At 42.8% G+C, this 65,261-nt stretch overlaps 2 protein-coding genes across 2 annotated transcripts in view; one reads left to right on the forward strand and one right to left on the reverse strand.

Moving 5' to 3' along the window:
• Nucleotides 1-35,593: 35,593 nt before the first annotated feature.
• Nucleotides 35,594-53,714, reverse strand: C9H1orf94 (chromosome 9 C1orf94 homolog). Its single transcript, XM_042439170.1, has 6 exons — nt 53,437-53,714; nt 45,871-46,538; nt 45,129-45,298; nt 43,351-43,425; nt 37,343-37,527; nt 35,594-35,710 (listed from the first exon to the last, which is right to left on the reverse strand). The coding sequence occupies exons 1-6, from the start codon at nt 53,712-53,714 to the stop codon at nt 35,635-35,637; spliced, it is 1,452 nt and encodes a 483-aa protein (XP_042295104.1). The 3' UTR covers nt 35,594-35,634.
• A 9,525-nt stretch (nt 53,715-63,239) lies between these two features.
• CSMD2 (CUB and Sushi multiple domains 2) overlaps nt 63,240-65,261 on the forward strand; it is a 456,222-nt gene continuing 454,200 nt past the window's right edge. The window contains exon 1 of the mRNA XM_042440873.1: nt 63,240-63,397. Within this exon, the coding sequence (XP_042296807.1) occupies nt 63,241-63,397 (157 nt within the window). The 5' untranslated portion in view covers nt 63,240. The remainder of the gene's footprint in view (nt 63,398-65,261) is intronic.

Here is a 65,261-nt window from a genome sequence, read left to right on the forward strand (position 1 = left end):
CCATGTTTTGTCTCCGCTTCCAGTACATCCCTCTGTTCTGACCCTTGCTTGTTCTTCAGTTCTGATTCTGGCTCCTTCCTCAGCTTTGACATTTGGGAGGACTTTTTTGGATCCAATTCCTTGGCTTTGTTCCTAGTTTCCACTATATCTGAATTGACTCTGAACAACTTCAAAGGGAAAGAAGAAACTCTTAAAGTAACCAAAGTTTGGCTACCAGTCCTGAAAAAACCAAACTCAAGACTCAGCAAATGCAAATGAAAAGCACCCAGGATGAGGGGGGATTCCCATCAAACAATGGATCATTACTTAAATAGACATCTGGAGGCCTTGCCACTCGACAACAGAACACATAGATTAATATGCACATCACATCCTCTCAATCAAGGGTCATACATATATACCCCACTTTCTTCCATGCCAGCATTCTCTGAAGATGCCAGCCACAGATGCTGGCGAAACATCAGGAATAAACTCTTTCAGAACATGACCACATCCAGGAGAATCCTGGATGGACACGAACCCTTCCAGTTTAGGCCTTATTTGGCATGAAAAATGAGTGTTTTTAATCACAGAAAATGGTATATATATATATATATATATATATATATATATATATATTTCTATATAGAAAATGCTACTTTTCACAGGGGAAGAAAACTGTGGATATTTCCCCCCCAAGAATAAACCCAAACTGTGCAAAGTCGTCAAAAACTGCACAGCCTTCCAGAATCTTTCCAAGGCAGGAAGGAAAAAAAATAGTTCAATCATTCATTCTTGGCCACAAAAAAAGAAATGTATGAAGATTTAGCCCCCGGGTAACATCAGGGCTCTGTAAGTTCAGCTGGGGAGGGTGAATTAATGCTTAAAGCCCTGGAGATTTGCTTCTCCTGTCAGTCAGGGCTGATGAAACTTTGCCAGATGGAATAAATGACTCAGTATAACGCAGCTTCCTAAAGCATCGGTGAGAGCTGCGCATCCGTATGTGGAACATGCTGTGAAACTTGGCTTGAGCCGAAAGATGCGTCCCTGTTTTTGCCTTGGCTGTTCTGTTGCACTTCGGTTCAATGCAGTGATTAAATCCAAGCCTGGTTCCATCATCCCAATTCCAGCAATGAATGAAAACGTTGGCTTTGCCTGCCTCCTTGTTTCCTCCGCCATTCACAGGGTTTGCTCTCTGTTGCTTGCCATGAGGATCATGCCTTTCATCACTCCACCTGGGAACGCCTTGCCTTTTTCCTCCCCACAAAAAGCATAGTGCCTTTTTCCTTCCCATAAAAATCTTACCCAATCTGACCCAACCGCATAGATCACTGAAAATTACTCAGGAATACAGTCATGAGGCAGAAGAAGCACCTCCAGTTGTTTTCCAAATGTTCTCAATCTTGTAGAAGCCTAAAAATAATATTCGGAAGATGTTCACCGGAACAGAGCGTTTCTTGTCTTCAGGGACTGCATTGCCATTAGATAAGGAATTGGTTTCCTTTGCTTTCACTCCTTCAAAGAAATGTTCAGAGCCTATGGAAAGTGATATCTTTGTTATATCTTCAGGAAAAAGACCCACAAACACTAAACGAAACAGCTTCACAAAACCAGGAGAAGTAACACAATCTCTTTTGATGGCAGGGAAAAATAGACAGAGGAAGGCTTATGAATATACATCGCTGTGTGGGAAAAAGTGTGAGTGTGACACACACACACACTCGCACACCAAGTGTTTAATTAGAAAGGTTTGGGCTTTTTATTATTATTATTTCAAGATAAGCAACTTTGTGGATTAAAATGCTGCTTCGTTCAGGTTGCAGTGCCATGTTTCTCAGAGAGGAGATCAAAGTTGTAGTTGTAAAACAAAAACATCCACTTTCATTAGAGTGCCTTTTTTGAGAGAATGAGATCCCTTCTGGGTTTCTTTACAAGAAAATATTGTCTCCCTTATTTCTTTAAGCCATTGGTAGGGAACGGGTGGCCTGCGGCACCTAAAATAGGTGAAAACCACACAAAATATGCCCAAACCACCACAACAAAATAGTGGCTTGTATGCCACTGCCTCCCACTACCCTAGAAATGGTTGTTGTTGTGTGCCTTCAGGTCATTTTGAACTCATGGCCACTCTAAGGTAACCCTGTCATGGGGTTTTCTTGGCAAGATTTGTTCAGAGGAGGCTTGCAATTGCCTTCCCCTGAGGTTGAGAGTGTGTGACTTGTCCAAGGCCATCCAGTGGGTTTTGTGGCTCAGCGAAGACTCGAACCCTGGTCTCCAATGTTGTAGTCCAACTCTCAAACCACTAAGTCACCCCCCCCCCCCAAAAAAAAAAACACTCAAGAAAACCCAAAACCCTGAATTGGCTACATTTCAACTTATTTCTGGAACCAGAAGTGATGCAGCGATGCCCACAAGGAGTGGTTCCAGGGGGGATATAAGGGAGGAGAATCCCCCTCCAGAGTTGCCTGTCTCTGCTCTAACCAGTAGTTCTCTTTGTGCCAGACACCAGGGCTCAAATCTGAGGACTTACATACCAAAAGAACTGGTCAGAGAGTAGGTAGATTTGGGGGGTAGTGGCAATACATGAAAAGGATTCCCTAGGAAAGACAATAATGCTTGGTAAGGTAGAAGGAAGCAGGAGAAGAGGAAGATTGCATTCTAGATGGATAGACTCAGTCAAGGAAGCCACAGTGTCTGCCCTAAGTCTGCAGGACTTGGAGGTCTCTCTTTCATGGAGTTGCAATGCGTTGAAGTAACTGTAACCACATATTTTTCATATGGTTCATTTCAATTTTAATGTTGAATCACGTTTCTCTCAGGACTTGTTCTTTGGAGCAGGATCAGGCCAGGAGATGTAACACGGTTAAGCATACTTCACTAAGCAGTTGGCACAAGATTCCAGCTGCTATGCTGAATCACAACTTTTTGTATGTTTTTCTTTGCCATTCTGTCTAGTCTATAGGATTCCTTGAGTCACAGCTCTGCAAAAAATGTGGGGTACCAATTGACAGGTAGATGAATGATGGGTTTTGTAGTCTAAACTATCTCAGAGGCTCCTGGGTTGCCTGGCCCTAGTGTGAGCTATTGTGCCAAGGTTCAAGACTGACTAACCAGCTATCATGTTCTCCTGATAGGCTAGGAAGCTATCTTGTTTTATATCAAACCTGTGCTCCATCTGATTCAGTATCATCTCTCCACTGAGTGGCAGAAGCTTTCTACAGTTTCACAGAGATGACTATTTTTCCTTAGCTCTGCCTAGAGATGCTGAGGATTACAGCTGGGACCTTTTGCATGCAAAACATGTGCTATATCAGTGAATGACTCTCTTTTTACTGTATGGGCAATTTTTGTGGCCCCTCCGATCACCCCAAATTGTTGTTTTTCTTTCCATGAACAGGGCAAATTGCCTTTCCTGGAACCATCAATTTATTTTGTTTTATTTATTAAAACCTTTATATTCACTCTGGACCACGGCTGAGGCACAAGTAAAATCAATATAAAAAGATGAAAGCAATTTAAAACAATAAAAAATATCGGCCAGAGTCTTTTATCGCCATCTATGTTATGCGCACTTAGCTATGTAGCAGAGTGTCTGAGAAACCCTGTTATTGAATTGCAAAGATGTGTAACGGCACACCGGCACGGTTGTACCAATGCATATTGGCCTCTGTCGATACACATTGGCACTTCTTAGCCAGTGTCCTGATGCACAATGGAACTGACCACCAATGGATTGGGACTGATGCGCATTCATCTTGTTGTGCATCAATCCTGTGGTGCATTGGTCCCAGTGCGCATCAGTGTGCATCAATTCAGTTGTACATATCAGTCACTTTGGCAGCTTCCCCATTTAGTAACATAACCGCAACCCTCTACAAGATATGGATGCTATGGAATTTCCCAGTTCTAATTTCTGCATATGTAAGTCCACTTATGAAGACGTAACTCCCATAGAGAAGCTTGGCTGCTTAGACTCAAACATATTATTCAAAAGTTTAAAACAGGGTAAAAAAGCTAAACCAGATTTAAATCATGTGCCTTACCATTTTAGTATTGACTATCCAAGCCATTTAGGAGTGGCAATTCACTTTTCTAAAAAGGATTCAGCTCCCTGCACTGTTTTCCTAACATTTCAAAAGAGAAATAGACTTCTGATCACTTCATTAAAAAAAAAAAAAAGCTGACATTTTTGCAGTCCATTTTCCAGCCCTTGGAGCGTATAAGGAGCAGTATCCCCAGATCTCAAAACATGGGCAAGTACATATGGAAAAAATATGGTCTTTCAAATAACGTGGATGTGAGCTACATAGGACTTCATAGGTAATAGTAAGCACATAGAATCATATCCAGAAATGGACTGGCAGCCATTTGCAATGAGGGAGTCATGTGTTCCTTGTTTACAATCTGGCTGTTGCTCTTTGGATCAGATGGTGTTTCCAAACATCATCTAAAGGCAGTCCCACATACAGCGCATTACAGTAGCTCAAACAAGATGTAAATAAGGCATGTGTCACCATGGCCACATCTCAAGGGTGCTGGCACAAATGTCTTAGCTGTGCAAATGCACTCCTGGCCACCACCAAGATGTGGGCTTCCAGATTCAGGTTTGAATCCAAATGCACATCCAAACTGTATATCTGCATCTTCCTGGAAGTGTAAGCCCATTTAGCACAGGCTGGATCCATATCCCTTGATCTGCTTTTCAACGGACCAGGGGCACCTTTGTCTTGCCTAAACTAATTTTCAGTTTGTTTGCCTCTTCCAGTCTATTACTGATGACAGGCACTGGTTTAGGATGGAAACAGGTCCCTTAGACTGAGGTGGAAAGGAGTAAGAGACATGGACAAATTTGGACAGTACATGCTCTCTGTCAAATTGAAGGTTCTGGATCCCAAAACCCTAACCAACTTCTCCCAGAAGTTTCAAGCATGGGGGTCAGAAATGATCCCTGAATGACTCCAAAGACCAATCTTAAAGGGAGCACAAAGTCCTATCCCAGTAAGGCATCCCAGAAGGATACCACAGTTGATGGTATCAAAAGCTGCCAAGAGGTCCAGCAGAACCAAAAAGGTGAGATATCAATATAACCAATCTACCTATCGATCTAAAGCATTCACCTACATTATTCTGAGTCCAGAATCCATGTTGTAGAAGCCCAAGGAAGTGATGAGGAAGAAACACGTCGGCTTTCTTCTCCTATAGGAACGATGCAAGATGCTCCTTGTACATGAATAATCATGTCTCCCCTTTAACTGATGAAAGTGTAAATGACTTCTAAATATAGCCTTTAGCATCTGGATTAGTTCCTCCCTGCGTGCCACAGTCACGGTTCAGAGTTTTTACTGACAGCATTGGGAGGTAAATGCCAAACACCTGCACGGACCAAGAATTCGGGAGAAATGAATGAATGTGATTGGACCTTGCATTTTCTCTGGGTAAAAAAGGAGCCACAGTGCTTTGACCTTGCCTTTGGCCAATGCAAGGTATGTCCAGACAACACAAAGAGAAAGCAGAGGTTAAACAAAGAAAATTCAACTCAAACCTTGTGTGTGTGTGTGTGTGTGTGTGTGTGTGTGTGCCATCCAGAAATCAGAAGAAGAGGTATGAGATGTAAAGTAGGAGTCTTTATACTTGCAAGATATGTAGAAATTTTGAATAGAACACAGTGCAGACCTTTCAAAAAACAAATAGTAAGGTTCCGATCTGCTCCATGATGTTGCCGAATACGATCTTCTTTAAATAAGATAATTAAGAATCTGTTGAATCTTGCTGAAGGAAAGCAGAACCACTGGAATGACAGGGAAGTTAATGAGGTACTCCATGAAAGTTAAATTGATAGCACAAGAGCAAATGATGCAGACCATGATAAAAAAAAAGGGGGAGAGTAAATGAAGAGCAGAAGCAGCAAAGAAACAGTGGTTGTTCCTCATGTCTGTGGAAGCCTCTTCGGATGCCTCCTTAAAATCCTTCATTGCTTCCTTTCAAAATCCTTGAAGAGAGAGAGGTGGCAATAGTCTGGCCAGTGGCTGACATGCACCTCACCAGGGCCATCACTGTGGTTTGAGGAGTTATCCCCCGCAATCTCCATTACACAAAAAGGCTGCTGCTGCTGCTGCTGCTGCTGCTGCTGATGATGATGATGATGATGATGAAAATGGCACTACAGAAGCCTCCAGTGGGCAAAAATGCCACCCAAAACAAATTGTAGGCCTCTGCAGCTTGGTCTACCTCTGAAGAATTTCAAGCAATACCTTCTTCTGATTTTGCTGGAACTTGTGGGTATTGGGATGGTAAATGAGTAGGATGTGGCCCTGTAGTAGTTGGTGGCTTCTATGTCAGGGATGCCAAGAACTGGTGCTGGGTTGTATCTGAGACTTTAAAGGAGCTTTCCTAGGTGCTGAAACCTAGCTTACTTGTAGGTTTAGCACCTTGGAAAGTTCCTTTGATGTCTAGAATGATGATTCCCAGACTTTGGTCATCCAGTTATGAACTTTAAGTCCCAGAAGCTTCATCCACCTTAGCCAACAATCAGGAATGCTGGGAACTGAAGTTCAAAACACCTGGAGGATTAAAGTTTGGGAATCACTGCTAGGACAAAGCACAAAGTGTTGTCACTGGGCACCTGCCATGGAAGCCATCATCCAGCACTGGAGTAGCTATCATCCAGCACTGGGGAACATGCAGAGTTGAAGGACGTTGAAGCCATAAACCTGCATGACCTGAAAATTGGCCAGAATAAATACATTTGGGGGGCTTCTGAGAGGTCCCAAGTGCACATAGAGGTCCAATGATACCCACAAGCCACAGTTTATCCACCTTTGAGTGAGATGATCTCCAATGTCATTCCTACCTGTACACTTCCATGAAAGCCAGCAAATGAAAATATTCAGCACAGCCATGTGTGTAAATAAATGTTTCTGCTCCGGTTGGGATGCATAAATGAAACAAATCCTCCTATTGTCTATGCAAATACCTTGTGTTTATTTCAGCGACTTGCAGGAGGAAGCTGATTCCCACAACTATCCGCTTTTTAAATGTTATTTATTTATTGGGTGGCTGATTAATAGCGGTTGGTAATTAACAGCCTTGTGACAAGGTCAGTCACAAGAATATTCTCCGGTGAAAGTCACTTTTGCCAAAGTTGTCACTGCCATGAAGTTGGCTTTTGTTTCAATGGTGGTGGGCGGGGGGATATCAATATGATGATGATCTATCTGAATTATGTAAATGCTCAGGTAACCATAGACTTTGACCTTTTCCCACCTCCTTTGCAGCTTTCATTTAGAATTCAAAGCATTGCTCTATCTAAATGGCTGCCGAAGTCAAATTAGATGTTTGCTGCTCCAATGGAAGGCTATATATCCAGGTTGGTACAAGAAAGCAAGAAGGCACCATTGGGTGTATCCACACTGTAAAAATAATGCAGTTCGACACCTATGGAATTCTGGGATTTGTAGTTTTACACGGCCTTCTCTACCAAAGAGCACTAGTGCATCACAAAACTACAAATCCTGGGATTCTGCATGAAGGAGCCAAAGTGGTGTCAAACTGTATTATTTCCACAGTGTAGATGCTCCCTTTGACACTTGTTCAGCAGACATCATAGACCACAATTGAAACCTTTCCTACTTTGAGGTTTTATTGCTGAACATTTTTACGAGAATGCCATTGCCTTAAGGAATATTGACTATAGGATTTTTCAGCAAGATTACCATGAAAGTCAAAGTCATTCTGTGCTCCCTTGATGTATGCTGAAAGTTTGCTTGAGAGATTTATTTCTGCAAGAACAGGAATAAGAAGAAGTCTCCCCATCACAAGATTCTGGTTATACTACTCATATCAGGATCACAAGGCAGCATCTCAAGGACTATCCTTGAGATCTTACCTAGTCTGTAATGATAAAACAGGAGGAATTACTTGGGAGGGTCATAGTAAGGCATAAAAGAGGGATGCAAAGTTTGGTGTAGTTCAGATGAATAATTTTAGCCTTATTTTTCCTCCCAAAGGCTTTGAAAATTGCAAAGGCTATTTGCAATTTAGAACTTATTCTGTGCAAAAATTGCACGTTTAGTGATAGAAAACACAGAAACAACTTGAAAGTGCACAATAAACAAACAAACAAATCTATAGCATTTAGAACTGCAGAATTCCTAACTTTGGCCTTATGCTTGCTTGCAAAGACTAAAGGTGATGTCTGTCATATATTTGTATAAGGACTATAGTCCAGGAGTTGGGAAGATGAAACTTCATTAAGTACTGACTATTGAGGGCTGCTGTTTTGTATTCCTGACCATGTGGAGGAGGGAGAAAAATAAGGCAAGAAATGGTTGGAGAAGGCAAGTGTGTGCAGATTCATATTTGACACTTGCTCCAATCATATCACTGTCATGACTACATGCAGCAAATGGACTTTTAGAATATATATATATATATGTGTGTGTGTGTGTGTGTGTGTGTGTGTGTGTGGAGCACTTGGCTGGCCATTTGCATTGTTACCGATGCTCATGTAATCCTGTTTGCTTTAAAGTCAATAATCTTTGTGACAACAGAATGCTGCTCATTCCCATTTAAATGTGTTTAACATCAGGGAAAGTAAAAGCCAACTGGGGAGGAAGGAGTCAGGAAATAACTATGTAGTCATTGCAGTTTGGAGGTCAAGCAGAGTAGTTAACTGGAATTAGTTATATTTCAGTAGTAAGGGCTGGAGGCTCTCATGTCTGTGGACACAAAGAGTCTGCTCCTGGTTGTAGACTAAGCTTTTTTTGAATGGTAACTCAACATGAAGGTCAACCCAACTGATTCAGTAGAAGCTTAGACTGCATCTGCACTGTGGAAATAATGAAGCTTGATGCCACTTTTAAGGCCCAGATCCCTCAACCTAATTCCCAGGGTTGTTGCGGGGTAATATATAAAAGGTGTGGGAAAACATGCCCATTGCCTTGAAAAATTTGGAGGAAAGTTGGGACCTATCAGAAATAAGAGTTAAATATTTGAAGCACTTCTTTTTAATATAAAGGTATGAACATTTGTGGTATTTTCTTCCTTCCTTCCTGAATGACTTATGGTTTAACACACATCTTTCCTCCGGGATTAAGTGGTGCTTGAAGCCAGAACAAGATGTTATGGGGACCATGTGGCTGGTGCTGAGAATAGCAACTCTCTCTCTCTCTCTCTCTCTCTCTCTCTCTCTCATCTGTTCAGGATTTAACTCAGATGAGTCCATTGTGAGGATCCATAATTTAAAGAACTACTCTGAGAACAGGCTGCCTCTTTTGGAGCTTTTGGTATCGGAGCTTGACAGATGTGATATCACTCTGAGGAGGCCCTCGATGGACCTTGTGATCTCAAGTGGTGAAAAGACTTTGTAGGTTCTATGTTTTCTTTGCTCCATGTAAACAAATCCTTGATGGCCCTATTCCCATGTGTGAGAACAAGAAGCTATAAAGTTTTTCTCCTTCTTTGATAGATGGCAAAGATATTTTCTGGTGGTCCTGAGCACGGGAGGGCAAAGTGGCCTCAGGCCCCACTAAGGGTCTTTTTGTGGCCTTCCATAGCTCCAGACTTCCCAAATGGACCCATTTCTGGCTCCAAATGAGGGTGAACCGATGCTCCTAGAGGCCTCTAAGTCAGTGGTTCTCAACCTTCCTAATGCCGTGACCCTTTAATATAGTTCTTCATGTTGTAGTGACCCCAACATAAAATTATGGTCCAATCTCCCCACCAAAAGGACAGGGGGAAGCCAGTTCCTAAGACCATCAGAAATATGTGTTTTCCAAATACATATATTCCAAATATGAGTTTTCCAAACCTTGGGTCACACAGTATACAGAAAACCTACACATATAGACAGATACCTGCACAGGAACTCCAACCATCATCCAGGACAAAAAAAGAAGCACTGGTAGAAGTTATCAAAACACTGGTAGACTGGGCAAAACACATCTGTGAACCCCACTTCTTGGAAGATTAACTGAAGCACCTGGACTGGGCTCTACAGGCTAATGGTTATTCCAGCTCAGACATCAGAAGGGCTGCCAGGCCCAGGAAAACTCAGAGGAGTGAAGACAAGCAGCCACCCAAAGGGAAGGTATTTTTACCATACATCAAAGGAGTCACAGACAGAATAGGCAAAGTGGTAAGGAAGTATAACCTGCAAATGGTTTACAAACTGACGAAGAACATCCAGCAAATGCTTCGCTCAGCCAAGGACCAGAGAGACCCTCTTACAGCCTCAGGAGTTTACCGCATACCATGCAGCTGCGGACAAGTCTACATAGGGACCACCAAATGCAGTGTGCAAACAGGAATCAAGGAACATGAGAGACACTGCAGACTGGGCCAGCCTGAAAAATCAGCATTAGCAGAACATGTTACAAACCATCCTGGACATAAAATACTGCTTGAAAACATTGAAATTCTGGACCATGCCAACAACTACCATATCAGGATGCACAGGGAAGCCATTGAAACCTACAAACACCTGGACAATTTCAACAGGAAATAGGAAACCCTTAAGGTAAACAAGGTTTGGCTACCAGTCCGGAAAAATAGCAAGATAAAGACTCAACAAATGCAAATGAGAAATCTCCCAGCAGACAATGAGCACTATCAAGCAGACACGAATCCTCTTTTGCAGACCCTCCCACCCTGAGGCCTGCCATTGGCAACATGCAATCACTCCTGCCTTTCCAGGTCACACATATATATATACAACTCCTTTCCAAGCAAGCATTCTCTGAAGATGCCAGCCACAGATGCTGGAGAAACATCAGGAAGAAACTCTTCTAGAACATGGCCACATAGCCCGAAAAACCCACAAAAAACTATGGATGCCGGCCATGAAAGCCTTTGACTTCACTTCCCCCCATTACCTGGCTCTCTGTTCCAGCACCAGGCAGCTGTTGAAAACATATCCTGCTGAGTCACTTGGTGCATCTGCCACCACTATGGGTTGCTTCACTCCAATGTCAGAATGACATGTCTAGTGATGATGTCATGACTGGGCATCTTGTTCTGACCTCATAGTGAGCCAATGGTAGTAGCAGCAGATGCCAAACAGCCAGCATGGGTCAGAATGTAGGGCTCTAGATCTTCTGGGAAGATCTAAAGGAAAAGGTGATGCATTTTAGCCCATATTAAGAGCAGTAAACCCCAGTAATGGTGCTGAAAGAGTTGCACATCGTCTGGAATGTTTATAATAATAATAATGCACTAGAAGCTGGTTTTGGACTGTGCGTCATCCAGTCTCTGCATTGTTTCTGGGTTTTCTACCAACAAATGTGCAATTTTTGCACAGAATAAGTTCTAAATTGCAAATAGCCTTTGCAGTTTCAATGCCTTTTTAGCCTTTGGACTGTGCGTCATCCAATCTCCCCACCTTGCATGGAGCTTTCATGGATGAGGGGAAGCCATTTTATTTGGACCATGCAGACAGGGCCTGTATTTTGCAAACTTTGTACTGAATGGCAATATGGCACAAGAAATGTTCAATCGTTTATGTAAGAGAGCTCACACATGCATGAGACATGACCCACAGGTCAACCTCCATTGACTTGGTGCAAGAACTTTTAGACATCAGAAACATCTGATGGGCTGTCTGTGTCTTTTTCATCCATCAGCCAGTCCTTTTTGTGCTTGTTCTCATTTTGTGGCCAATGCTAGGTTCTAGCAAATGCTGAGAACCTCAATGGATAGAAAAGTGTGTGATGCTTGTGCTGCTGGTGAGAAATCTTATGGTAAATAATGAACTCTTGCCAGGTTGTTTCAATGTGTAGAGACAACTCCCCCTTGATAAGAATGAGTAATTTAATGAGGGGAAAAAAGATTGCAGAGGAGAGAATCAAGCAGCACCTTTAAGGCTAATTGATTTACTTTATCACGAGCTTTCACGAATTTCAATCCACATCTTCAGATGCCCTGGCAGAGTTAATATCCAGCCATAGATATATTACCTGTGAGAGTGGAATCAGAGCATAATAGGATATAAAAAGATACAATTTGTGACACTGGCCACAAACCTTTAAACAGTCTGTAAAAGGATACAGATCTGTCAGGCTGGTCTGCAGTTCTAAGATGTAAAAGCAATAAATCTGCTTATGGAGAGAGTCAGTTCCCTTGAAATCAGAAGCTTTGTTGGAGAGAATTCATTCATTACATGCCTGGTTGTCAAGACATATGTATCAATATCTGTAGCCGAGAGACATTGTGTCTGTTCGTGCCTCTACTAATGGATTGCAATTTGAGAATATATTCCAATTCAGCCGTTTCTCTTTCCAATTTCCCTGTGCTTTTTGTTGTTGTTGTTCAAGAACCACTACTCATACATCAGAGGTTGTATGTTCAGGAAGCTTGAAATGCTCTGCAACAAGTTTTTGCACATCGCTGTTTCTAACAGTGGATTTGCATCCATTTTTCTAACCACTTGCATAGATTTAATGAGATTTCTTCACATCTATACACTATGGCAGGGTTTGGAAACTTTTTCTGTTAGGCTGCAACCTCAGCTTTTGCTACACTAGCTTAAGCTGACTGTCATTGCAGGACAACATCATCTGGACCATGAAGTCCCCATCCTTCCTCCAAGCTGTTTAGAGCTTGTCACTCATAACTAATAACTTGAACATCCTCCCAGAGGGGAGGGTTGGAAGATACATGGGTTTTGAAATGATGGATGAGGATAATTTTGTTTGTTTGTTTGACAATATGAGCTTTCCAAAATCCATGCATTCTTCATAAAAAAGGTAGAAAGATGAACAACAACATCAAAAAAGAAGTCATCTTGATGCATTCGTGCATCAGGCTTAGATTATGTGAAGGACTATATTTGCCCATATGGATCTGCCCAGGGTTTGAGATCTTCTGGGGCCACCTTGCTCTCTATCCCACCAACCTCACAGCCACATTTGGTGGAAATGTGAGACAGAGTCTTCTCAGTGGCTACCCCCAGGCTCTGGAACTCCCTTCCCAGAGAGGCAAGACATGACCTTTCGACTAGCTGATAAAACCCTTTTTACTCTGGCAGGCTTTTGAGAATGGCGAATATGGGGCAGTACAGATGGGCAGCTGGAAGCTGCTCCTTCCTGCCCCGGGTTGGTGCCACAATCCGCTCCCTAAAAGAAGCTGCTCTGAGCCACCTCCTGGAAGGAACATCATAGGTGCGCTCACTCGTCATGATGATGCCCCTTTCGGCTAGCACCGTTTGGGTGCTGTGCACCACGGGCGTCATGATGGCGCACACCATGTGGACAGGCATGCACCATGATGGTGGTGGGGTGGCGGAACTAGGGTTCAGAGCATGTGAATGCTCTGCCCTAGTTCAGCCCTAGTACTGCCTCTATCTCACAAAACTACAAATCTTAGAATTCTATAGCATGGAGCCACAGCAGTTAAAGTGGTGCAAGGTTGCATTAATTCTGCAGTATAGATGCAGCCTGAGAAGATCTTCTTCTATCCCAGAATACACCAGAAATCCCCTCCCCAGTGCATCCACCATCACCACTGCCCTATAAGTTGTAAAGCAGGGGTGGGCAACAGGGTTGGGCAACTGTAAGGCAATGGTGGACAAATGCAGAGTCCAATATTGTCCTCCAGCCTCACAATGCCATGGTCCACTGTCTCCCCACCCAGGACATGCCTCCACCCAAATGCCTCCATTTCCTTCTGCAATCCCTCTCAAAATGGTGGCAAGAAGGAACAGGGAATGCAGAGAAAAACAGAGACGTTGTGGGTAGTCCTGGGTTGAGATGGCATTTTAGTGTGTGGGATGGGTGTATTTAGTCACAAACTATGTTTTCTATGGCAAGAATTGCATGAAAATTATGCCATTTTAAAATGGGGCTTGGGGATTTTGGGTCCTGGTGGACAGGGATTCAGGGGCCAGATATGTGGGACCCAATGGCCTCATGTGGCTATATTTTGGCCACCCATTTTCTAAGAGTCCAATTGACATTAGAGAGGACCTGTTTACTTTCTCTCCAATTCTGCAGATTTATCCTTTAACTGTGTTGATGTTCTATTGATTTTTTTCCTTCTCATTTGTTTATTTTTTGCTGTTTGGATTTCAAATTGCATTGTAAAGTACCCTGGGATAAATATTTATGAACAGTGGTATATAAATGCCTTAAAAACATTTTAATAACATATAAATCAAACCAATCCAGTAAAACGCATTGAAGTTTTTAAAAAGCATGGCTGTTATTTCCTTAGAGCTGCCTATAGCTCTGCACTCATATATCCCATATATTTTCTGTCCATTTGCAGACTGATCCCTATGTCCAGGATGACCAGGTATCTTCCTTACCTACATTTCAACCTTCTGTCCACGAGGGATTTCAAAATGTTGTCCTTTTTTAATATGACCATGAAGTATGAATTTACATTTATATTGGTGTTTTTGGCTTTTATTTTGCAACCTTCTCCATTTTGCACCGAATCGGGGACATCCATGCATTAAAGTGATATCAAATCTTCACCATTTCCTCTGTATCTTCCAAGAAAATCTGGAGCACTCTGGAGCAATGTCCCACTGTTCTGCATGGCACCACTGCCATGAGTTGTTCCTCTGAGGTCACAAAGAGGTACCCAGCCATGCAGTGTACACTGGGCACCTCATTTTTGGCCTCAAAGAGAGTGACTTGTGCCAGCGCAGCAGCGCCAGGTGGCACAGATGCCCAGCATCACTGTGGAATGCACGGGTTGTTGTTGTTGTTGTATGCCTTCAAGTCATTCCTGACTTATGGTGACCCTTAAGCAACCATTTGGTAGGGGTTTCTTGGCAAGACTTGTTCAGAGGAGGTTTGCCATTTGTTTTCCCTGAAGCTGAGAGTGTGTGACTTGCCCAAAGTCACTCAGTGGGTTTCATGGCTGCGCTGGGAATCGAACCCTGGTCTCCAGGGTCATAGTCCAACACTCAAAACCACTAAGCCACAAGGAACAGCAGGGAATTCAGAGGAGCTTTGGGGCCAGAATACTCCACAATGGTCCCAGAGTATTCTGGCCAGTGTAGACCCATCTTGAGATAGCATAAAGCCAATCAAATTTCATAATCTGTTGCTCTTAAGACGTCAATTCAGAGCGAGGACAGGAAGCATTGCCTTCACTTGGAATGAGCATAGTAAAAGGAATCCAGCGGGAAAGATTTGAACCTGTGTTCACCATTGGCACGTAAGATGTTAAAATGGGATTGGCCTTTTTGGGGAAATAATGTGTTGATTGTTTCTACCTTTTAGTTCTTTCCAACGCCTTGGAATTTAATATTTGAATAGCCTCAACACCATCAATACTGAATAATTAAAGCAGGGAGAGGTAAGGAAGGCCTTTCACTTTGCCATAGATAAAACATTGCAGACTTTCTAAGGGCTTAATGTGCAAACCTTCCCCCCCCCCACCTTATACATACTTTCCCTTCCATCCATTCATTTAAAAAGGTACTTGCACAAGTCTTGATTTCTCCCCCACTGTCCCTGGAGACCCATTCAATGTGCACAAAAGAAGGAGAAAAATGTCACCTAGATATGGGATGATAAATTCAGTCATCCTGAATAATGAATATTGCATTATTTAAATGGAACGTAAGACACAGTCAACACAAAATTGAGTTTTCCATAGTAAAATGTTGCCATGTTGACTGAGGGATCAATTGTGCCGGCACTTGTAAATATTGGTTTATTGGTTTAACTCAGTGTGAGCTGTGTGATATGAATATAGACATGGTTTCCAGGGAAAGTAGATTGTCAAGTCACAGTATAAGATAGGGGGACGGTTATCATTTTGGACTATAACACCCATCTCAGGGACAGTAAACTGGCATGGTCCTTACCATCGTTCTAAAAGCCTTTTCATTCTGGCAGCCCTCTGAGAATTTATTTTGCAGTGGAAATAGTTCTTGTATAATGTGCTGCACCTTTTTGTTGCTGTTTTACTTTCTTTTATGTGTTTTCAGTTTTTATGCTGGTTTAATTGCTTTTAAATTTTGTATGTTGTTAATTTTAATTATGGCCCTATACAGACAGGCCAAAATAAAGCTGCTTCAGGTCACTTTGGAGGTATGCTGTTTACATGATGCATGCGTCCTAAGAGTCCGGAGGCTGCACCAAAGCTGTGCACCAGTCCTTAGGACTGGATCGTGGTTTTGGTGCGGCTTCCGGGCTCTTAGTATGCATGCATTATTTAAACAGCATACCTCCAAAGTGACCCAAAGTAACTTTATTTTGGCCTGTCTGTATGGGGCCTATGTTTCTTTTAACTGTTGTAAACTGCCTTGAGACTTTCACTTTAAAAATGATGGATGATGATGATGATGATGATGATGATGATGATGATGATGATTATTATTATTATTCACCCAAATTAGCATGGCCAAGAGACCCAGCAAGGTGTTGTGGTGTGAACACTGAACTACAATTCTGGGGATCGGGATCTGAACCCCTCTTCAGCCAAGAAAATCCACTGGGTTAACCAAGAATAAATATTGCCAAGAGCCCCCCCCCCCCATTACAAGGTCATCTTAGGGTTGCCATAAGTCAGAAATGACTTGAAGGCACACAACAACAACAGCAGCAGCAACAACAAAAACAACAAGATGGCCAGTTGCCAAGGATGATGGGAACTGCAGCCCAAAAGATCAGGAGAGAGCATCACGCTCTCCCAGCAACATAAGAACCTCCCTGAGTACAGTTTCTCTCTTGCAAATGTTTCACCCGTTTCTGCCATTACTTGCCTCTGAAATGTTATCTGAAATTATATGCACATAACCTATTCACTGTATTCAAATACATTTTAAATGTCAACAAAAAATATTATCATATCCATTCCTCCTCGGATGGTATTTATGTTTTATTGCTCTTCTACTTTATACTACAGCTCCAAGGTTTGAACAGAGAATGCTGAGACTGGGAACCTAGGCCTGATAGCTGTTAGTGGCATAGGCAAATGTCTGCTGCACTCTGTATCATAGAATCCTACAGTTGGAAGAGACCCCAAGGGGCATCCAGTCCAACCTCTTTCTGCCATGCAGGGACACACAACCAAAGCACTGTTGATAGATGGCCATCCAGCCTCTGTTTAATAGCCTCTGTTCAATGCTGCCATCATGGGTTGCTTCACTCTGAGGTCTGAACAAGGTGCCCACCCTATGTCTGTGCATCAGGACAGATGGCTAAGGTAATGGAGAAGCTTGGAGCAGCTCCTGGTGCAGAATACTTGGCTACCCCTGAGTAACCTGGACAGTGCAGGCAGGACCATAGATGCACCCTGAATCTCAGCAGGATCAAAATCAGGACTGGGGAAGCTTTGCCTCTCCAGATATTTTAGACTGGACTACGTCACAATCCTTTACACTTTCTGTGCTGGCAAGGCTTTTGGGAACTGAAATCTGAAGCACCTGTAAGCAAAAGGTTTCACCACCTTAGGATTTTCAAGTGGCACTCTTGTAACTGCCAGGTAATACAAAGCCTGGACAGCCTGGTGTAAATATCAGCAACTTGTCTTATGCTCTTTACCTTCTTTCTACACTGTTGTTGTTGTTGTTGTTGTGTGCTTTCATGTCATTTCAAGTTTATGATGACCCTAAGGTGAACTTATCATGGGGTTTTCTTGGCAAGATGTGTTCAGAAGAGGTTTCCCCTGATCTTCCCCTAACAGTGAGAGAATGTGGAGTTTATCACACTAGCGAGACCCCATGGGAAAATGGTATTGAAATGAGAGTTAAATTAGAGAAAACCCAGAAATGCCCGAAGTTTATCACATGACGTCACTGTTAACGTAAAATAATGCCAAGTTAAACCGGAGAAAAACGTCAGCTTTTTACTTCGAAAGTGTTGCTCCCATTTCTGAGATAAGGCTCCCCAACTTTGTTTCTCTCTCTCCAAACAAACTCAAACAAAAGCTACCAACCACCTAGGCATGAATTTCTGTGTTATCAGACTGTGGATGTTTCTCTACACAAGACAACAATATTGTGTTGTTGTTTTTTAAGTTGTCATTTGTGATGCATGCACAAACCCTCACTCATTTTTCCCCTGCAAGGGATTTGTACAATGCCAAGATAAACAAACCGCGCTTATGCTGTGACTGGGCTTAGTGAATAAATAGCATATCATTTTGTTTGTCCCTCTCCTCGGTTTCCTGATTTCCATGCAATGCATGTTTTCTCATGCTACATCAGCCTCCATCCCATTCCTTGGATGAGTAGCTCCTGATTCACTGGCTGAAATATCATAAGGGATTTGCTAGAGCAAACTTAACAGTAATCATAAGCAGCCAACCATCGCCTGGGCATGATGCTGGCTAGCCCTGCATGCATTTGTGATGGTTTCATGCAGATATCCAGCAGCTCTGTGGTTTAAACGGGGAAACTTCAGACTGGGCCCAAATAGACATGCCAAAATAAAGCTGCTTTGGGTCACTTTGAAGGTATGCTGTTTAAATGACACATGCATCTTAAGAGGCCAGAAGCTGCACTCCGGTCCTCACCATCTATGTTTCTGGATCCATTAGGCTTTAGTGAGCCATACCTATGGAAAGAATTCCTATTGTACATTTAACCTTGATTTGGGCTGCACCTGCACTGCAGAAATAATGCAGTTTGCACCACTTTAACTGCCGTGGCTCGAGGCGATGGACTTCTGGGATTTGCAGTTTTGTGAGATATTTAGCCTGCTTTGTCAGAGGGCACTGGTGCCACAACAAACTACAAATCCCAGGATTCCATAGCTGATTGCTTATTCCACTTCAAAGATGGAAGGAGAGAAGGGGGAAGCCACAGAAAACAAGACTATAGTGTTGTGGTTATGAGCCATGGCAGTTAAAGTGGTGTCAAACTGGATTATTTCTGCAGTGTAGCTTTTGTTTCTGGGGTTGTTTTCTTTTTCGGGGGGGGGGGTTAAAGAAAAATGTTCTAATGTAATAAGTTTGTAACTTGACACAATACCTTGGAAGGGAGAAGGCTGTCCCTTTTTCATACCAGAAAATGCCAAACACATCACGTAGCGGCTCCTTTCCTTTCGGACTCTTCCGACCACAGTCTCCTAGACTGCGAAACAGAACTCAGTATTCTCCTATTAATAATTTAGGCCTTTTGTTTAAACATTTATCAAGGGGGGGGGAATGAGCAGCCCCTATCTCAGGAAAAGAAAAGAAAAAAAAGAAACCCAACAAGATTGCCTAAGTTAATATTGGGGTCTGTCTGGAGGATGGAGACAAAGTGATAGAAATGTAATTGAAAATATGTACGGCTGATTGCTTCTTTCACTTCAAGGATGGAAAAGAGAGAAGGGGGAAGCCACAGAAAAAAAGGCAACGGTTACTGGGTTCAAATTCTGGGTGGTTTAAGCTGTTTTATCCTCTGTTTCACCTGTGTATTTTTTACACTATTATGCAGGAAGCTATTCTCCATTGTAAAGGGGGAAAGATGTGCCCAAAGGTCCATTGGGGCCCCAGGACCATTTCTGTGGCCCCAGACCTCAAATTTGGAGGATGCGATTTTTAGATTTGAAAAAAATAAGCAAAAATGCTTTCCTAGGACAACAGAACAAAAACATTACAGCAGACATGAGTTATGTTTTCATGATCTTGAGATGCAGAGTGAATCGCTTTGAAATGATTTGTTCTGTTGGAGAAATCCCTTCCAACACTGATGCTGCTTAAAAACTCTTTCCAGCTAGACAGAGGTTGAGGATGAAAAGTCGGGACTCGGTGAGCCTAAAAAAGGCCCTTTGTGGAAAAAGTGTGCCGTGCTCAGAGGCTTTGTTAACTGCGGGATTATTCACACTGTTAAAATAATACAGGATGAATCCAGATTGAATCTCTGTTGTTCACAGATATCCCGAAGGAACCTGATTCAGTTTTGTGGGGGAGAGTGCTGCCAAAAAAACCCCACACACTTAGGGGTGACACAGACTGCCCCTTTTAGCGCTGGATGGAGCTGCGGCAACTACATGCCATGGCCCCAATCTCTTCTTTCCATGGTGCAAGAAGTGGCTCTTTTTTGCCCCCTGGAAAGGGTGCCATAACCAATGGTGCATAGCTTTTCTGAGCTCCTTTGGTGCTGTGTTATGTAGACACAGAGCGAGAGGAGCACCATGACACAATGCACCGTGTGGAGCAGCACATGGTGTCACACTGACCTGGAGGCAGAGTCATGCATCATGTCATGCATCATGTGGACACCATGCATCATGTGGACACCATGCCCTGACTCCGCCCCCAGGCTGGCCTTAATGGCCAGTCTGTTGAGCCCCTTAATCCAGGACAATTAATATTGCATTTCCCCCCGAGTTTTTAAAAAAGAATTGCATCATTAGGTAGCAAGAATAACTAATGACAATAGACCTGAATAGACCCAGGTTAAAATGCTGCATGAATAAACATGTTCCGAATGCATTTGCATTGTCGACTCCATCTTTATTTGAATGCTTGCAGGTGTGAGCAACCAAACTCACAGAGATGTGCATTGATGCAGTTCCATAGTGTGAATAATAAACCCGGAATATGGGCCCATACAGACAGACCAAAATAAAACTGCTTCAGGTCACTTTGGAGGTATGCTGTTTAAATGATGCATGCATCCTAAGAGGCTGGATGCCATGCCATAGCCATGCTCCAGTGCTAAGGACTGGAGCACAGCTTTGGCACGGTTTCTGGCCTCTTAAGGTGCAAGTGCCATTTAAACAGCATACCTCCAAAATAAGCCGAAGCAGCTTTATTTTGGCCTCTCTGTATGGGTCCCTGTTTCTGAATGACCCCTGAGACATGCTGTAATAATAATAATAATAATAATAATAATAATAATAATAATAATAATAATAATATTAAAATGGCATGGAAGCAACCCATGGCAGTGTTGATTTCTGGACAGTTGGTAAAACCCTTCCAGTTTGCAAAGCCTGAAAAGAGAAAATTGGAAGAAGGATTGTGCAAAAGAGAGGATGACTCAAAACGAATGAGCAAAGTGAAGGTAAACAGGTTTATGCCTCTTCTCAATCAGATATACACTGCTTGAACTGATAGCCTCTCCAGAGGAAGGCAAGGCGTAGTAAAAGCTGAGCACTGCAGCAGCTCATGTACGAGGGAGTGCTATTTATAGTCCCTGGCTCCTGGTGTTAATAGAACCATTCATAAAACGAGACGGCGAACCTGATTTTATTTGTGTCGGTGTCAGGATGACACTGAAGCACGCGTGTCAAAATATACTTTGGAACATTAGGGACATCACTTCTATTTATACATAATTGAGGAGGAGACCCAAACAAGACGCAACAGATCCAAATTCATATCCAGACATATTCACACGCACAGCAGGTCTCTGCTTTGACTGTTTGCATTTATGGTAATTTTTCTTCAATTAGGATGTGGATATGTGGGTCGACAGGGGCTTAAAGGTACCAGATCCCATCTGATCATGGATGCTAAGCAGGCCTAGCCCTGGTTAATTCTTGGATGGGAGACTGCCAATGACTAGGAACTGGCCACCTCTGACAATTCCTTGCCTAAGAAAACCCTATGAAATTCATGGGGTCCCCATAAATCGGTCAACGTAAATGGACAAATACATACACACTTACACATACCTGAGGGCAGGGAACTGTCAACTTAATTATTTGTAAGCTGTCTTGGGAACCTTTTTTTAGCTAAAAGGCAGGGTATAAATACTTAAACAAACAAAGAAACATTCCCTATCTTTGGTCTAAGAGAAGAAATGAAAGGAAAACAACAAAAAAGGGGCAGATGGAGCCAGCATGGTGTACTGGTTTGAGTGTTGTACTACAACCCTGGGCACCTGGGTTTGAATCCTCACTCATCCATAGAAACCCAGTGGGCACCTTGGGCACGTCCCATTCTTTCAGTCTCAGAGGAAAGCAAAGGCAACCTCCCTCTGAACGAATCTTGCCAAGGGTCACCATCAGTCAGAAATGACTTGAAGGCACATGACAACAGCAAGAGTATGTAAGTGGATATGCCTATCTCTAGGCCTCTCTGAAGGTACATAGACTAGCAAAATCCCCACCAAATGAGGGGCAAAATCCAAAATGAGGTAAGAAACCCATGCCTAGTTTTGCAGTTCAGGAACCCAAAAACCTATACTGCATAACAACTAGAACAGCATCGCTGAATCAGCTGAAACAGCATCATGGAGACCTGGGCTTTGTAGTTTGGTGAAATGCTTAGATTTCTCTTCTAAAAATCTGCAATACTATAGTTCTTGGCAATGGACTAGAGCATTCTAGCGGATAATTTTACGTACCTCAAATGACAAAGCACATAGCAAAGAGTATGGCAATTAAGTTGGTATCCAACTGCTGTCATTCTGCAATGTGGATATACTCCCCTGGTCTCAACATGCTTTGTAATACCTCCTCTTGCTGGGGTATTATAAGTCCACATTCCCCCATCTTCCTGAACACATGGTTCCTTTGAAGAGAAAACACGATTTTCTGCACAGGAATGAATATTTCTGCTTTGGAATACAATTTTCCATGCAGAAAATGCAATTTCCTACACAGAAAGTGCTGTGGTTTGCACAATATCACCATGTGCAAATTTTGCACAGGATTCCTACAGAATTGCAAAAAGCATTTGAAAACTGCACGGTTCTTCAAGGACCTTCTTGCCATAGGAAGAAATCTGCAGGAATTATCCATTGCTACCTTTCAGAAGAAACATAGACCCCTAACAGTAATACAGTTGGATGCGTCTCTGCTATCCTTCCCCTCTCAAATGTGGGATTTGTGAGAGGTAGGTGTTCTAGTTGTGTCCATGCAGAACTTTAGGATCTGCGGATCTCAGTCTAGGCCTGACCTTTGGCTCCAGGGCTCAGTCCTGCCAGGGTGCCCTTGACATTCACACCTCCATCTCCTTCTCTACAGGTCAACTATGTCATGCCATCTGCCGCTTTAATGAGAGCGCCTGCGTCTTTCAATAAGTCACTGACAGACGCCCACTCATCACGGCGGTGCCTCGCCATTCAGCCGCCACCAAATTAATCTTATTAGAAAGTATAATATGCCAGCGCCAGGTTATCCTTCACTCTTTTCATTTGTGGAAGTGTGCTCCTCAGCAGTGTTCTTTAATCACCTAACATATGTTACAAGCGAGAGGAATAAGCACATTAGAATTAAAATGAAGTGTGTTATAGATTTCGGAGGAGTGGAGGGGAAACAGATGTCAACCAAGCCATGGGCCACCAACATGGAATGAGAAAGCTGGATCGAGGGGCAAAACAAGGGAGCAAAGATTAGAGTCTAGACTCTGAAACAATCTAGGAAATTCCTATGGTGCCATTAAACCAGGTGCGACTGTGACATCTCATGTGTTTCCTGAAGGCTGTTTTTGTCACACTCTACACACACACACACACACACGACTGCCTAGTTTATGGCCGAAAGAGGATGGATTTATTTTCTTGGAGGCATTTCCAGTTTTGAGATGGAAAGTAGCTCCTGGTGGGTCCAGAGGCATAGGTGAAAAATTGGCCCATGGATTTTCTAAAGTTGTTGAAGGCTTTCATGGCTGGCATCCATAGTTTTGTGTGGGTTTTCTGGGCTATGTGGCCATCTTTCTAGAAGAGTTTATTCTCTGTGTTCTCTGAAGATGGCGAAATATCGGTAATAAACTCTTCTAGAACATGGCCACATAGCCCTAAAAACCCACAAAAAACTATTTCCAAAGTCACCTGTCTATGAAACAAGGCCTTGGGAGCTTTTTGTTTTAAGGAGATGGGCATGACTGTGTGTGTGTGTGTGTGTGTGTGTGTGTATACATGGTCACCCATTGACTCCTGTAGGCAATAGAGAAAAGGTAAATAATCAGTGTGGTGTAGTTGTTTCAGTGTTGGACTAAGACTCCAGAAGATCAAGGATCAATTTTCGTGTGAGCAACTCAAACCTACAATCTTATACAGAGATTCTTATACAGAGATTTTTTACACATGGATTCAAGCATCCACGGTTTGAAAATGTTCAAAAATAGTATACATTTCAAATATCAAACCTTGATTTTCCATTTTTATAAGGGACACCATTTTGTTATGGGACTTGAGGATCCACGGATGTTGTTATCCATAGGGGATCTTGGAACCAAACCCCAGCGGATAACAAGGGTCCACTGTACTAGGTGATCCTAGGCAAGCTGCACTCTCTCAGCCTCAGAGGAAGGAAATGTCAAACCCCCTCCGAAGAAATTTTGCCAACCCCCCTCCCCCAAAACAAAACACATAACCTTGATAGGTTTCACCATAGGGCCACCGTAGGCTGGAAACAATCTGAAAGTACACAGGGACAAAAGCCATTACCTCCCCAAAAGGAGTTTATTTATTTATTATGGAAGCCCATCAGTTATGGTTGGAACTATATACCAATGGAAGGAAATTTAGGCCATGGATCACAGAGACAGAGAGACCAGCTTAAAGCATGGACAAATAGATGGACAAATATCATTGTCAAAGGACAAGTTCTCCTCTCTCTAGATCAGTGCTTCTCAAATAGTGGTGCGGGCCCCCCAGGGGGGGTGCAAGGCTCTGTAAAGGGGGGCACAAAGCTCAGGATACAGTGTTATGCAGAGGTGTACTTATAACAATTTTATAGACAAATGATGCTATTTACAGTCGCGCGGGGGGCGCGAAATGTTTTCTTCTTCCTGGGGGGGGGGGGCATGACAGAAAATAATTGAGAAGCACTGCTCTAGATACATAAGGAAACTGAACCGGCAGTTGAATTTTCTGTTGAACGTTTGCAATGAAGCAGTATTTTCCACTGAGGGCAGAAGACCAGTTGGGGATGCAACACATAGGATCATAGAATCATAGAATAGTAGAGTTGGAAGAGACCACAAGGGCCATTGAGTCCAACACCCTGCCATGCAGGAACTCTCAATCAAAGCATCCCTGATAGATGGTCATCAAACATCTGTTTAAATACTTCCAAGGAAGAAGACACCACTACACTCCAAGGGAGTATGTTCCACTGTCGAACAGCCCTTACTGTCCAACTAATGTTTGGGTGGGATCTCTTTTCCTGTACCTTGCATCCATTGTTCCTGCTGTCCTCCATGCTCTCACCAATCCCTCTACTCTTCTCCATGCTCTGACCAGTCCATCGCTTCTTCTCCAAGCTCTCACCAGTCCATCTGCTCTTCTCTAACTTCTGACCAATCCATCCATCTTCTCCATGCTCTGACCAGTCCATCTCCTCTTCTCCATGCTATGGCCAGTCCATCTACTCTTCTCCATGCTCTGATCCAGTCCATCTTCATGCTCTAACCAGTACATCTCTTCTTCTACATACTCTGACCAGTCCATCTCCTCTGGGCACTATTTTCCACACATACACAAATTTCAAATTTTAAGCCCTTGTAGGCTGCATCCACACTGAAAAATAATCTAGTTTGATATCATTTTAACTGTCATGGCTCCATGCTATGTAATGCTGGGAATTGTAATCCATTGTGGCACCAGACCTCTCCGACAGAGATGGCTAAATGTCTTCCAAAATTAAATTTCCCAGAATTCCACAGTACTGAGCCACGGCAGATAAAGTGATGTCAACCTGGGTTATTTCTGCAGCATGGATGCATCGGTTATTGAGTCACTGGTAATAAATTATGGAACTGTGTGTGTCCACTGGTGGAGAAGTCATAGAAGGATAGGGTTTAGGTAGATGCTTTTATACAGAACTGCATCTTTTTTACTTACCCAAACATATTTCATGGCTAAACAGAGGGTTAAGGAGTCATGCTTTCATGGTCCAAAAGTGGATGCTTCATCAAGAACACAACAAAAATGATTCAAGTGTAATGATTCTAGTTTAAGGAGGAGTACCCTTTTCAGTTTCCAAAACAGAGACAGATAACCTCTGTATGCTATTGGACTCCAAGACCTATCAAATGGAGACAGCATATCCAGAGATTAGGGACAGCGACTTTGGTTATTGTCCTGGTTGCATCCTCAAATTGTCTTTAATGGGGTTGCTATTTAAATATGATAACTTACTGGCCTAAATCCATTTGTTTGGCCCAACTAACAGAAACTCACTCAATCAATGCCTGAATGGTAAGTTCCCAGTTGATACCAGTATTTATTGCAGTCGTGGACCAGTCAAATGTCACCAGTTATGTAAATCCCATTGATTTAGCCAATGCAGAAAAGATGAATTGCCAATATATTTTGTTAAAGGCTTTTGCAGCACCCGGCAAACGTACCACTGCTTGAATAGGTCTTTCCACATTCAAATAAATCAAGTCAACAGCCAATTTGAGAATATCAAAACCCTGCCTATATCAAATAAATCCTACCTGACCTACTCAGAGGAGAGATGTAATAACTACTTGAAGTCTATCGGCAAGGATAGAAGTTAGTAGCATCAACATTTATTAAAGAAATAGGCCAAGTCTCGGAAGTATATAATGCACTGTGTGTTATCTTTATGGAGGGGTGGTTTGGTTCAACCATATCTAGCAGAGCACAGATTTCCTATGTCTATCGTAAAACTTTACAACTGTTACCAGGTTTGAGATCTGCTTTCTCACCTTTTTTGCCCATTGGAGAGAGAAGAGAACCTTGGATATCCAGTTTGAGCACCACTTTAACTGTCATGGATCAATGCTATGAGATTCTGGGATTTGTAGTTTGTTGTGGCACCAGAGCTCTCTGACAGAGAAGGCTGAATGTCTCACAATCCTAAAATTCCATAGCATTGAGCCATGTCCGTTCAAACAGGGTCAAACTACATTATTTCTGCAGTGCAGATTAGACATTTGTTTTCTCCTTGCACTGCATATATAGGAATTTGCATGGAGTTTCAACATTTCTTGACAGTGAAAATGAGAAGTTTGTCTTTTACGTCCCTTCTACAACTTTGGCTCTCTGAATGTTTTTAGACAACATTGCACAACACTGGCTAGGCCAGTTTGGAGTTGCAGTTCAATCACACAGAAAGGGCTACAGCAAGATGCTTGTGGCCCAAATCCTGATTTCTTTTCCATGCTCTAAAAGCAAAAGTCCTTCACTCTTTTTATGGGTCCTGATCCTGGGACTCCTATAGCACCCAGTTATACAGCAGTTAAAGAACTTTACTCACTCAACCATTGCATGGCATGTCGGGTTTTTGCATCACTGGAGTGGGACCATTATTGTGTGGTTTTTTAGACCAGCTGGCATGCCTTCAAAGAGTCTGGAAGGAATGTGAGCCTATCAAATCCCATTTCAAGATAGATGGTGCTTGATATAAATACTTAAGACAGCTGTTTCCAAATCTGGATGTGATCCCTAAAAAATGAGAACCCTTGAAACCCAAATTCATAGCATTTTGATTCATTCTCCCCTCCCATTGGTTTTGCAGATCTTTCTCCAAACCTCCAGCCTTTTCCTTGTCCCCTTTCTTGTTATAAAAGATTTGTTGAAGTTGCCAAGAAATACATCAACACCCGAAAGTGGCCAGAAGCCTGTCTTTCTGCCTCCCTGAGCTGGATCTTCCTTGCTTATCAGTCCATGCCTCTTCTCTCCAGTCAAAGAGATTGTGAAGACCTTGACAGCAAATCATTGCTGTTCATCTCTTCCAGACTAGGAGAGAGCTGATGGGTCAGAATGATTGCTGTTCAGACTCCTATCGGTCTGTGACAATGATGGATGAGGCGTTGATGGAGAGATGGGGACCAACTTGCAGCCCTTACTAATCAAGCTGAAGGAGGGTTTGGGGAAGGAAACTTTTTATTTCCCTCTTAAGGAGTCTTCCATGCAAATAATTTCCTTGAGTTACATGCAAAGGGATCTTCTAGCACCTTTGGAGACAGAAGGAGCTTTCTTCCTTTCAGTCAGTCTCAAAGTGCTACAAGAACTCTTTGCATACTGATTTCCCAAACTAACATGGCTAGATCTTTTAATTCTACCACCTTGAGTTATATGGTTGAGCTTGAAGGTTCCTACTCCACTTTGTGTCCAAAGAGAGGAAACTAGGGCAGGTTACAGACTGCCATTTAGTACGTAATGAATACGTACTAGGGTTAGGAAGGGGCAGTGCTTCCGCACCCCCTAACCCTAGTACGTATTCTGTACGTTCAATATGGCGGTGGCCGTTCCACACGGCGGCCGCCATATTTACGTATCGGACGCTGTGCGTCCGCACGTGTTGCGGCATCTATGATGTCGCGAGTCCGCCCCTGGCGCCTCTCGACGTCATAGAGGCGCCGCTTAAAGAAGCTCCATTTTGGAGCTTCTTTTTTGCTCCGTAATGGAGCCGCGCGATTTGGCTGCAGCGGCTCCCTTACGGAGCAAACAGCGGCGGTGGCAGCTCGCTGCAAAGCAGCGGTTTATAACCCGCCTTTGGTATCCATGCTGGCTGGGAGCTCCAGCTGATGTTCATTTAGTTGTTGTTTTATCTTCTGTGCCTTCAGGTCATTTTCCAACTTATGGCAACCCCAAGGTGAACCCATGGTGGGGTTTTCGTGGCAAGATTTGTTCAGAGGAGGTTCACCTTTGACTTCCCTTGAGGCCAAAAGAGTATGACTTGTCCAAGGTGACCCAGTCCAAATATTTTGTACTGAAGATATCTTGGCTCCCAAAGAAGACCTTTTTTGCTAGCTGGGATCACAGTCCATTTGCCTGATTCTCCAATCCACTGATTCTAGGCTTCTGGAACACATTTGCCTGATTCTCCAATCCACTGATTCTCAGAATGCCACCTAGAGAGTGTTCCAGCATCGCAGTCACCTATCACTAAATTCAAATTGACAATATAGACAGTTTTCTATCACCACCAACATGCAGAAAGGTAATGCTGAGGGTTTCATTTGATTGCTCAATTTGGGTTGTCATATATATTTTCCCCCCCATTAAAAACAAAACCTTGCAGTTTAGATTATCTGGATTCTCAGTGGCACTTTTAAGATTCATTTACCCAGAAAACACCCATTTTCTTATTTCACGTTTCAGTTTTGCCTTTTGGGAGTCGCATGAAGATATGATCTCCAGAAGCCCAAGCGAGGTGATTTAAGAAGGGAAGGGGTGTGAAACGCGATGGAGATTGAAATCTGTTGCGCCAACCTGAGCCAAACTCCAACAAATGCTGGCGTAACTTCCCGTTCCGAGTACAATCTGTTGAAACATTGCTGGAGCTTTGCCACTTGCTCATCTCTGCTGGGTGTCTTGGGAGGCACAATCCATACTCCGAAGGTGAGGGTTGAGTACCAATTCAAGGAGACACTTAATTTCTGATCAGTCTCTTTGCGTAACTATCCCAGGAAGATTAACTCGCAGGCATGTTCATTAAAAAGAGAGAGAAAAAAACACAGCAAAGAACTATGCAGATAGAATTAGATGTTCATATCGGAGGTTGGATACCATTCCTGAGCATCTTTGCTTACCTTTAACCAATGCGATTCCCCAAAGACTACATTTCTCCTGTGCTTCAGTCACCAAGATGGATTTGTCTGCTCAGTTCCATTGACATCCCCTTCCAGGTTCCCCCTCCCCAAGAAGAGTAATTACACACCGAGATTGATAAATACCTCCTCTGTATGTACAAGGTTTCAGTCCCAAAGGCCCACTAACAGAACAATACGCTTATTACCGGTGTCTATCATGGCCTTATCGAATGTTAAAAGGTTAATCGGCAATGCGCTGCTAAGAGTCAGAAAGGACTGAAGGCATGGGGGAATCAGACTCAGATTTATCAACGCAAACTAAATGTGGGGGATTTACTGCTGAAAACCCATGAGATTGACTAGTAAAATCCCCAAGGAAAGAGGCTAAAGAGGCAAGATCGCAAGATCAACCAAGAAACACAAGAATAGGAAAACGCAGATTTGACCAACAGTGGTTGCGACTGTTCCGATGCATTCAGGGGGTGCGCTTTGGTGAAATGGTTCTCCCGCTTCACATGCTTTTTATATCTATTGGTTTCCCAGCACATTTTCTTAGGCATGCACTTTATTTCTTTATTTGAATTTCCACTTTTCTCCCAGATGGGACCAAAGCTGCCTGCACTGTACATTAAAATAGCTAAAGCAATCTGTAGCACATTTTTTTAAAGAGAGCATTAAGCAACAACCCACTTTAATATGTTACTTTGGAACAGTGAAGTATACGTTAAAACTCTTTTAGGTATTAAGAATCAGCAGATTCATAGCACTACCCCAACTGGTTAAAAGCTGAAGGCCTGTTTGAATAAGTAGTTCATGTTTGTCTTTAGGAATGAGGCCCGTTGAACTCCATGGGATTATTTCTGTTTAGGGAAGCATAAGACGGCAGGGTTAAATCATGACTGATATCATAAGCATCTTTTAAAGTTTGGGTTTGTTTTTTAAAAATAATATTTTTATTAATTTTTCATGTCATTTACACAACGAACACAGAAGACAAAAAAAAAGCTTATCACACACAAATTTGTTGTTGGTATTGTGTGCCTTCAAGTCATTTCCAACTTATGGCATCCCTAAGTTGGAAACCTATCATGGGATTTTCTTGGCAGGTTTCTTCAGAGGTCATCCTCTGAGGCTGAGAGAGTGTGACTTGCCCAGGGTCACCCAGTGCAATTCCATAGCTGAGCAAGGATTCGAAATCTTTGGTTTTGTTTTCTGAGGCACTTGGATCATTTATTTATTTAAAAAACGCCTCAAACTCTTACGTTCCTCCCATCCCTGGTAGGAATAAATTTGCAAAGGCGAGTAAACCAGAATTCACTCCCCAATTGTATTTCTGCCAAATTCAATTGGTAGAACTGTTCTCAGCATGTGTTGCACCTGGCTGCCATCTAGCTGTTAAAGGCAAACCATTCATGGTCCTCTAAACGGATGGACAAATATGTCTCTAGTACTTTCCCCTCACACTCCGGTCTAGATCCTGTATCGAGCATGTTGCCACAATATCATAGCTATGGTTTAATTCCTTGTCCAGTCCTTGAAACCCACCTTGAAAGCCAGGCAACCATCTAGAGTAATGGAGGTCTCTTCTGCACCCAAGTGGGACAATGCAGGATGATGTTCCTAAAGTGAGGTTGCAATGTGGAGCTGTGACAGGTCTCCCAAGGGTCCCTGCTTCTTCTCCTCACAACCTTTCTTGTTGGTGAGAGCAGTGTGGCCATTTTATACAAGGCAAAACCCAAGCAATGGAAACTGAATTGTTCAGGTGTGACCCAAAGGAGCCCTGGTGGCGCAGTGGTTAAATGCTGGTGCTGCAGCCACAAGGTTGTGAGTTCGATCCCAGGGCTCCAGGGTTGACTCAGCCTTCCATCCTTTCAGTACAATGAGTACCCAGCTTGTTCGGGCCAATTGGTTTGCAGATTACAAACCTCTTAGTGAGGTTGTTTTTTGTGTAGGATTTTCAGGTTATGTGGCCATGTTCTAGAAGAGTTTATTCCTGATGTTTAACCAGCATCTGTGGATGGCATCTTCTCTGAAGATGCCAGCCACAGATGCTGATGCAACGTCAGGAATAAACTCTGGATACCAGCCATGAAAGCCTTCGACTTCACTGTTAGAGAATAGTGAGTTCACTGATAAGTGGTATAGAAATGTAAATGCCATTACTATTGCCATCTCCCATCTTAACAGTTATGAAGACAGTATAAGCAAGTTGCTGACTGGAACAGTTACTCCCATGATCACTTCATAGCAACCTTTATATCCCCAAACCTCCAGTCTAAAGAATAAACTCTCGAGTAAGGTCTAATGAAGAGCCAATGTGATGGAGCGGTGCAGGAGGATTAAAGTATGGGAATCATTGCTACAGGCAATAGAGAAAAAGTAAGTAATTGGTGTGATATAGTTGTTTCAGTGTTGGACTACGGCTCTGGAGACCAGGGTTCAGTTTCCAGCTTAGCCATGGAAACTCATTGGGTGACCTTGGTCAAGTCACAAATTCAGAGCCCCAGAAAATCCCATGACAGGTTCACCTTGGGGGTCACCATAATTCTAGAAAGACTTGACGTTGCACAGTAAGTACAACAAGGTCTACTGAACACACATTAGCCTTCCTTATGTCACTGGATAGTTTTGACCATGTTTCTGACAAAGCTTCTAGAATCCATTTGCCTATTGGTGAGACCAACCCACTCCACTGATTCTCAGAATGCCACTTAGAAAGCGCCCCAGCAGCATCCTTTGCTGTATGCCGCGCCTCCAAGATGGAAGCTCATCTCCACGCAAGCAACTGAGTAGATGTTGAAAAGCTGCCTAGGCAATGGAAAGCTTTAAAACTGCCGCTTTAGGCAAACAAGGCCCCCTCTTGCTTCCCCTTGAGATAAGAGCTCCTGGATTGCCATTGTTTAAAATAAGTCTTCTGCAGCGGTAAATGAGATTCAAACGTAATAAGGAGTTTAGTCGCTGAAAGATGGGCTCAGAGTGTTAGAGGCATTGTCTCTAAAGTGCTTCCCGTTTTCTTCTTTCTCTGAAATATATATATATATATATATATGGAATCCGAAACATTTTTCTGGGAGGGAAAGAAATCTATCCTCACTGCTTTATGCAAAGACATATAACAGATAGGCAGAAATGGCTTATTAAAGCTATCTATTTTACTTGGAGTCCCGGTAATTTAATGAACAGCTCAAGTTTCAGCAGTGGCATCTCAGGATGGTCGCAAGAGTAATAAGCTCAGTGGTTGATTAATAGCAGTTCAATCATTCCCCAACTCCTTTCTCCTTCTTTCTCAACTCTGTATTAGCCTGAAAGGAATGGATCTCATATTGGAACATAGCTAGATAATTGCTAGCATGGTTGCTCCCCCACCCAGAGCATTGAAATATTGCATTTGCAAAAGAAAGAAAGAAAGAAAGAAAGAATCTTTTAACCAGAAACATGAAGTCTTGCATTTTGGGGCAGGGAATACAACTGTAGCTAAATATAAACGAACAAACTAGAACAACAGTGCCCTTTCCACTTAACGTTTTCCAAGGCTGTTACATGCCTTAGTCTTCAAACCATCAACAAAGAGCCTCTTCTGCTTTGACTTCGTAACAGTGTTTCTGAATGGACTGAATGTGTGAACTGGCTTTTCTTTTCTGGTGAAAGAAGAAAAGGATTTGAGTTTCCAACTCTCAAAATAAAGAGAGAATCTCAGTATCATGAAAAGCCAAGGAGACGTTGCTAAAGTTGGTGTCAGTCAAAGTCGGAATCTCCATGAAGCTGGCATAATCTGTTGGATAAACATCTTCAGCTTCCATGCCATAGTTATAGTGGAATCATAGGTTTAGTAGTGTGACAGGGACCCTGGAAACCTTCTGCTGGGTAGATCAGAGGATCATGAAAAATTCACTCTTTATGAATTCCTAATTGCAATGAATAGATCTGCACTGTTTGGACAGCAAGCCTTAGCTGGAAATATAGTGGGGAGGTAGAGTGAAGAACAGATCAGAATAAAGAGACATGGTGATGGAAAGACACTGGGCCCAGCTCATGGGCAACAGCTGGAACACAAGGCATGGGTCCCTGGTATTGGACAAATCAGTGAGCTAACCAGCCATGCACATCAACTGGGGAAAAACATGGGGTGACAAGCCATGGGAACCCAAGACACTGCATGGATCTCCTAGGGTCCTTCCACCTTAGTGGGACACCTTCTGAAGGCTTACACACCCAATCTCTTAAAGCAGTGCCAAGCTATGCTTTTCCCCTTTTCCTGCTAAATGGCTTTCAGTCCGTCCTGCAGGTTGACAGATGAGAGTTTTTATTGGATCCTCTAACTTAATGAACTCCTTTGTGGCAAAAGTAATTCAATAACGAATTGGGTTCCTAGTTTGTCATCAGCCTTTTGCTGGAACAAAAGGAGGAGGAGGAGGAGGAGAGAGAAATGTAATATGACTCGATGATTGCTTTATCTCATTATTTTAATTGCATTAAGAATCCTGGAGAAACATGGTTAGCAGCAGTGCCAAGTTTTGCGAGTAAAGGGAAAACCCTGTTTTTTCTTCCTTTCTCACAACCTCTCTGTTGTCGAAACATTGCTGTTATGGGCTGGAATCCTGTTGGTATCAGAGAAATGTGTATGTTCCCTTACACATACAGTTGCACTTTGTTGGCTATTGTACAATGGACATATTTAGTTCATGGCTCTGTAAGTGGAGTTCCACAAGTGTCACCATTTCAGAGGGCCCTATATGCTTTTCTTATTCCTAGGCCAAAAGGCCAGTTTCTTCATTCCCATACCCATCCTGGCATTGTCCTGTTCAGACAATGCTTAGTCCAAATCTGGCTTCTGATGTGAGCAGTCTGGACCATATCTGGCATGCACCGCACCAGAAAACCTTATCTGGTTTTCCAAAATCCAAAGTATTCCAAAATCCAAAATTATCCACATGGATAGCTGAGACAGTGACACCTTTTCCTATCTAATGATTCCATGTGCGCAAACTTTGTTTCACGAACAAAATCATTTTAAAAATAATGTGTATAACATGGCTTTCAGCCTATGCATGTTTAGACTTGGGCTCCGTCTTCAAGATATTTCATTTTGTATTAGGCAAATATTCAAAAATCTGAAAAACTCTGAAATCCAAAACAGTTCTGATGCTGAGCATTTTGGATAAGGGCGACTCAAAGTGAATAACTGTTTGCCTAACAGATATTTCCATATACATGTGTCTGTAATATACATTTTGTGTACTTTCCCCAATATATTGTGCTCATGTGAAGTTGAAGGCTTTCATGGTCGGCATCCATAGTTTTTTGTGGGGTTTTCGGGCTATGTGGCCATGTTCTAGAAGAGTTTATTCCTGACGTTTCGCCAGTATCTGTGGCTGGCATCGTCAGAGAAGGCATCTTCTCTGGAGATGCCAGCCACAGATGCTGGGGAAGCATAAGGAATAAGCTATTCTGGAACATGACCACATAGCCTGAAAACCCCACAAAAAACTATACTGTGCTCATTTTTTTCCAATATGCACACATTCCCTGAGGGCCTTCAAGAGCTACACTTGGGTCTCCAAAGAGGCACTCAGCCTATGGACTGAATTTGTCCTCCTGTGGCCTAATGGTGCCAGGCCTTTCCATGTGACCAGATCAGATCATGTGTGCGCTAAAATTCAGCCTAGGCTGCTAAACAGGAGACATGAAAGATTTGTTGTGAGTTTGACTCTTCCTGACATAAACTTGGCTTACCGGGTCATACAGAAAAATAATGAAAGACAGCAGCATTTCTCTTCCCCCGCTTCCACCCTTCGGTGCATATATTTCTTCTTCCTTCCTGCCAGAGATGAAAGATGGGTGCCAAAGATGGGGGCTATCACTTCCCAAGCTGTGTCACCAGCTCTTGAGTTAATCTTGCTTTTCAAACCTGATAGGAGTTATCACCGCCAAAAAACCCAACAACAACCCCACAACAACATCCAACAGAATTTTTTTTTTTTTTTGTATCACCTATCTTTATTATGACAACATTCAATTTTAAGCAGAACAGGTATTCAGCATAAATAAAAAATATTTTTATCTATCTCACACACACATTTTAAAAAATAATAATGTTTTTTTAAAAGTATTCTACTGCCCCATCAATTCCCAATACATAAAATTTTGGATAAACTGCTAACTCGCTCTTCTTTTAAACTCAAAATTACATCTTGGAATGCAAACCAGGTTTCCCTAACTTCGGAGCAAAAGATTCGCAACAGTATTCCATACTCTTCTCGGTAATGTTCACATCTCCAAGCAAACTCCAAAAGACGCCAGGAAATCTTAAAAACTGTTGCCACCTCCGTTGGAAGAGAAATACGGGTTGGTCCTAACAGGTCCTGCAGTGCTTGATGTGAAGCTGAAAAGAAAACCAATAGATTGAGTAAGCAGGAAAAAAATTGGGCACATATCTGCACTATGAGGTTACATACAGTGTATCGGTTTCATAGAATCATAGAATCATAGAGTTGGAAGAGACCACAAGGGCCATCCAGTCCAACCCCCTGCCATGCAGGAACTCTCAATCAAAGCATCCCCGACAGATGGCCATCCAGCCTCTGCTTAAAGACCTCCAAGGAAGGAGACGCCACTACACTCCAAGAAAGGAGTTTGTTCCACTGTCAGACAGCCCTTACTGTCAGGAAGTTCCTCCTAATGTTGAGGTGGAATCTCTTTTCCTGCAGCTTGCATCCATTGTTCTGTGGTCATACCACTATAGTTGCCATTTGTGCATCGCTAGGCTAGGTCACCTTGAGCCAATTTCTCAGCCTTGCCTACCCCACAGGGTTGTTGTGAGAAAAAAGTAAGGAGAACAGCCATGTATACTGCCTTGAATTCATTGCAGTTGAGGTGGGATATACATCTAACAAATAATAAATAAATCCATGGCAACTAAAACAGCCCCCCATGCCCTGTTTTTTATTATATTTTATTTTCATGATAGCACTAGACAGAATCTCCTTTCTTCTTAAATGCACTGCCAGTTGGATCACTTTGCACTTGATCTTAGCCAAAGGGCCAAGAAGCGATCAATTGGATCACTTTGAATAGCCGATAGCTTTTCTTGAAATGGAAATTTCTTCATCATAAAAAACTGCGGCGATGAGATTTTATACTTGCAAAACCAAAGTAAGAGTCCAAATGTTATTGAGGCCAACATTCATATTTTTTTCTGTATTGCTTAATTATATATCAGCATTGTTTTACTTACATTATATACACTTCTTAATGCACTTTAATCTATCTTAATCTATGTCTGTGGATTTCATGAATTTTCATCTGCTCTTTGTGGAGCATAATAAACTTAATGTGACTTGATTAATACATATAAACAAATAGATCATTTCTCCATTTTGAATCACTTTGCTTTTCTCCTCCAAACATTTTTTTAGAAGGAAAGATGTCCCCCATTCACCACTGTGTGTCTATGTACCTTCAAGTCACCTGTTGACTTGTGGTGACCCATACTTTTCCTATGGTTTTCTTAGGGAAGGAATACTCAGAGATGGTTTTGCCAATTCCTTCCTCTGAAATAGAGCCTACAGCACATGTCATTCCTTTGTGGTTCCCCATCTAAGTACTAACTAGACCTGACCCTCCTTAGTTTCCAAGATCAGAGGGGATCTGGTGCCTTTGGGGTTGTCAGCCTTCTACCCGTTTCAAAAACTTTGTTTCTGTTCTTGTTTCATTCTGGGTAAAATTGTAACCCTGAAATGATGCCATCCTTGTACCCAAATTCATGCCGAGGTTAATCTGAAACTCCTCCTCTGTATGATGAAAAGAGAAACCATACACAAATATTGTTAATTTCTACTAGAGCTGCTGAATTAATGGATTTACCTACATGTTGGCCTCCGATTCAAAAACTGATTCAGTGAGTTACTTAGATTGGCAGTAAGTAATAGAATTCCAGCTCACATGCTTTCATTAGCATTGGTTTCCATATCAAGACTAACTTGTACCTCTACCATGATTAAGTGCACTTACTTACCCATAGGAAGGGGAAAATGGATACTGTGGCCCATCCCCTGCCATTGCTGGATTATCACGCACACTGCTGGATGGCTTGGCTGGGTTCCTCTGCTGATATGAGTAGCCAGGCTGGACCAGTGGGATGTAGCTGAGCACAGGGGTATAAGGGGAGCGGAAGATTTGCTGAGGATTGTATGGAGCCAACTATGGGACAAGGAGGAAAAGACAAGTGGTGGCATGTGAATTTGGACCAGGTGGAATTTTCTGAAGAACTTCAAAATGGCTTGTTCCTTAAGAACTCAAGGAGATTATTTTCAGGATCAGACCACAGGTCTTCTCTGGTGAAGCCTCCTGTTTTCCAACCATGGGTGAGCAGATGTCTTTGGCAAGCTCATAAGGAATCATAGAATTGTAGAGTTGGAAGAGACCACAATGAAAGCATCCCTGACAGATGGCCATCCAGCCTCTGTTTGAAGACCTCTAAGGAAGGAGACTCCACTACACTCCGAGGGAGTTTGTTACACTGTCGGACAGCCCTTACTGTCAGAAGGTCCCTCTTAATGTTGAGCTGGAATCTCTGTTCCTGGAACTTGTATCCAGGAGAGAATGAATTAATTTCAACAGGGAGAAATAGCAGGGAGAGATGTTTTTCTGCACTTAAATGAAATGCATAGATATGGGATGGGGGACAGCTGGCTTAACAAGGCTATATGTGAAAGGGATCTAGTAGGCCACAAGTTGAACATGAGTCAGCATTGTGATGAGCTAAAAAAGCCAATGAGATTCTAGGCTTCATCAATAGAAGTATAGTGTCTACATTGAGGGAAGTAATAGTACCGCTCTATTTTACTTTGGCCAGACCTCACCTGGAATAATACTGTGTCCAGTTCTGGACACCACAATTGAAAAAGGATGTTGAGAAACGAATGTGTCCAGAGGAGGGCCACTAAAATGGTGAAGGGTCTGGAAACCATGCCTTATGAGGAGAGACTTAGGGAATTGCTGGGGATGTTCAGCCTAGAGAAGAGAAGGTTAAGAGGTGATATGATAGCCCTGTTTAAATACTTGAAGGGATGTGATGTTGCTCCAGAGAATTGCACCCAGAGCAATGGGTTCAAGCTCCAGGAAAAGAGATTCCACCTCAACATTAGGGAGAACTTCCAGAGAGTAAGAACTGTTCAGTGGTGGAATATGCTGCCTCTAATGGTGGTGGAGTCTCCTTTTTGGGATGTTTTTAAACAGAGGCTGGATGACCATTTGACACAAGAGGTGCTTTAATCATGTCTTCCTGTATTTATTTTTATATTAAATAAAATCTAAGGTGTGTGTGTGTGCGTGCAAGGAGGTTTTCCCCCTCAAAAAAAATGTCCCTAAATATTCTCTCCCAATTTCTCACGGAGACTGGCCATTTTCTTGACAGTCGAGCAAAATCCTCGTGTCAAGTCAAAACAACTTGTCAAGGCAATCCAAGACACTCTTTTCTCAGATGAGTTGAGAAAAAGCTGTGTGTAGTTGTGTGATATCGAAGGCAGTCTATCCACCACAATGAATAACTATGCACATATACACTTTACAAATTTGTCTAAGGCCATCAACTGGACAAAATTAAATGGTTTACAAAATATAACCCTCAACCCATTTCCACCGCCATTCTTTGGAATGGTCTTTTATAAAAAGCTTCCCCCCCCCCACTATCCTTTTTTCTCTCCCCTTTCAATTCCCTCCTTTCTTCCTTTCCGAAAAACGGCACTCCAAGAAGCATTAAAGCTCTTTAGGCCCCGTTTCTATGAAAGGGCTCAGTTCTTGAGGCGATGAATGGAAAGGACTCAAAAGTGTGTCAAGGAGCCGATCTTCTCCATTCACCTTCCTCCAGTTGAGAAAGGACTTCCAAACCACAGCTTATGATTTCTGGATAGGCTTGAACTTTACAAGCTCTCACCTGTTAAATGCCTGCAAGAAAAGTGGGGCAAGCAAAGAAGATAATATTTCATCAGGTGGAGGGAAAAAAGCAGGTTTTAAGGAATTCCCTTGATCTATTCTATTTTTTTGTGAGGGGGACCACTCTGAGTCTATTGACTTCTTGAGGCTGGGGAGGTTATTGTTATTGAACAGAACAGTTTCCCCAGCAGCTTCCATGCCAGGTACATGTACGCAACTGCCCTGTTGAGACATCCAAGGAGCGATGCAGTGTGCTGAACTTTATCCCCAAATAAGTCCAGCACCTTTCAAGTTTGGAGTAAAGCCCATCATGTGTTTCTAGCACCACTGATGTAGACGTCTCCAACCAATATTGGCAGCAAGAAGACTACTGCATGGTGCCAACAGATAACCACTGGAGCAATGAGTGGCACACCCATGGCATGCCTCAAAGGAAGTATGATGGGCCCCAAAGCCTCAGCACAAGCCTACACTGCACTGTCCTCTTCTGTGGATGCTTGTAAATAGTCAATACAGGATTATCCTATCCTATCCTGAGAATCTTTTGGGCTGAAGAGCGGGGTAGAAATACCGTTAATAAATAAAACATATCCTATCTCATCAGCTCTATATAATATCTGTTCTGAACTGACATAGAATTTGGAAATATGGTGGGCCCTTGGCATCTACTGGAGTTTGGTTCCAGGGCCCTCAATGGATACCAAAATCCAGCACACTCAAGTCCTATTATATATAATGGCAGAGTAAAATGGTGCCCCTAATATGAAATGGCAAAATTAAAGTTTGCTCTTGGTGGGAAGATTGAATATTTTCAGGCCATGGATGACTGAAACCGTGGATGTAGTATCCATGGAGATGTAGGGCTGATGATATAAAATCCCAGGAGAAATGTGGATGACGTAGAGTTTGGGAGACTCACTGCTCATCGGCTGGTGCCACCAGGCCTCTCTCTTTTTCCCCTCCTAGAAAAATCTGGCTGAAGCTCAAGGATGGCAAAATATTTCACAGCGTGCTCCTTTGTCCTATTGTGGCCAATATTCTGCATATCAAGTATAACTCATCCCCCCTTTTTTAGCTTTAAAACAAATCCCATCTCTTCCCCAGCTGGCCATGCATTATCGCCTCATCTCATTAATTTGTTTTATTTCCCTCCGTACTCCCAATATTTCAGAAGCCTCCATTCTCAGGTTTACGGTAGGGCCAAACTTATCTTTGGCATTGACAGGTGCTGGATTCAGGCCACGCTGCCTCTTTCTTGGGGATAACAAACACAACGCCTGCGCTCGTCCTATGCTTTTTACTGTCACAGTTCATCTTATTGTGGCCCATCCACTGTATTCCCCATTCCTCCCAAAGCGGCTTAAAATAGACTCTCCTGTTCAACTGCAAGAGGCAGACTCGGTTGGTTTTCTTCCAAAAGCTCATCTGTCTCTAAAGCAGGAATATGAAGCTCCTAGAACAGGGGTGTCTTAAAGCATCAGGGGTTCAGAGAACAAGGAACATTACCCATTCCCTAAGAATTGGGAGGACTGCCCTACTCTGCAGAATCCCATAAGAAAAACCTGAAATGTTTTCCCCAACCCACCCCTCTGAGATATTTCATAATGATATTTCAACCCAATATGGGACATATGGGTAAGCCTTGGTTCCAAGACGTGACTGAGATGTCAGCCTGAGCTGTCACATCTCTGCTGGAGGAATCCTTCCCAAGGAAAGCAATTATGAATTATAGCAAGCCTTTGACGGCCATTGAGTTTTTGAAACCGTTACATTCCGTTCTGTGCAAAGTTTGCAAATAGTTGTTCCTGACAACTATGAACAAATCTGCGGAGACGTATTATGTTCTGCGTGTTGCCTGTGTCCATCCAGAGCATTTCCTGTGCGGCAACATGCTGGCTCCTGTGCAGAACATGCTGCTTTATGTGCAAAACAACCATGCGCGAATTTTGTGCAGAGTAAGTTCCCAATTGCAACATTTTCTGAGCAGGAAACCACTTGTTTTCTACGAAAAGCAATAACAGGTGAATTTTACACAAAATAAGTCTTGAACTATGAAGATTCCCATCAGTCCGGGATTCTTCTCTTCAAGGTTTCTCAAGACTCAAAAATGGGGGGGGGGGGCTTTTTATGACAATTTTGTGGATATTGTTTTAATATTCTTTCTGTCCTAGCGCTTGTGGGATGGGATTTTGTAACATCACTGTAATTGTATATACCAGTGATGGTGAACCTTTTAGAGGCCGAGTGCCCAAACTGCAACCCAAAACCCACTTATTTATTGCAAAGTGCCATGTCCCTCTGGCTTTCTAGTAACAAACTCTGGCAAACTCTGTGCTGGGGCAATGGCACATGTGCCCACAGAAAGGGCTCTGAGTGCCACCTCTGGCACGCGTGCCATAAGTTCACCATCACCTTTTTGCCCCCTGCTTATTTCAGTTAGGGTCAGCTACTTCAAGAATCACTTGTCTTTATATTTCAAGCTAATTTTATTATATTTTGGAGTTCATTTGTTTCACTTTTTCTTTTTACTTCTCTCCCCCCCCCCTTTTTTTTAATCTTTCATCTTGCCTTTTGTTTGGTACTGATTTGACAGTTTGTGGATTTGCATGAATTTGTTTTGCTAGCTTTATTATCCTCCCTCTTTTGCATTAGTTTAAGCATCTATCTTTTGATTCATTGTTTACAAATGTCATTTACTTTATTGACTTTCCCGGTCCTTTGTTTAATAAAGAGTTTTAGTTGTTGATTCTTTAATTCCCCTTCATTTTTTTTAGTACCTTGCTCTGTGTGTGTTTAGCTTATTAAAAATTTACCCCGAATCCCATCCCTTCTCAATTAGCCCAATTAGTTTGCTAGGATCGTATGTTAGCCCTTTAGGAATTGTTACCAACTTGCATGGATTCACACTAGCCACAAAAATTGCAGTGCAGACAAAGCCATATCCATTCTTAACCTATTAACAGGATTCCAACCATTAGCTAGAATACGTGAATCAGACAGAGCTCAGAAATTGGTCACAAACTGATATATTGGTCACAAATCTGGGGATTTGATCACCTCACCATCTCAGTTTGACCAAGAGTCTCCAAATTCCAAATTCTACCCATATTTTCTTTCCATCCTAATTTTGTAACAGGTTGCATCTTCTCCGTACCATGACTTTCTTTCCTAGAAATGAGCTGTAAACCTTGCAAAGGTATGTATGTCCAAGGTCAGTCTGACTCTTTATAAATAATAATAATAATAATAATAATAATAATAATAATAGGGCAACAAGTCTTAGGACTACTTTGGCTGCGGCTGCATCCATACCACAGAAATAATCCAGTTTGACACCACTTTAACTGCCAAGGCTCAATGCTATGGCATTCTAGGAACTGTAGTTTGTTGTCTGATAGAGAAGCCTAAAGGCCTTGCAAAACTATAGTTCCCAGATTTGAAAAAGAACATGCATTTTTGGGGTGCAGGCAAGCGGAACTGTCCTGTTCATTCGCCCACATTGAAAGTCTGGCTTTGAATCCGTATGTTTTCAGCATTAATGTTGAACCAGGGTTGCCACCTCCTTTTCTTTTTTTCTGAGCAGCTTCTCAGCTTTAACATGGAGATGGCAACTATCATGCAGGTGCAACCCGCCCCCCACCCCCCTTTTGAATGGCTCAGTCTGCAAAAGCTGGATATAGAGCTATGCAAAGATGGAGGAGAATACCATTTCAGATTATTTTGGGGAGAATTTACCACCACCACCACCCCAAAAAAAACCCTCAAATTTCTTCTCGTGCCGAATGAAAGAATTTCAGTGTATGAAAAAGAAAATGAATAGATTGCTTGATTGCTATAGTTTACCAGTATTGTCTGGGAAGGGGAATCTGCTCTGAAGCATTGGGTATATTCATGAGTACGGATAGCACCTTGGATAACAGTTTTAAAGGGCTAAAACCAGGAGTAAAGTCACCGTTCCACTGGCACTGGAGCCCATAACAACCATTGGAGAGAGGGACATGGTCAAAGGAATTGAAAGCAGTTGTCTCCACCCAGACTAACACATCTTCCACCAAATCATGCTGGAGAAAAATTCATGGTGTTTTGTACCTGGCGGGAATAGCATCCCAGCTGAGGATGTAGCGTCTGCTGGTAAGGGATCCGTGCTCTTTGCTGATACAAACTCTGTTTTTTAAAAAAAGAACATAAGTCAGAATTTGATCGATGTAGATCTGGATCTTTTATTATTATTTTAGACCTGTTCACTGAGCCTCAGGCATTTACCTGGAACAGAAGTTACTTGGGAAAGAAGGAATGGGTTGCCACCAAAGTTGCAAGCCCCAGTCTAAGACAGTGATAATGGCAACTTGCTAAAACAAATAACTTCTCGTCCCAAATGAGCCAATGTATTGAAATTTGGAATATATTATTTCTATTTCCCAGCATCATGGTTCATTTTTGTCCCAGTGCACAACACTGGTTCTGATAAAAAGTACTCCAATGTCAAAAAGCAATCAATGTGTTGGGAAATGTTTTTCTCCTGGTCAATTCTTTTTCGGTAAGAAGAACTGTAGATAACAAATGACTGAAATCTGGGGATAGCGTTTAGGGTTCTTCCGGTGACAATGTCTCGGATTGCCTATATTGTCCGTCTAGCTTTGTTTGTATTCTGCAACAAACTGAGACTCTGGAGGTCTACAATGACTTGTCCTCATGCAGGAGAGTTGAAATAGATATGTAATATAATTTCCCAAAGGGAACAACACTGCCAGCATAGATGGAGTAGGAGGAAAAAGAGAATGAGATAATCTGAGATCCTATGTCATGCTTGCCTAATATAAATCTGTATGCACACAATTACACAGTAGTTACACGACACCATTCTTCTGTTGAATGGTGCAACTGAGTGTTATCTGCTAACATGCCTACTTTTGATCAACTGTACAACATAGTGGCAATTTCTGCAGTCCCAGTGAAGGATCTGAGAAATTGTCATATACCGACCAAGAATGCTTAACTGCATGGCTGAAATCCTGTTGGTTAGTCCCAACTTGAGTAGACCCATTGAATCAATTGTTGAATGGTAAGTCGACATGTGAGCAAACCAAATTGATTCAGTGGTTCAGATTGGTTCAGTGTGGTTGAGACTAACAATAGAATACAGGCCCATGTGAAATGTGGCCTCTCCTAGCTTGTGTGTTCTTCCTCATTAATAACTCTTGCTATCTCGACCACATGCCAATGATACTTGGTCGTATGTGTCCTGGTTTTCATCTGTGAAATGCTGGAGGATATGGAAATGGTTACACTTCTGGACTACTTATGAGACTATCAACTGAATACATCAGTTGCACAATGGCCAAAACATGCGTCATCCACCTGTGTTCCACGACTGCTTGTAGAACATATGCATATGACGCCAACAGGATTCTGGCTGTGGATGGTGATAGAAAGAGATAAGATGGTTAGTCAGACTTTATAAGCTACTCGGAGATGGTGCAATTTTGGAGTTTATCACACTGCTGCAAAGGGGGGGAATGGATGTTATTGCACATGAAATTGCTGGGTCACTGCTGGCCGACAACCATCCATCCCCAAGCCATGCTTATCATGCCAATTTTGGTAGTACGGAAGCATTCCATTCTTCAAAATCAGTGTGCGCAGCCCCAATCAGGCAAAAATAGGTGTGCGATAAACTCCTTTGTCTGCTTTCTCTCATTCCTGTGGCATGGCCCTGGGAAATGTGCAACCCCTAGCTTGGCACATCAACAGGATTCTGACCATGATCCTTCCCTGACCATACCATCACCACCACCACCCTCCTCTGCTATGCACTCATTTTTGGAGATCTTTCATATCTCCCTGATGTAGACTCAGAACAACATTACCTGATACTGTGGGAAGTTCGAATGGTTTGGAAAAACAGGAGGCGGAGGGTAGTTCAGGCTAAGCCACATTGGCTGCTTTAGCGAGGTGGTTGTTGAGGTTGTAGGAAACCGTGGGGTGAACACATTTCCACTGTACTTCAGGTTGTTCTTATCAAATGCTCCTGATGTTGCTGTGAAAAATACAAGCCATGATTAGACACAAGATGCTAGGGCATGAGAAGGGCTGTTTATTTCATTCCTTAATCTTGGCTTTTCTCTCAAGAACTTTCTTCCTGCCATTGGCACAGATAATTTTGGTTGGCACAACAAACGTATCTGGAAGGTTTTAACAGTGAATAAGGAATTGAACACCAAATCTTTCTAGTCTAACTCTAGCTCTCCAATCCGGACATAGTACTGTTTCTCTCTCACATCAGTAGTCATGATTATTGGGTTATTTTTGCTCCCGAACTACACCAATACACCTGAAAATGCCCACCTATTGCCCACATGTCTCACCCTCTTGAAAAATCTTCCTTTTAGAGACATATATCAGCCCCATTTGGTGACTGCATGTGGTGATGAATCACTAACAGCCCCCACTTTGGCCAATATACAACCAGAGAAAAAGGCTAGTTTGGGCATAGGCAAGAGAGGATGATATAAGAAGGCACCTATTCCTCTATCTGTTTCCCTCCAATCTATTGGACTCTTGTCTTTCAAAACCTCAAATCACTATCACCAATTAGCCCGCAACCCTTACCATGGTTTTGACAGAGCGCATCAGCAACCAGCTCAGGCTCACTTTTTGAGCAGATCTTGGCAAACACTGGGAGCTGCTTCTTATGCCCAGATTCATGACTTTCCATCACTGCCATGATTGGAGGTGGCCTCGCGATGCTTTCTTTGTGGGATGCAGATCCAAAGATATTATTCTGAAGGATGTCCTTGATTGACTTGGCTTCTTCAGTCACCCCTTTGTTATCCAGGCTTTTGACAGCCTCCATGCGTTTCAGCGGCAACTGGGCCAATAACTTGGCAATCTGAGTGTTGGAACCCACTGGGTTATTGCTTCCACTTTCTGTACTTTTGGTCGTCTTGTAGATGAAATTTGCAGGGAGCAGGATGCCTGTGACAGTGGACTTGGTAGAAAGCTGGGCATCACAGATCGATCTCAGCTTCACCTCTCTTTTGTTCCCAGTCAGTGCTCTGTAGACATTTTCCATTACCTCCCTCTCTTCTGATGTCTGATCTTCCTCAGATGCCATAGTGAGGTTGCTAGTTGAAGCCTTGCACGGACCAGCCGAGGGCACTTTCTCATCATCCGATCTTTGAGCCTCCAGGTCAGCTGCATTCTCCTGGGTGAGGCTTAAATATTCCTGCTCAACCAGCAGAGATATGTCATCTTTGCAAATGTTGGTTTCCAAAGATCTACATGAAAGAGAGGGAGGGAGAGAGGGACCATTTATATAGACAAAAAGGAAGTGCGGCAAAAAGGCACAAAGGCATATAGGCAAAGAGAATGTGTAAATGCCTTTACACATGTGGCTGTACTCTTTTGGCCATTGTGCAATGGATATGAATATTGATACGGAGTTCCCTGTTTTATAAGTGAAGTTCCACAAACATCACCATTTCACATAGGCCCATAGTCTATTGTTATTCAACTTGAGCAATGCCACTGAATCAGTTGGATTGACCCATGTGTTGACTCAATATTCACCAATGGGTCTACACTAGCTGGGTTTAACCAACAGGATTTCAGCCTTGCAGTTGTGCATTCTAAGATGTTGCATAACTATTCCATCAATGCCTTCAATGTATTACTCCCTGGGGTTTCAGAAGCAGCCACTGTGTGCTCCCCATTGCACAACAGGAAAAGAAATGGATCAATATTGAACAGAAGAATAGTGTAGTGAAACCACCTTGAAACTATAAGGGTTTAGATTTTCACTACTGAAGCATAATGTGAGAGCTTTCCATGTTTTTGTGAAGCTACCATTTTTCTTGGGCATATGCAAAACAATAAGCAACATTGCAGAACACAGCCAAAACAATTCCTCTAGCAAGCGAGTCAAGCTATCAGCTACAAAAGCGTGACAGCCAAGTGTCCTCGACAAGACCGATCCTTTGCTTGTAAACTCTTTGAGAAAACCCAAGGAGCCCCGGTTAGAGTTTGTCGAACTACACCATCTGGCAACACAAACACAAACTTTTCTGGAAAGCCAATTTTGCTTTATCGCTCACTACCAATTACCATTAGCTGCATAAATACGGTTTGCTTTTTTCCTTTACTTACTTTGTTACAAGCTCTGAGGACGGAACAGATGGTGTTAGAAATATGCACCACATACATACTTATCTAATATCTATACATATCAATAATGTGCCAGATTTCTGAGTAAGCTGCATATTACTTAATTATCTCTAATTATGGCATCACTGTGTCATTAGAACAGCCTCTATTATTTGGTAAATTGAATAGATCTTCCATTTCCTTTCATTCAAAAGCTCTCTCAAACTTTGCTGCTTTGCGAGACAAAGCAATGGTTTAGTCATCTCTACGAATCACAGATCTTGGAACGGATGCACAGTTTTGAAAGGTACGCACAGTTATCAATCAAAAGAGAGCATCCTCTCCACCTATGATTAGGCTGAAATGGTTGCCAAAGTTATGCATCCACCATACTCCTCTTCCACTACCCAAACTTGAGTCTTCCAGGTGTTTTGGACTTCAGCTCCCAGAATTCCTCATTGTTGGTCAAGCTGGCTGGGGCTTCTGGGAGTGGAAATCCAAACACCTGGAAGACCAACATTTGGGGACCACTGTTTTAGGGCAATTCTTCCCAACCCAAAGCCTCCAGCTCTAACTGGTGATAAAATCCATCATCATTTGCATAGGGCACCTGTATGTTCACTGATGTGATAGAAATTGTAGTCTAACCCCTCTGGAAGATTTAAAGATATAGCCGTGTTAGTCTGTAGAATCAATATGTAGAGAGATCTTGTAGCACCTTTGATGCTAACTGAAAGAAAGAAGTTGGCAGCATGAGTTTTTGCAGACTTCAGTCTGCATCCTACTAAGGAAGTAGACTGAAGTTTACGAAAGCTCATGCTGCCAACTTCTTTCTTTCAGTTAGTCTCAAAGTTGCTGCAAGAACCATCTGGAGGATGCCAGCTTGGCTGTGTTTGAAAGCTCTGGGAGGTTACCATTTTGCCTGTCTGCCTCTAATTCATGACCCCCATCCCCTGCCTTGCTCACTGGGTGTCAAAGTTACTTATTTCATTCTTACATATGAGAAGGATTTAACAGAATAATCTCCATTGGGTGAGCTTGTGCTCTTGCACAATGTAGGGAAGAGTCTTAGCATTTCGAGACCTTTTTGTGTGTGTGTAAAAATGCCATGAAGGTTTTGCCCTCAAAACCTGCTTTGCACAAAACGTGACATGTTGCTTAAAAATGAATTTTATGCTGTGGGATCACACTTCAGTTGTGCCATGCCCCCTCATTGCAGAAGTGTGACATCGCACAACCAATGTGCATTGCACCTTGCTGAGCAACACGCAACCATGTATGGTGATGCAATCATGTACAGTGCCGACATGTGATGCTCAATGTGAAATGACACGCAGCGGCATCACAAGTGTAACTCTGCTTTCATGAACTTCAACGAATATGATTTTTTTATGCACTGGCCAAAAATGTCTACCCACTTCCATAAGGGGAATTATACATGCATAAGACACCAACAAGATGCCAGTGCCAGACCATGTTTCCCAGAATTCCCCAGCCAGCGGGGCCACTGAGAAATTCTAGGTCTCTATAGTCTAAAAATTAACTTTCTAAAGCACTGCTCTTTCTATTCCTCCATAATCCGGCACAATGCTGATTCCACAAATCCTGAGCCTTTGCTAGGGATTCAGAAGTTCCCACAGAGTTTATCTTCACTGGCTTAGGTCCAGACATTTAAAATAAAGCTGTTTGCCTCGTCTCACACAACTAGCATCACAGTTTAAAAAAACAAAACGCTGTTCTGTTAGGACATCTTCATTCTGGAATCATAAAATGGAATACATAACTGTAATTTCCCTCTGTGCAGGGAATCTGGGAGTTGTAGAAGTGTTTCCACCTCTCCCTCAACCATGAAGTCAGGCTAAGAAAGCTTCCAGAAATGAAATGCAAATGGAATTTGGAAGTTCTTGCTTGGGCGAGGTGGAAGAGAAAAAATTACAAGCCGAACCGAGGCTGTGAGTATAAAATATAGTGTGGTAGTCCCATGCTGAGAGCCTGCTTGGGGGTTGGACTAGGACACTGGAAGACCAGGGTTCAAATCCCTCCTCAGCCATGGAAACCCACTTTGGGCGAGTCACACCTTCTCAGCTTCAGAGGAAGGCAATGGCAAATTCAGCAAAGAACAAATTCTGCAAAGAAAACCCCACGAAAAATTCTCCTTAGGGTCTCCATAAATCAGAAATGGCACAAAGGCACACAACAAGTCACACTTGGCAAAGAAACCTATTAAAAGCCACCACCAAAAACTGATGGATGATAACACACATTTTGGATTACTAGACATTCATACAGAAAAGAAAGAGATGTGGGTTTGTCGGTTTTGGTGACAGTCACATCTTTGCCATAATATTTAGGCACTAGCCAGAATGCTGCTGATGACATATGCATGCACTGTATGTCTCCTTTACACGGGGGGCTGTCCGGTTTTGGCAATTGTGCAACGGAAATATTAATTTTATGGCTCTATAAGTGAAATACTGCATTTCCCATGGGCCTAATCCTATTGATCTTCTTAGTCCTGCCCAGAACAAAGTCATTGTGTTAATTGGATTTACCTACATGTTAGTCCATCATTCAAACATTGATTGATTTGATCTACCATAGCTGAGACTGACCAACAGCATCCCAACCATGAAGTTGTGCACTGTTGAAAGGTACAATACTATTCATCAGTGCCTTTAGCGTACCACTTTGTTGACTGTGGAAACCTCCGCTGTGCATTCTCTATTGCACAGTGAAAGAAAACAAGAAGGCACATTGGTAGATCCAAAGTCGGTTGGACACCACTGGTATTCAGAAGACAGATAATGTAGAACAACCATGGCTGCATCTACACTGGGAAAATAACACATTTTGACACTGCTTTAATTACAATGGTTCAATGCTATAGAATCTGGTGGGATTATAGTTTGGTGTGGCACCAGAGCTCTCTGACAAAGAAGGCTAGCTATCTCACAAAACTACAAATCCAAGGATTCCATAGCATTGAGCCAAGACTTGCACAACAATAGAACTTTATATCAAGGTGTCATTGTGCAACTGTCACGTAACTTGATGGGCATAAAGTTACATTCTGCCTTCTTGATGTAGGATTGTGGCTATGAGCCTAGTTTAATCCGCTCTCCTTATGTGACTTCTGCAAGACAGGTAAGTTTTTGTTGGAACAGGGGAAGAGAGGGTTGAGAAATTCAGATATTAAGTCAATAACCTTAATCGATGAGGGGGAGAAAATGGTATGTGACATAATCCCCAAATCTGAGGGTGAAGCAAGGACTAAGAGAGACTATTCCAGCCAGATTCAACTGAGGCATAAGATTAAATCTCAAAGAGGAAGATGACGAGGATGTTGATCTTGTCGTTTCACATTTTTCTGACCTTGGAAGCCAAAGCATCCCTTGCAGACACCTTTAATTCATTACACAAAGGGCATGGATTGTTTCTCTGCTGTCTGCATGCACAAACTTCAGATCTCAGGCCACACTCGCCTGCCAAAGGATGGAAGGTGTCTGTTCAATTTGTCATCTCCGGTAACATTTGGGACCAAGATTATACCTCGTGCCCTTTCGGCTTGATCTGGCGGCCTTTAATTATTTTAACATATTGACTTATGCAAATGAGTTGCTCCAAGCCCAATTTGAAAGGGCTCTGGAATCTTTTGAATAAACAACCAAGATTTGCTTTTCCCAGTTTGGGGTGTTTTTGCATGGCTCTCTCCCCCACCACAAAGGAATAAGAATTAGGAGCATTTCTATTCCTTGTTTCTGTATCAATGTGATTTTTCATTATATTAATGCTGGAAGATGCTATACTTTAACAGTCAAACTCTCTCTCACCTTTCTCTGCTATGTTGGCCCTTTTCTGCTGAGTTTAAAGAATGGTTTATTTGGATTGGGAATCCTGTAAATGTCCAGATGTTGTCAAACTGCAACTCCCAGTAGCCCTAGCCAGCATAGTCAATGGTGAGGTACGCTGGGCATTGCAGTCCAATACCATTTGGAGGGCTACAAGATTTCCATTTTTGGACTAAACTTATTGGCCCCATGTGTGTTCTAAAGTCACCGTATGTTCTTTTAAGTTCTTTAACAAGTATATGTTTTTAAGTTGATTGCGAAAAGAAGTATTCAATACCTCCTTGCCCAGTGAAACTTCCCCAGATGCAACCAGCATCTTCAATGCCAGAGCATACATCCATGGCTTATTCATGACTGGGGAGGACAGGACCATCCAGAGAGATTTTGGCACAGATGGGGCATTTTACTACGAGTGCACAGCCTACTGAGGATTCTCCAAACACCAAGAAAGTCCTTGTCTGTAGCATGAGAGTGAGACTTTTTAGCAACTTGTGCAGAAACTATCTGCCCAGAAGTCGCATCTTTTCCCCCTTTCTGCAGCTAAGTGCACAAATAGTAAGCACAAAAAGACAGACGGATCAATCAAAACAGATGCAAACAATACAGCCAAGGCTCCTACCTTTTCATCGTCTGTGCAGCAAGGGATCGTTTATCATTAAACAGTAAACAATATCATTAGCATTAAACATTCATAGCCATCTTAAGTTAGAAGTGCACAAAAATCCATCTTGAAAATACTCAAAATCTCCCTAATGCCGATTAAAAACAACAACAACAACAACCCTCAGTTCCATATTGGCAAGAAATATTGTTGTGTTGTCCTGTGTATTGTGTAAGGATGAACTCCATCTGGGGTTTCACCCTTATTTCAAGGATAAGGGAGCATTTTGTTTCCATACCTTTTGATAAGAATGTACCAAGATTCACACAGATACATTCAGCTGACATCCTACTTTGAGTGTACATAGTGTAAATCTACATTCAAGAAGTTACACAGGGGTTGCACCTCAATGCCTTCCTGATACTAGCATTGTGGATCCAATGTTATATTAGTTTTCCTAAGCAATATGAGTCCAGATATTGATTCTCATTACATTTATTCCTTACTCTTCTTCCAATGAACCCAGAAAATCACATGTGTTTCCTGACCTCCAGGATGATCTTAAGATATAAGGCTAATGACATTATTTCTATTATATATCTTGCTAATATATCGAAACAGAGGTGTGGTTTTGAGCGGAAACCTTGCCTTATGGGACAACCTTCTCCTCTCAGGTCTGTACCCAAGAACCTGAAGATGTGCATGGTTTTGAAGCACCAACAAATGCATTACTTATATTACAAGTTATATCGCAAGGAAGGAGAAACATTAAGAAGAACCTCCTAATAGTAAGAGCTATTCAACGGTGGAACAGAGGGCCTCAAAAGGTGGTGGGCTCTCCATCTTTGGAAGTCTTGAAACCGAGGTTGGGTGGCCATCTTTCAGGAATGCTTTGATGGTATATTCCTTCAAGGCAGATTGGGTTGAACTAGATGGATCATGGAATAATAGAGTTGGAAGAGAATGCAACATGCAATCCTACTTGCTTGCTTTCCCGTTCTTCTTCTGTTATAGTTTATGTCGATGGGTCTTTAGTTTGAAATGTCTGGGTATTTTATGAGATGAAGGTCTGGTCAGCATGATCTCAGCTTTGTATTAATGCCACCAATTATTATTGTGTTATTATTGGGATTGGTTTTTAATATGCAAGGTGTCTTGAAAGCCAAAACAAATATGGCTGGCCTTGAAAGACTACAAATACATCCAGTTAGAATAATAATTAGTAATAATGGGACATACTCAGCAGGTGCTCAGAGATACTCCCCCTTTTATCATTCCACGTCTGGTATTGAGATGAGGTTGTATGTTCAAGTGCGCACAGATCAAGGATTAAAATTAAATTTGGAGAACAATTTGGTAAGGTGGTTTCACCACCAACAACAATTGTGATGAAGCCAGAAGAATAAGGTTTTAGGGTATAAACTATTGGTTGATTTCCCACCCTTCTCCCAAGGAGTCGAGGCCACTTACAGTTAAACTGAAAGAACTAAATCCACCCACAGATACATCTCTATTTTCAGCTTTCTAGATAGACTTCCCATAGGTGAAGGTATTCAAAACAGAACCGGATCAAAATGTACTCACTCCTTTTGGGAACTGCTGCTGGTGCTACTATTGTCTTCTCTGAGGGCCTCTGAAGATGTGATGGGATGACAGCTAAGTTGGAGAAGTGGAGATGAGGACCTCGGCTGGAGCTCCTCCGGGAGACCTTGCACCCTCTTCCAGATCTCATGACAAGCTTTATCTAAACCATCCTGGGGAGTATTGTGATGGATCCAGATGTGTCTTGGGAAAGGGCCCAGGGGGAAAGAGCCTTTGGGATTGACCGTCGAACACGGGAGCCCACCTCTGCTTGCCAGCATTGTGCCTTCCTTTCTTAAGGAATGGGATGCGAATTAAAAATAAATAAACATAGAAACAGGAGCGATGTCCACACACCGTCCTGCAGTACCTGTGTCGTTTGCTTTATTTTCTTTCTTTTTTCAAAAAATATGGTGCAGAATGGAACAGATGCAAACAAACTGTGGTAGCCAAGTAACCATGGAATCTTTGTGGCATGTTAACTGACAGGAAGGAGAGCCACTGGATAAAGTTGCAGTAGATTCCTAGTCTTCAACAGCAGCAGAATGTATAGGAGACATGGCCTGCACTCAAGAAGGCTGAAGGACATATTATCATAGAATCATAGAATCACAGAGTTGGAAGAGACCACAAGGGCCATCCAGTTCAACCCCTGCCATGCAGGAAATCACAATCAAAGCATCCCTGACAGATGGCCATTCAGCCTCTGCTTAAAGACCTCCAAGGAAAGAGACTCCACTACACTCCAAGGGAGTTTGTTCCACTGTCGAACAGCCCTTACTGTCAGGAAGTTATTGTTAAGGAAAAAGCCACATGGGTTATACAGTAAGAGAAATAAAACTTGTATGTGAGAGTCAGAGTGACTCAGCAGAAGCCAATTGAGAACCACACAGGTGTGAATGGTAATACAATTAACAAGTCCTGAATGCCAAGGACAAGAAGTGCATAGTGAAGAATTGGACACACCTGACAATTGTAAAGTGGTCAAGGCTGAGATGATGAAATCATTAATTGTGGGATGAACAAGGAGAACCAATGGGAATGTTGTACACGCCTACTGGGTGGAAACAGACCACAGTAGGTGGTGCCATGATTTGGCTATAATAATGACTATAGATCCCAGTGCATTTTGTGGGTTGTAGTTGGATTGGAGAGTGAGGAGTTGAGTATTGTTTGGAGCTGTGTATATAGTAGAATAAAGTAGATCTTTTATATAAGACTACTGAGTTGTCTGGTGTCTTGGGTGAAGCTACAAGAACCAGCAGGACCCTGGTGAAGAAGGGTGAAGACTTCTGTGGAGGCAAGAGTGAGAAGGCTTGGAGAGTTTGTCGGGGTCTTCAGCCTGTTCTCTGCAACTCTTGCAAAGATATAACAACTGGCCAAAACTGGTCAGCGTGGTGCACAACCAGGTGGTGAGTTCCAGGCCAGGTGAAGAGCCACAACTCCCATCATCCCTGACAGTTCCTCCTAATGTTGAGGTGGAATCTCTTTTCCTGCAGCTTGCATCCGTTGTTCCACGTTCTAGTCTCTGGAGCAGCAGAAAACAAGCTTTCTCCCTACTCAATATGACATCCCTTCAAATATTTAAACAGGGCTATCATATCACCTCTTAACCTTCTTTTCTCCAGGCTAAACATCCCCAGCTCCCTAAGTCGTTCCTCATAGGGCATGGTATTATGACAATGATCTCACTCTCCTTCCTCTAACTTGTACATCTGGAACATGCCATCTGGGAAGATGCTGCCATCGGGGATATGTGTGTGTGTGTGTGTGTTTAATACAGGGTTGTCAGGCCAGGAGCACCCCATAACCTAAGATCTCAAGGCTAAGATACAGGGCAAGATTCCCCATCAAATCTGCCTCCAAAAGTGGTAGGACTTCCTCTAAAGATGCTTAAACTCAAGCAGGTTCATAAGGGGGGAACATCTAGTCTTTCATGCAGTCTGGTTACAGATATCATGCTAGGAGATCCACCAAAACTGTGTGATGTGGAAATTCAGTAGTGTCACGGTGTATTAATTCTGCAGTACCAGTGCAGCCTGAGAGGTGATATGATAGCCATGTTTTAATATCTGAAGGGATGTCCTTTCGGAGATGGAGTGAGCTTGTTTTCTGCTGCTCCAGCAACTAGAACATGAACCAATGCATTCAAATGACAAGACAAGAGATTCCACTGAAGCATTCAGAAGAATTCTTGACTGTAAGAGCTGTTTGATAGTGGAATGGACTCCCTTGGAGGGTGGTGGACTTTTCCTCTTTGGAAGTCTTTAAATGGTATTTGGATGGGCATCTTTTCGGAGTGTTTAGTTGTATATTCCTGCCTGGCAGGAGGTTGGAGTAGATGACCCTTGGAGCCACTTCCATTCTATGGAAGCAGTCTTCTACTTTTTCTAAGTTTTTCCTTCCTTTCTTTTATTTTGCAAATACTGTAGAAGCTATAAGAGACCCTTTTCAGCAGTGTGTGTGTCTGTGCGTTTGTGCGCGTACACATGTGCAAACGTACTGCAGTTTCAAAAAAGCAGGCTATAATTGAAGAACATTCTGCAAAATGGCCCTCTTTGGAGGGAGAAAGGGAGGGAGCAAAAAACCCTCCAAAAACCTCATAGAAAAATATTTTCTGAGCAACTGCAGCTTGGCTTTTCCCCACTGCCTTTCCTGGGTTTCTTTTGTTCCACTATTGCCTCAGGTTAAACAGGTTGTGTGTGTGTCTGTATTTAAATAACACAAAACCTCCTGAGGGGAATTGCTGTGTTTAGTTAATCTACTGCAGCAAAACACACACGCACACATAGACACACACACCAAAACAGAATCTAATGACCCTTTAAAGACTTCCCAAATTTCGTAGGGCAGAAGCTTTTGTGGTTGAAACTGCAAGAGTGCCATTTTTTGACCTGTGGGTCGAATTAGCTCCAAGCAAACCCACCAGGGGCCACATGCCAGCATAGACCAAAGGCACGGGTACAACCCAGTTTCTGGCATTAACTCCAACCTTCAGTTGTTTGCTAGGTCTCCAGTCATGCACCATCACTGAATTAATGTGCAGCTCTGTTTCACATCCCGTTCTTCCTCCACAAACACCACACTGTCTTGTGCCTCACCTTACCTACTGAGAAAAGTCTCGGGTGAATCCAAAGGCCACCCAATATATTTTATTGCCTAAGGCAAAGAACCAGATGGTCTATGCCTGTACACACATACATTCAGATCCACACAAACATACTTGGTTCAGTGTGCCAAAGTGAACTATGAATGGCATCTTGTTAGTGGCATGTGGTTGCACTTCCAGATATGGCATTATGTTTGCATTCAGCTGAAGGCTGCAGAAGCTGAGCATGCAGTGCCATTGAGCATATGGTGCCCTTGTGCACTGCTATTGTCATGTGCCTCCAAGTCATTTTTGTTATGTACCTCCATGTCATTTTTGACTTATGGCAACTGTAAGTTGTGAACCTATCATAGGGTTATCTTGGGCAAATTTCTTCAGAGGGTGTTTGCCATTGTTATCCTCTGACTTGTCCAAGATCATCTGGTTGGTTTTTGTGCTCAAGCAGGGAATCGAACTCTGATCTCCAGACTTGTAGTGCAATGCTCAAATCACTGCACCGTCTGGCTCTCAGATGCCAAATGTCATTGACATCGGGGTGGAGAACCCATAGAAACTAACAGTAACCATGCTGCTTTTTGGTTTCATAATGTTTTTAGCTGACATTTTTAACTGTTTTATTGTATTACGTTTTTAGAATTTTGATTTGCGAGCCGCCTTGGGTCCCTTTCAGGGAGAAAGGCTGGATATAAATAAAACATATTAATTGATTGATTGATTGATTGATTAATGGAATCATAGAGTTGGAAGGGACCCCAAGGGCCATCCAGTCCAACCCCCTTGCTATGCAGGAATACAGAATCAAAGCACACCCAACAGATGGCCATCCAGCCTCTGTTTAAAAAGAGAATCCCTGAAATATACTTGGTGGTTTTGATGGTTCTTTGGTGAAAGAGCTCCTTATTCATTTATTCCTTTCTGCAATTTCTTTTGACTGCAGGTGGCAGTGGAGAGCAAGCATTGTCTGTATTCTTCTCTGTGTGTGAGTGTGTTGCACAAATGTGGATTAAAATAGCTAAATACACTGTACACATATATTAATGAAACCACCATTGAATTCCTCCCTACATGCTTTGGGAGAGGGGGGCTTCCTAACATATTTTGGGTTACTTTTCCTTTAGTAAAATTTGCCGATATCCTGAGCTGCTTATTGTGCATTGAGCAAAACATGCAGCATTTGTAAACAACTGTTGCCTTGTTGAATGTATCAGCTAAGCAATATTATATGTAGTTTGTCCCCCAGGGTTCTCCAAAGCAAAATGCCCCGTATTAATGTCTAACAAAGCAGCCTAGGGTTTATCTACACTGTAGAAATAATGCAGTTTGACACCACTTTAAGTGCTGTTGCTCCATCCTATGCAAGATTTAGTAGTTTTACATGGTCTTTAGGCTTCTTCGCCTAAGAGTCCTGGCTGCTCACAAAACTACAAATCCCAGGATTCTTTAGGGTGGAGCCATGGCAGTTAAAATGATGTTGAACTGCATTATTTCTACAATGTAAATGCACCCTTATTCTTACTTTCAGTAATTGGGTGTTTTGCACAAGTTGCAACCATGATTTCCAGAAATTTTGGAAAACCTCATATAATAAAGCCACCAGGTTCCTCAATTAATCGGATGAATGCTTGCTATACTGTCTTTTCATGCCTAAAAGGCCAGAGCATGAAAAATACTTATGAGCATCAAGATTATTTTACAATGCATATCCAAGTGGGAATGGTTGTGATGACCTATGTTAGAGTTACATAGCATACATCCCTGAAGATGGAGGTATGCATTGATCATGCAATGCAGACCCTTGCATTGAATGGCACTGTTGTGCAAATGAATGCATACTCCAAAGTGCAACTGAATTGACATGTGCATCCAAACCACATGTTTATAGGTACATGCATGCACCATGCCACCACATGTGCAAATCCATCTCCGTCACCTTGAAAAGAATACAGGCACTGAACATTGGACAGAAATCCCCAGCTGCATGTGTAAGATGCCAAAGGGATTGTATCTGGGACTTCACAGCAGAAATAACTTTGATTGCCATGGCTCAGTGTTATGGAATTCTGGGATCTGTAGTTTGTTATGGCCCCAGAGCTCTCTGACACAGAAGGCTAAATAGCTCAGAAAACTACAAAACCCAGAATTCCATAGCATTAAGCCATAGCAGTTAAAGCAATGGCAAACTGCATTATTTCTGCAGTGCAGATGCAGCCTATATCTAGCGATCTAAATCAATAGATGATAGATAGACAGATAGACTGATGATAAATAGAAAGATGGGTGATAGATCGATCGATCGATCGATAGATAGATAGATAGATAGATAGATAGATAGAGGATTAAAGCCAGAAAACCTAATAAACGTGAGCTAACAATTTAATTTTCTTGCCAAATAGAATTATTTTGGCTTCAGTCCAGCACTTTCATAGGAAAGCATTGTAAGATTCCACAAAGACATTGAAATGAAGCAACTAAGGGCTCATTTCGGTTTGATCCAAAGACAAAACTTGTTTTTGTAATTGCAACAGCTCAGCCGAAAGAGCAGGTGAAAGAGACAACAATAAAAGGTGCTTGGATTTGAGCCATATGCAGAGTGCCAAGCCCCTCATCGGAAGGCAATAACAACCAGCCACTGCCTGCTCTGGAACTGTCAAATGCGAAAGCACCTTTGCATCTGCCCCGGCTGCCATTACTTGGATGTCCATGAACATTTCATTTTGTCTGGCAAAGCGCTGGAATGGACAGGGTGGCAGGGCTAACATTGCCAATGGAATGCATTAGACAGAACACACTTTGTTTCAATCTCGTGTCTTTAAGACCAGCCTGACAACAAAGGCCGGTAGGTAAAGCTCTTTACAATATGGAGATAAACATGGCCAACCCCTGATGTCTATGAATCAAACTGCTGTTAAATGCACAGGGACAAGAGCCAGTTAAACCACTGCAATGCTCTTTATGACCTGTAAGCCTGAGACCTGGAGACTCTCTTTCTATAGCATTTAGACTGGCGACTGCTGCACGTATTTACTGCAGTCGATGGTCTCGTTCTGGAAGAGCTGGTGAAGGTTTTCAGGCTGGATGCACACACACCATTAAATGTATAATACTAATCTCATTGATTGATTGATTGATTGATTGATTGATATTCTTTTAATTCTTCAATAGCTTTTTGGTCTATGTTTAACAAGTGATGTACCAACCCATTGGCTTGGTTAGCTTCCTTTGCAAAATTCAAGGAGCTGCGCTTGAAGCAGAGGCATCACTTGGGAGACTGTAGGATTGCAAGCCGCACCAGGTTACACACTAAGGGGAAGTGACGCCGTGTGTTGTGTGCCTTCAAGTCATTTCCGATTTATGGAGACCCTAAGCCAAACCTACCAAGGTGTTTTCTTGGCAGGATTTGTTCAGAGAAGGGTGGCTTCTCCAGAGGTTGAGATTATGTGACTCGCCCAAGGTCACTTAGTGGGTTTCATGGTCGAGCAGGATTTGAACCCTGGTCTCCAGAATCATAGCCCCATACTCAAATCACTAGGGCTCACTAAATATCGGCCTTTTGTCAGAAATGGGCTGTGGCATTTCCCTGTTTAAAACCTGGAGTGTCTTGAATTCCACAGTGAAATGGACACCATCATCCATTGACCACAAATTAGATCCAAGGGTGAAGATCGACCTCCCTTGACCTGTTGTTGTGTGCCTTCAACTCATTTCCAACTTATGGAAACCCTAAAGCCAACCTATTTGGGGGGTTTCTTGGCAAGATTTGTCCAATTTACGATTGCTTTCCTCTGAGGCTGAGAGAGTGCGACATCTCCAAGGTCCCCTGGTAGGTTTCCATGATTGAATACTGGTGCTCTGTCTTGATCTACATAATCTTTAACAGAAACGTGTGTAATGTCTGCTCCAGTAACTCGAGTTAAGACAAACCACTGCCTTTTAAGACATGTGTTTGTTGTTTGGACATTGCTCCTAATGTCGGTCTGTTTCCTTCAATGTCCACCTTCGGCTCTGGCCTGGTCTTCTTGAGCGACAGAGAGCATGCCTTGCTCTATCTTCTGCATGACAGCCTTTCAGGGGTTTGAAGACATAAGCATCACATTGTTGTTGTTTTGTCTCCGTAACAGAAACAAACACAGGAAACAACAGTTTCCTGGAAGACACTTGTCCTACTTTTGTCACTTCCCAAGATGTGACAGATGCTGTGAAATGAAGGTTTCAGAGCTGGATTCCTCATCTGGAATGAAAGAGAGGTCTTGTTTCAAGGAAAGGAAAGGCTCCTGTGGAACTATCCAAGGTCCTGAAATGTTGGAATAGGGTCCTACAAAGAGCTAGCATGGTATAGTAACTTATGCATCAGACTTTGACTCTGGAGACCAGGATTCGAATCCCAACTCAGCCATGTAAGCCCACTCTGAACAAATCTTGCCAAGAGACCCACCTTGTTGTTGTTGTTGTTGTTGTTGTTGTTGTGTACCTTCAAGTCATTTCCGACTTATGGCAACCCTAAGGTGACCCTGTCATAGGGTTTTCTTGGTGAGATTTGTTCAGAGGAGCTTTGCCATGGCCTTCTAATGAGGCTGAGACAATGTGACTTTGTCTCAGTGAGTTTCCTTGGCTGAACAGGGATTCAAAATCTGGTTTCCAGGGTTGTAGTCCCACATTCAAATGCTATCTGTGAGAGAGGGACTGAGAGATCTGAGAACACAGGTGGACTCCTATTCACTGAGAGCATTGGGTTAGGACTCTGGGGAGACAACCCATCCAGATCCTTTCCAGTCCCCAGCATTGAATGCTGTGTGTTTCAAAGCCTGAGAAGGGATGATGGTGGTTGTGATCCTTCCCAAACCCTCAATAACCTTCCAGGAGGGAACTTGGTTCTTTCTTCTGTCTCTCCAAAATAGCACCCCTCCCAGGATCTCAGTCCTGGAAAGCATTTTGGGAGATAAATTCCAAAAAGAGGGGGCAGCAGGAACCACTAAATAATAATAATAATAATAATAATAATAATAATAATAATAATAATATAAAATGGGAGGGAGAAGAAATTAAAACAGGGATGAAAAAGAGAAAGGAAAAAAACTAGAGAGCTGGAACTAAAATCTCCCCTAGCTGGGTTTGACTTGGTTTGCTCCAGCTGCAGCAGCTGGGAGGGAGAAACCCAGAGGAAGAAAAGAAGCTCTCTATTCGTTTGGTCCCCCCCCCCGCTCATCCTTTCCTATTTCTATCTATAGGGATTAAATAGATAGCTCGAGGGGTGTCATCGGGTGCCCCCCACCTCAAGCTGGAAAGCTCGTTTCTGCCTTCCTCTTAATAGATGATGCCACTCCTGAAAGAAAGGGGGGATTGTAAAAGGAGGAGGATGAGAAGATGATTAAATGATAGATAGATAGATAGATAGATAGATAGATAGATAGATAGATAGATAGATAGGGATTAGATAGCACATTGCTTGGGGTGTCATCTTGACACCCCCCCCCCAAAAGCTGGACATTTATCTTCTCTTCTCTTCTTCTAATAGACCTTCTCTCTCCCCAATATATGAAGAAAGAAATGGGGATTGAATAGATAGATAGATAGATAGATAGATAGATAGATAGATAGAATACCAGACAGCTTGAGGTGTCATCGTGCTCCCCCAAGTTGGAACCCCCCTTCTCTCTCCCCAATAGATGATTCCACATCTGAAAGAAAGGGGGGTTGAAAAAGGAGAAGTAGAAAATAGATGGATGGATTGAAAAAGGAGGGGAAGAATAGATGATAGATAGATAGATAGATAGATAGATAGATAGACAGATAGAATACAGTTCGAGGTGTGTCATCCTACCCCACCACCAGCTGAAGTCCTCCCTTCTCCCCCTCATAGATGAAAGAAAGGGGGAATGAAAAAAGGAGGAGAGGAGAAGCATAGACAGATAGGTAGAGAGGATAGATAGACTAAATCTGAGACAGCTTGAGATGTCATCATGTCCCCCCAGTTGGAAACCTTCCTTTTCTTCTCCCAGTAGATGATGCCACTCCTGAAAGAAAGGGAGGGTTGAAAAAGGAAGAGAAGAAGAATAAATGGATGGGTAGACAGATAAATCGATGGAATAGGAGTCAGCTGGAAGGGTGTCATGGTGTCCCCCCAGCTGGAAACCTCCCTTCTCTCTCCCCAGATGATGATGCCACTTTGGAAAGAAAGGGGGGGGGTGAAATAGGAAGAGAATAGATAGATGGATGGATGGATGGATGGATAGATAGATAGATAGATAGATAGATAGATAGATAGATAGATAGATGAAACAAAAGGCAGCTTGAAAAGTGTCATCATGTCCCCCCAGCTGGAATCCTTCCTTTTCTTCTCCGAATAGATGATGCCACTCTGGAAAGAAAGGGGGGATTGAAAAAGGAAGAGAAGAAGAATAAATGGATGGATGGATAGATAGATAGATAGATAGATAGATAGATAGATAGATAGATAGATGAAATAGGAGGCAGCTTGAATGGTGTCATGGTGTCCCCCCAGCTGGAAACCTCCCTTCTCCTTCCTCAGTAGATGATGCCACTCTGGAAAGAAAGGGGGGATTGAGAAAGGAGGAGGAGAAGAGGAAGCACCCCCTCCTTCTGCCTGCCTGCCTCCTTCCCTCCTTCCCTCCCTCCCTCCTCCTCTCTTCCTCCTCCTCCTCCTCTTCCAAAGCCAATCCACCTCGGGTCCCTCTTTTGACATGCAACCATCTTTCGGTTGGGACCAGCCGGCATGCCGCTGCAGGTTTAAAGGCCATTGGGGGACAGTGGGGATTTTTGCTCTCATGACGGTGGAGGTGAGCTACTGGAGCCGGATTCTGCTGCTGTCGGTGGGGGTTTTGGCATCCACAGCCGCCGGTGAGTAGGAAGCAAGGCAGGGGGGCAAGTTTTTTTGGGGGGAACCTCCTTTCTTTTCAGCTGGGGGAGATCTATTTATTTCTCTGGATCTGGAGCATCCTTGCCCTTCCAGCCATAGACCTTCTGGGTTTTGTGATTTGTTGCAAAAGATTAGGATGCAAGACTTCAGTTGCAAAATTTTTCATGGCTGGGGGGGGGGGGGTTGCAGTGGTTGAATCTTTGTCCTCCCTTCTTCCTTGTCCTCCCTTCTTCCTTGTCCTCCCTTCTTCCCTTTCTTCATCTTTGCTCAGCCTCCAAGCCCTTTCTTTCTTGGAAGGCTTTGCAGTTGCTGTGGTGTGACTGTGTGTCTGCTGTGTATGTCTGCGTGTCTTCTTTGAACAAAAGCAAGAGGGGAAAGTTTGCAAGGGTCTGAATAAAGGAGGGGGGGTTGGATTTGCTTTAAGGCTGGGATGAGACAGCTTCTTCTCCTCTCCAGCATTGCAAAAAGGAGCAGCTATTGCCTTTCCATAAAAAGGATGTCCCTCAAGGTGGGCAATAAAAGGATTTGGGGCCATCCTTTCCCATTTTTGGAATTTTGGGATGACTTCCCCATCTTTCTCTTCTGGCTTTCCCATCTTAGGATTGGAGAAGGATGCATTCCCATCCCATCCCAGGGAATCTGGAGGTCTAGGATGCCTATGTGAAACAGACACAGCCTGCCTTGTCTCCCAAATTTTGGAGGAGAAAAGGAATGATGGCACCCTATTGCCCGGTTCCCTCCTCCTAGAAAACAGACCCCATCTATAGTCGAAAAGAGACCCCTTTGGTCTGGTTTCCACCTCCATCACCTTGTCTTCTGCCAGTGTCCTTGCTGCAGAACCCAAGCAAAAGCATCAACCCATTGCTGAAGTTTCATTTCTTGACCGACTGTTATTTAGGGATGGAAAGAGTGATGGTCCCTCGCTTCCATGGAATGATGTTTTGGTTCTATGAGTTTGGGGTTTCATTGGGATTTCATCCTAGGTTTTTTATTCCCCCGAGGCAATCCTTCACCAAGTATTAGGAGGGTCTTCCTACCCAATTTGCAAAGTGATTTAGGCCCCCATCCAAAACATGCTATTGACTGCAGGAGACAACTGACTTTGGTGTAAACCCACGCAGGGAGGCATTTCTCTGTTGGTCAACTTTATGGTTCTCATGGAAATGCAACACTGAAGTCATTCATTCTAAAAAGATCCTCTCCAAGAAGGGCTTGGGTTGACAATCGGTTGTTTGTTTAGGGGCATCTTTCTGGAAACCTTCATGGAGATGTAAGGTTGAAAGTGGGCAGAGGGTGGGGAGATGATATGATGATGAGAAATGAAAGATTCCTTTTGAGTTGCTACACACCCGTTCTGACTTGATGAAGCTGTTGTGGTCCTGTGTATGTTGCAAGAGGATCATGTTGCTCTGGACAGTCGTGGTGGGTCGATCTTTCAGGTTGTGGCATTTTATGGACTCTATTTGCCTAACATGTCCTCCTTCTCCTGTATCTCTCCCCATACCTGATCTCAATGGGCTTCCGTTGGGTTGATGTGTGGTCCCCAAATCCATTCTCTGGGAACCCATGTGGTCTTCATATCCATAGCTATTGATTCCAGTGGTTGGTTTCTATGGGTGCTCTTCACTGCAGTTTTTCTTGGGTTTTTAAGAGCAATGGTGGAACCCTCAAATGTTTCTTTTGCCCAAGATCTCTAAGTAATTAATGTCGCCTCCTCCTCCTTCTCCTTCTCCTTCTCCTTCTCCTTCTCTTTCTCCTCCTTCTCCTTCTCAACCTTCTCCATCTCCTCCTTCTCCTCCTCCTTCTCTTTCTCCTCCTTCTCCTTCTCAACCTTCTCCATCTCCT

This window comes from Sceloporus undulatus, chromosome 9, assembly GCF_019175285.1.
Source record: "Sceloporus undulatus isolate JIND9_A2432 ecotype Alabama chromosome 9, SceUnd_v1.1, whole genome shotgun sequence".
Classification (NCBI taxonomy): domain Eukaryota; kingdom Metazoa; phylum Chordata; class Lepidosauria; order Squamata; family Phrynosomatidae; genus Sceloporus; species Sceloporus undulatus.

What these genes read in the sequence shown, in the direction of transcription:
- C9H1orf94 (XM_042439170.1), bottom strand. Translation starts at nt 53,714, where the DNA reads ATGCTGGCAAGCAGAGGTGGGCTCCCGTGTTCGACGGTCAATCCCAAA. An exon ending in CGAACTTCCCACAGTATCAG is followed by an intron (nt 43,426 to 45,128) that starts GTAATGTTGTTC and finishes TTTAAAAAACAG; the next exon opens with AGTTTGTATCAGCAAAGAGC. An exon ending in CCATTTTCCCCTTCCTATGG is followed by an intron (nt 35,711 to 37,342) that starts GTAAGTAAGTGC and finishes TTTTCTTTTCAG; the next exon opens with CTTCACATCAAGCACTGCAG.